The sequence below is a fragment of the Salvelinus alpinus genome, chromosome 8 (genome assembly GCF_045679555.1).
Source record: "Salvelinus alpinus chromosome 8, SLU_Salpinus.1, whole genome shotgun sequence".
In the NCBI taxonomy this organism is placed as follows: Eukaryota; Metazoa; Chordata; class Actinopteri; order Salmoniformes; family Salmonidae; genus Salvelinus; species Salvelinus alpinus.
Genome location: NC_092093.1, coordinates 52,803,111 through 52,875,199, shown reverse-complemented (window position 1 = coordinate 52,875,199; position 72,089 = coordinate 52,803,111). Strand labels below are relative to the sequence as shown.

Below are 72,089 nucleotides of genomic sequence, written 5' to 3'. Positions count from 1 at the left end.
TATGAGGGTTGCTGGGTGGGGATAAGACCCACCGTTTGGCTTTTACACATCAAATATGAGCAGCGTCTGATGGACAGGTAGCATAGCATCTGATGGACAGGTCCCATAGCATCTGATGGACAGGTCCCATAGCATCTGATGGACAGGTAGCATAGCGTCTGATGGACAGGTAGCATAGCATCTGACGGACAGGTAGCATAGCATCTGATGGACAGGTCCCATAGCATCTGATGGACAGGTAGCATAGCATCTGATGGACAGGTAGCATAGCGTCTGATGGACAGGTCCCATAGCGTCTGATGGACAGGTAGCATAGCATCTGATGGACAGGTAGCATAGCATCTGATGGACAGGTAGCATAGCGTCTAATGGACAGGTAGCATAGCGTCTGATGGACAGGTAGCATAGCGTCTGATGGACAGGTAGCATAGCATCTGATGGACAGGTAGCATAGCGTCTGATGGACAGGTCCCATAGCATCTGATGGACAGGTAGCATAGCGTCTGATGGACAGGTAGCATAGCGTCTGATGGACAGGTAGCATAGCGTCTGATGGACAGGTAGCATAGCGTCTGATGGACAGTTTACAATGAGAGTGTACGTCCAGACAATTGTATTATCAGCTGAAAGACTGAGATTTTGAAAACATAACTCCCACAGATATGAGTTTTAAGTCATCCACAGACCCTTGTCCCCGAATACTGTTCTTTCGGGTCTTCCATATCGCTAATTTTGCTGCCCCTAACACAAAATTAAGCAACACAACGACACCCTTTTGACTGAACCTGTACTTTGGCCCAAATATATACAGTTGGGAAGAGAAAACCTCTCCCAACGTTGAGAACCAGTCAGTGATCAGGTCAATCATCCCGACCAACCTGGGACACAGTAAAAACAGGTGTGCCAGAGTTTCAGACTCTGCACAGAATGGACACCCCTCCCCAACAGTAGGGTCCAGGTGTACCAGATGCATGTTGGTGGCTATAGCTCCATGTATGATCCTCCATTGGAGGTCAGCTGTCCTCTTATCAATCGGCAGTTTGTATAATGATCGCCAACAGCCTTTTGGGGAAGCACCTGGACCAAGCACACCCGCCCACCTCGTCGATTTTACCCCTTCCAGGGAAGAGGCATGGGACACCTTTACACATATTCTGTACATGGCCTTCTTTCCCACCTCCTTGAAATCCCCCAGCTCCGGGGTATCGAAGGAAAGCAGCATCCCCACGTCCTCCTCAAATGCCCCCACCGCAGCACTAACAATCAGTGCAGGGAACACATAATCCAGACCCTCCTTCCACCGATCAGAATTGGAAATGTCAGTCACATACTGACGATGAAGAACTGGCAAGGAGTCACAGACCTCAGCGACGACCTTCCTCAGTAGGCGAGATGATCGGATCCCCGCTCTTTCTCCCAGCTCCTCCAACGATCTGCTCCTGCTCTGCATCAGATGACCCAGCTTGGTGCACCCGACACCTAACAGGCATGAACGCAGGCTGGCTGAACCCAGAGCACTGGACTGGATGGCAGTGTTATAAAAAAGAGGCTCTTCAAAAAGCCACATCCCTGGTAGCGTGCCGGCCTTACGGGACTTGACCAGAATCCTCCAAGCCTGCATAACAGACTCATAGAATGGAGTCAGGCCATTCAACTCACCCCCCTCCAGCTTTAAGAGGAAAAGGTGCTTGTCTAAGCCCAAACAGCCTGCTCTCCTCATCAGTGCGTAGGCTGTGTCGACCCAGCTAGAACCGTCACTGTACAACAGTCTCTGGGCTGCTTGAAGCCGGAAAGCCATGATCCTAGAGGAAATGTCCACCAGGCCTTGCCCCCCCTCATGCAGCGGCAGGTACAAAGCTGCAGCTTTGATCCAGTGTTGTCCAGACCAGAAGAAATTGACAAGGGTCCTCTGAAGCTCTTGTATCAGACCCTTTGGTGGCTGCAAAATCATTAGTCTGTGCCACAGGGTAGAGGCAGCAAGATTATTAATTACCAGTACCCTTCCCCTATAAGACAACTGGGGTAGCACCCATTTCCATCTTGACAGTCTGGCACACACTTTCTCCACTACACCCTCCCAGTTCTTTTTCTGAAAGACATCAGAGCCTAGAAAAACACCCAATGTCTTCATCCCATCTCTGCCCCACTGAAGCCCCCCTGGTAACCGTGGAGCGGACCCTATCTGAAGCTGACCTGCCCACAGCGCTTCACTCTTTCCCCAATTGACTCTAGCTGAGGAGGCACCCTCATACACCATTAAAGCATCTGAGAGAACCTTAACATCCTCAGCCCCTGTAATAAAAACTGTCACATCATCTGCATACGCAGACAGTGCTATCGTGGGACCCTTCATTACACCTGGCACAGAGAAACCAGTAAGCTTCGCTCTTAAAAAACAAAGCATTGGTTCAATCGCCAGACTATATAACTGCCCTGAAATTGGGCATCCCTGCCTGATACCCCTTTGGACAGGGATGGGGCAACTCAAACCACCCCCCACCTTCACCATACACGAGGCCCCAGCATACAGTAAATTCATCCAAGACAAAAAAACATCCCCAAACCCAAAGGCTTTCATCGTTTTGAACAAATACTGGTGGTCCACTCGGTCAAAAGCCTTCTCCTGATCCAAAGAAAGTAAACCCACATTTACATCAGACAGTTTACAAATGTCTAGAACATCTCTTATCAGAAACAAGTTGTCAACAATTGAGCGATCAGGTACACAGTAGGACTGGTCCTTGTGGACCAACAATCCCAGATACTCTTTCAACCTGTTTGAGAGACATTTTGAAACTATTTTATATTCTGCACACAGCAAAGCAACAGGTCTCCAATTTTTTATGAGAGCCAAATCCCCCTTTTTTGGCAACAGTGAAAGCACCGCACGTTGACAGGATACAGGAAGAGAACCCTCATGAAAAGATTCACACACCACTTCATAAAAATCCTCCCCAATAGACCCCCAAAAGTGCTTATAGAACTCAGATGGTAAACCATCAATGCCAGGGGCTCGGCCTGTTGAGAGCTGCATAACTGCTGTGGACAGCTCTTGCAGTGTAATGTCAGAGTCCAATGCGACTCTCTGTTCAGGTCCCAATTTAGGAAGACCATGTAACAACTGTTCAGTACACAGAGAGTCACAATCCTCCGCCTTATAGAGGGCAGAGTAGAAATCCACGGCATGTTGACGCATTTCACTGTCATCCGTGGTCACCTTCCCATCAGGGAGACGAAGGCAGACCATCTGTTTACGTTGTAATTTCGACTGTCCAAGGTTAAAAAAAAAGGCACTAGGAGCATCCATATCCTTGAGGGAAGCGAAACGAGACCTAATCAAGGCACCTTTCACTCTTTCATGCAGAAACGACCTCAGTTCATGTCTCTTGTCCTGTAAGTTCATGACTAGTCCAGGGTCATTCTGAGTGAGCAGCTTCAATTCAATTGATTTGATGTCCTGTTCAAGGGCATTGATAGTCTCTTTAACTTCAATTTGAGACAAAGCAGTATACTGTTGACAAAATACTCGTATTTGGGCCTTCCCAACATCCCACCATTGTCTCAAGGACTCAAAATTCCCTTTTGTAACCCTCCATTTTTCCCAAAACAACAAAAACCTTTCACAAAACTTGACATCATGTAACAATTTAACATTAAAATACCAGTAAGGTGATGACCTTCGTGGACAGGACAAGTGAATATCAACAGTTATAATGTGATGATCAGAGAAACCCACAGGAGTAATGGCACACCTTCCAACCCTACTACAGTATTGATCAGATACGTACAACCTATCTAACCTTGCTGCACTGACACGACCTTCATTCACTTTCAACCATGTGTATTGCCTAACTTTTGCATTCCTTACTCTCCACACATCAGAAAGCTCTAACTCAGTTAATAGGCCAGACAGGAAAGTGGCTGACCGCAGGTGAGGTTCTTCAGCGTTGCGATCAACAGTAAAATCCACAGTACAGTTCCAGTCCCCCCCTACAACCATACACCCCTCTTGGTCACACTGTCTTAAGGTTTCTTTTATTTTATCAAACACAACAAGACGCTCGGTACCCTCATTAGGAGCATAAACATTCAAAAAAAAAAAAAAAAACCCCATAACATCCACCTTGACCAATAAAACCCGACCCTTGACAATCTCTGTTGTAGATATCACAGTCACCCCTAAACCTGAGGAAAACAAGATGGCCACCCCAGCACTGAAATTAGTACCATGACTGAGTATATGCTGCCCCTCCCACCACATACCCCAGTCAACCTCATTATCCTCATCACTATGTGTCTCCTGTAGGAAAACTACATTAAGCCTTTTCTGTTTTATTTCTTCTAAAACCCAAGCCCTCTTATTTCTGTCCCTTCCCCCATTAATATTGAGAGAGCCCACCCTTAGTACCTCCATGTAGAAAAGAGAAAGGAAAAGCAGAAGATACCACAGAGAAACCAAAGAGAAAAAAGACACCCTATGAAGCATGATCATCATCATTATTTAAATCTTTTCTTATTAACCTGACCACGTTTCCCACCACCTTTTGCTGCTGTAACAGCAGTAACAAATTTCCTCAAGCGAAACCGCTTCTTCTCACTCAACTGGTCTAACCCCACCGTCTTCTGTAACATCACAGCTGACCTCACAAACTTATCAACATCAAAATATTCTGCCAATTTTACAGATTTCCCAAAAGTCTGATCCAGAAACCCATTTACCTCCTCTAGATCATAAATTGAGTCCTCACCAGCTGCTGTCATATCAGAAGAGATATCCATATCCTTCTCCTGATCCTCCTCAGCTGAGGCCACAGACCACTGACTCCCCTCTACCACATCCCTTTCAACACTCCCCACTTGCACCCCATCACTCGTACCAGGCATCTCCTCCACTACCTGGGAGACTAGCCCCACCTGAACCCCATTACCCGTGGTGGGCATCTCCTCCACTACATGAGAGCCCAGCTCCACATGAACCCCCTCCTGTACCCCATTACTCGTAGTGGGCATTTCCTCTACTACCTGGGAGCCTAACTCCACATGAAACCCCTCCTGTACTCCATTACTCGTAGTGGGCATCTCCTCCACTCCCTTCTCCTTCTCCCTTTTCGGGCAAGCATGTCGCTTATGGCCAACATCCCCACACTCAAAACACCGTTGACTACCCGTACTAGCATACGCCATATACATTCTATTGTCATACTTGACTTTAAACGATATCTCTAAAGTCTGCTCCGGTGAGTCCAAAAACATAAACACCTGTCGCCGAAACGACATAACCTGTTTCAACGCCGGGTGTTTGCAACCCAACGGAACAACCTTAATTGAGCTTGCAAACTTCCCAAAGCGCAATAACTCGCGCTCCAATAGCTCATTTGGAATAAACGGTGGTACATTTGAAATCGTTACCCTTGTTGACGGAGAAAAAAGCGGGGTAACTTGAATAAACATTCCCTTAAGAAGTACGCCCTGCTCAACGATACGATCAACAAGGCGCTCTTCCTTAAGAAATACCACCACCGCTTTATTCATCCGTGACGCATACGCAACATTATCGTATCCTACCTTCTCTCCTACGGCGACCAGAAACTCCTCCACCGTGACAGTAGCTTCAGTGACACACCTAAAGCCGTGCCGAAGTGACAGGGACGGCCTTCCAATTCTGGAAGCCATCCCCGCCAAAATCAAGGTAATTTCGATACGAAAAAACCTAAATACTTAATTCTACCACACAACAACAAAAAAATATATAATAATCTTAATCATGCACAGAAGAAACCAAAGAATGCCACCAAGAAAGAAAAAACCGAAGGAAAGTTCTGAATATCTTACTCTACACAACACACGCACTCACTCAATCAATCATTCAATTCCCAGCATGCACCAAACACTCCCAGCATGCAGAGAGAGAGAGAGAGAGAGAGAGAGAGAGAGAGAGAGAGAGAGAGAGAGAGAGAGAGAGAGAGAGAGAGAGAGAGAGAGAGAGAGAGAGAGAGAGAGAGAGAGAGAGAGAGAGAGAGAGAGAGAGAGAGACCCCCCTACACCCCCAGGTAGGCCAGTTGAGAACAAGTTCTAATTTACAACTGCGACCTGGCCCAAGATAAAGCAAAGCAGTGTGACAAACCATCTCGGGTCACCAAGCCACATAATCATACATACCGGAAGCAACGACCTGCGTGCTCAGCAGGAGAGGGTGGCGACTTCACTACGGGGAGTGATTGAGAAGGCCTCCGCAATCTTCCCCAACTCAAGAATCATAGTGTCAACCCTTCTACAGAGGAGGGACTTCCACCCTGCCACAATCCAAAGAATAAACGCCAGCCTATCCCGGGACTGTGCCCTGCGACCCAATGTACACCTGGCCCACCATCCCACCCTCGATCTGGACTGTCTCTATGACCATGTTCACCTGTACAGGGAGACAGTCCCCATCCTTGCCAAGACTCTCAAGGACGTCGCTTTAAACCGCAGCCCGAACTCTCCACCCAGGAACAGCGGAGCAATCTCCACCCCGCCGAGATCACCGAGACAACATCCCGGACCAGCACCCTGGACCCCCCAGCCACGACCACAGCACCACCAACCTCAATGCCCACCACAGCCAGCGCAGCACAGACCACCCCAGCCCAGCTTCAGAGCCACCCAGATGAGGCCTACCACCCCCCTCCTCCCCACCGCAGACCCACACCTGGAGGAGCCACAGCCCAGCAGGCAGAGCTACGCACAGGCTGTGAGAGGAGCAACTGGCCCAGCCCCCACCAACCAAATGAGTGACATTAAACAAATGCTGAGTCTACTATGCTCACATGTGATGGGCCGAGGGTCATGGTAAGATGAGCACAAGAACTCCACCATTCTCACACTACATCCACCCAAGTGGCATGACACAAATTCTATCTAAATGATAAACAAATCACATTTGCAAAATAAGAGTTTACTTTAATTGAAAAATCCTATTTTAATGGTTCTTCTTGGATTGTGAGTGTTTGTCTCATTTTGAAAGGTAAAGAAAAGAGAAAAAAAAAAGTTATGAAGTCTTTTTACGTTGCATGTTGGAATATACAAGGATTGAAGTCCTCTGCTTTTGGGCTAAAGAGCAGAAACCCAGACTTCCTGAAAGAAATTGATGATGTTGATATTTTAGTACTACAGGAAACATGGTGCAGAGGTGATGTTTCCACTGGCTGTCCACTAGGTTATAGGGAGATAATCATACCATCCACTAAATTAAAAGGAATCAAACAGGGCAGAGACTCAGGGGGAATGCTAATATGGTATAAATCTGAACTAATTAATTCAATCGAATTGATCAAAACAGGAGAATTCTTTATCTGGTTAAAAATCAGCAAGGAAGCTATCTTGACAGATAAAAATGTCTTCCTCTGTGCCACATACATTCCCCCCTCAGAGTCACCCTACTTCAACGAAGAGAGCTTCTCCATTCTAGAGGGAGAGATTAGTCACTTTCAGGCCCAAGGCAACGTACTGGTCTGTGGAGACCTGAATGCTAGAATAGCAGAAGAACAAGACACTATTAACAGTCATGGGGATAAACACCTACCAGGAAGCAATAACCTTTCCCTCCCCACATACCCCCACAGAAACAACTATGACAAAGTGAAAAACAAAAATGGATTACAGCTCCTGAGGCTCTGTCGAACACTGGGTCTGTACATAGTCAATGGCAGGCTGAGAGGAGACTCTTTTGGTAGGTACACCTACAGCTCATCCCTTGGCAGCAGCACTGTAGACTACTTCCTCACCGACCTAAACCCAGAGTCTCTCAGAGCCTTCACAGTCAGCCCACTAACACCTCTCTCAGACCACAGTAAAATCACAGTGTATCTGAGAAGAGCAGAACCCAACCATGAAGCATCATGGCCCAATAAATTACATGGTACTAAACAAGCCTATAGATGGAGTGCAAACAGTACAGACATCTACCAAAAAGCAATTAGTAGCCAAAAAATACAATCTCTCCTGGACAACTTTTTAGCCTTAACATTCTCCTTCAGCAATGAAGGTGTAAATTTGGCCGTTAGGAACATAAACTTTATATTTGACAAATTAGCCTCCTTGGCTAATCTAAAGAAGCATAAGAGCAAACCAAAAATAACAGATAATGAAAAATGGTTTGATAATGATTGCAAAAATCTAAGAAAGTCATTGAGAAATATATCTAATCAAAAACACAGAGAACCAGACAACAAAAATATACGCCTTCAATATGGGGAAACACTGAAGCAATACAAACGCACTCTAAGAACAAAAAAGGAACAGCACATTAGAAATCAGCTGGATGGAATTGAGGAATCCATAGAATCAAACCACTTCTGGGAGAATTGGAATAAATTAAACAAACCTCATCATGAGGAGTTGGCTATCCAAAATGGGGATATGTGGAGAAATCACTTTGCAAACCTCTACAGCAATATAACAAAGAGCCCAGAACAAAAAGATATACAAGATAAATTACAAATCCTTGAATTAGCAGTCAAAGACTATCAGAATCCTGTGGATACCCCAATTACAGAAGAATGCAATCTCCAACCCAAAAAGGCCTGTGGTGCTGATGGGATTTTAAATGAAATGATCAAATATACAGACCACAAATTCAAATTGGCTATACTCAAACTCTTCAACATTATCCTCACTGCAGGTATTTTCCCCGATATTTGGAACCAGGGATTGATCACACCAATCTATAAAAATGGAGACAAATTTGACCCAAATAATTACAGAGGAATATGCGTTAACAGCAACTTGGGGAAAATTCTCTGCAGTATTATAAATAGCAGACTACATCATTTCCTTGACGAACACAACGTCCTGAGCAGAAGCCAGATTGGATTTCTAAAAAATTATCGTACAACAGACCACATTTACACCCTCCACACTCTAATTGATAAACAAGTTAACCAAAACAAAGGCAAAATCTACTCGTGTTTTGTAGATTTCAAGAAAGCATTTGATTCAATTTGGCACGAAGGTCTTTTTTATAAACTAATAGAAAGTGGTATTGGAGGGAAAACATATGATTTTATTAAATCAATGTACACTAAAAACAAATGTGCGGTTAAAATTGGCAACAAGCAAACAGACTTCTTCTCTCAGGGGCGGGGAGTGAAACAGGGCTGCCCAATAAGTCCAACATTATTTAACATCTACATTAATGAATTGGCAAAAACATTAGAAGAATCGGCAGCACCTGGTATCACCCTACACAACACTGAAATCAAGTGTCTGCTGTACGCAGATGACCTGGTGCTGCTGTCTCCCACTAAAGAGGGGTTACAGCAACACCTAGATCATCTTCACAGGTTCTGTCAGACTTGGGCTCTGACCGTTAACCTAAAAAAAACAAATATAATGATATTCCAAAAAAGGTCTGGAAATAAGGATGACAAATATAAATTCTATTTGGACACAGTTCTATTAGAACACACCAAAAACTACACATATCTAGGACTAAATATCAGCAACACAGGTAGCTTTCACATGGCTGTGAATGAGCTGAGAGACAAAGCAAGAAGAGCATTCTATGCCATTAAAAGGAACATCAAAATTGAAATTCCAATTAGAATCTGGCTCAAAATTTTTCAATCAGTTATAGAACCAATTGCTCTATATGGCAGTGAAGTATGGGGTCCACTCTCTAATAATGAATTTACTAAATGGGACAAACATCCAATTGAAGTATTGCATGCAGAGTTTTGCAAGACTGTATTGCAAGTACAAAGAAAAACTCCAAATAACGCATGTAGGGCAGAATTGGGCCAATATCCCCTCCTCATTCGAATAGAAAAAAGAGCCATCAAATTTTACAACCATCTAAAAACAAGTGACCCTAAAACATTCCATCACACAGCTCTACAATGTCAAGAGATGAAACCAGAGAAGAGTCCCCTCAGCCAGCTGGTTCTGAGGCTCAGTTCACCAACCCAAACCAACCCCATAGAGCCTCGGGACAGCCCTCAGAAAATCTGGCCCAACCAAATCATCACAAAACAAAAAGAAAAATATATAACCTATTGGAAAGACACCACAAAAAATCAAAGTAAACTTCAATGCTATTTGGCTCTAAACAGACAGTACATGGTGGCAGACTATCTGACCACTGTGACTGATAGAAAACTGAGGAAAACATTGACTAGGTACAGACTCAGTGAGCACAGTCTGGCTATAGAGACCGGTCGTCACAGACAAACCTGGCTGCCCAGGGAGGACAGGCTGTGCTCACTCTGCTCCAGGGGAGAGGTAGAGACAGAAGTGCATTTCCTACTACACTGTGACAAATACTCAGACCTAAGAGCATATTTCTTTCCCAAAATTATAATTCAATACAAAGAATTTGAAACTATAAAAGATGAAGAAAAATTCAAATATTTATTGGGTGAAAAGCCAAAATGTGCAGTTTTGGCAGCCAAATATGTGTCCTCCTGCCACAGCCTGAGGGACAGCCAGTGAAAAATGCAAAGTAATGTTGATAATATTTCCCATTTAGCTTAGTTTTGTTTTGTCTTTCGTACCAGGTCATGTGTCTTCTCAGTCATGTTGACACTGGTCTACTACTGTTGCTTTAATGTATTGTTGTTCTGATTAATATTGTTGTTGTAGCTGTTATTAATGGTAATCCCATGTCCACTACTACTATTATTATTGCTGTTAATCCCACCATTTATTTATATATAAATATATATATATTTTGTGTATATACAGTGGGGAGAACAAGTATTTGATACACTGACAATTTTGCAGGTTTTCCTACTTACAAAGCATGTAGAGGTCTGTAATTTTTATCATAGGTACACTTCAACTGTGAGAGAAGGAATCTAAAACAAAAATCCAGAAAATCACATTGTATGATTTTTAATTAATTAATTTGCATTTTATTGCATGACATAAGTATTTGATACATCAGAAAAGCAGAACTGAATATTTGGTACAGAAACCTTAGTTTGCAATTACAGAGATCATACGTTTCCTGTAGTTCTTGACCATGTTTGCACACACTGCAGCAGGGATTTTGGCCCACTCCTCCATACAGACCTTCTCCAGATCCTTCAGGTTTCGGGGCTGTCGCTGGGCAATACGGACTTTCGGCTCCCTCCAAAGATTTTCTATTGGGTTCAGGTCTGGAGACTGGCTAGGCCACTCCAGGACCTTGAGATGCTTCTTACGGAGCCACTCCTTAGTTGCCCTGGCTGTGTGTTTCGGGTCGTTGTCATGCTGGAAGACCCAGCCACGACCCATCTTCAATGCTCTTACTGAGGGAAGGAGGTTGTTGGTCAAGATCTCGCGATACATGGCCCCATCCATCCTCCCTTCAATACGGTGCAGTTGTCCTGTCCCCTTTGCAGAAAAGCATCCCCAAAGAATGATGTTTCCACCTCCATGCTTCACGGTTGGGATGGTGTTCTTGGGGTTGTACTCATCCTTCTATTCCTCCAAACACGGCGAGTGGAGTTTAGAGCAAAAAGATCTATTTTTGTCTCATCAGACCACATGACCTTCTCCCATTCCTCCTCTGGATCATCCAGATGGTCATTGGCAAACTTCAGACGGGCCTGGACATGCGCTGGCTTGAGCAGGGGGACCTTGCGTGCGCTGCAGGATTTTAATCCATGACGGCGTAGTGTGTTACTAATGGTTTTCTTTGAGACTGTGGTCCCAGCTCTCTTCAGGTCATTGACCAGGTCCTGCCGTGTAGTTCTGGGCTGATCCCTCACATTCCTCATGATCATTGATGCCCCACGAGGTGAGATCTTGCATGGAGCCCCAGACCGAGGGTGATTGACCGTCATCTTGAACTTCTTCCATTTTCTAATAATTGTGCCAACAGTTGTTGCCTTCTCACCAAGCTGCTTGGCTATTGTCCTGTAGCCCATCCCAGCCTTGTACAGGTCTACAATTTATCCCTGATGTCCTTACACAGCTCTCTGGTCTTGGCCATTGTGGAGAGGTTGGAGTCTGTTTGATTGAGTGTGTGGACAGGTGTCTTTTATACAGGTAACGAGTTCAAACAGGTGCAGTTAATACAGGTAATGAGTGGAGAACAGGAGGGCTTCTTAAAGAAAAACTAACAGGTCTGTGAGAGCCGGAATTCTTACTGGTTGGTAGGTGATCAAATACTTATGTCATGCAATAAAATGCGAATTAATTACTTAAAAATCATACAATGTGATTTTCTGGATTTTTGTTTTAGATTCCGTCTCTCACAGTTGAAGTGTACCTATGATAAAAATGACAGACCTCTACATGCTTTGTAAGTAGGAAAACCTGCAAAATCGGCAGTGTATCAAATACTTGTTCTCCCCACTGTATATACATATACAGTGGGGAGAACAAGTATTTGATACACTGCCGATTTTGCAGGTTTTCCTACTTACAAAGCATGTAGAGGTCTGTCATTTTTATCATAGGTACACTTCAACTGTGAGAGACGGAATCTAAAACAAAAATCCAGAAAATCACATTGTATGATTTTTAAGTAATTAATTTGCATTTTATTGCATGACATAAGTATTTGATACATCAGAAAAGCAGAACTTAATATTTGGTACAGAAACCTTAGTTTGTAATTACAGAGATCATACGTTTCCTGTAGTTCTTGACCAGGTTTGCACACACTGCAGCAGGGATTTTGGCCCACTCCTCCATACAGACCTTCTCCAGATCCTTCAGGTTTCGGGGCTGTCGCTGGGCAATACGGACTTTCGGCTCCCTCCAAAGATTTTCTATTGGGTTCAGGTCTGGAGACTGGCTAGGCCACTCCAGGACCTTGAGATGCTTCTTACGGAGCCACTCCTTAGTTGCCCTGGCTGTGTGTTTCGGGTCGTTGTCATGCTGGAAGACCCAGCCACGACCCATCTTCAATGCTCTTACTGAGGGAAGGAGGTTGTTGGTCAAGATCTCGCGATACATGGCCCCGTCCATCCTCCCCTCAATACGGTGCAGTCGTCCTGTCCCCTTTGCAGAAAAGCATCCCCAAAGAATGATGTTTCCACCTCCATGCTTCACGGTTGGGATGGTGTTCTTGGGGTTGTACTCATCCTTCTATTCCTCCAAACACGGCGAGTGGAGTTTAGAGCAAAAAGCTCTATTTTTGTCTCATCAGACCACATGACCTTCTCCCATTCCTCCTCTGGATCATCCAGATGGTCATTGGCAAACTTCAGACGGGCCTGGACATGCGCTGGCTTGAGCAGGGGGACCTTGCGTGCGCTGCAGGATTTTAATCCATGACGGCGTAGTGTGTTACTAATGGTTTTCTTTGAGACTGTGGTCCCAGCTCTCTTCAGGTCATTGACCAGGTCCTGCCGTGTAGTTCTGGGCTGATCCCTCACATTCCTCATGATCATTGATGCCCCACGAGGTGAGATCTTGCATGGAGCCCCAGACCGAGGGTGATTGACCGTCATCTTGAACTTCTTCCATTTTCTAATAATTGCGCCAACAGTTGTTGCCTTCTCTCCAAGCTGCTTGCCTATTGTCCTGTAGCCCATCCCAGCCTTGTACAGGTCTACAATTTATCCCTGATGTCCTTACACAGCTCTCTGGTCTTGGCCATTGTGGAGAGGTTGGAGTCTGTTTGATTGAGTGTGTGGACAGGTGTCTTTTATACAGGTAACGAGTTCAAACAGGTGCAGTTAATACAGGTAATGAGTGGAGAACAGGAGGGCTTCTTAAAGAAAAACTAACAGGTCTGTGAGAGCCGGAATTCTTACTGGTTGGTAGGTGATCAAATACTTATGTCATGCAATAAAATGCAAATTAATTACTTAAAAATCATACAATGTGATTTTCTGGATTTTTGTTTTAGATTCCTTCTCTCACAGTTGAAGTGTACCTATGATAAAAATTACAGACCTCTACATGCTTTGTAAGTAGGAAAACCTGCAAAATCGTCAGTGTATCAAATACTTGTTCACCCCACTGTATATTTTATTTAAATTTTTCGATATGTATACTTTGACAATGTAAGTAATAATAACTTGCCATGTCAATAAAGTCAATTGAATTGAATTGAATTGAATTGAGAGAGAGAGAGAGAGAGAGAGAGAGAGAGAGAGAGAGAGAGAGAGAGAGAGAGAGAGAGAGAGAGAGAGAGAGAGAGAGAGAGAGAGAGAGAGAGAGAGAGAGAGAGAGAGAGAGAGAACACACACACCATACCACCATGCAGCCCAGTGCCGGCCCTGATGCAGCTTCACTAGCAGCTGCCGCAAGCTGTGCCCAGCCTGTTCCTTCAGGAACCTGTCATATTAAGGTATTAGGCAACCACTGGAAGAACCTGGGAGGATTCTACCTCTGTCTCTCTCTCTCTGGTTCTCTCTCCCTCTCTCTGGTTCTCTCTCTCTCTCTGGTTCTCTCTCTCTCTCTCTCTCTCTCTCTCTCTCTCTCTCTCTCTCTCTCTCTCTCTCTCTCTCTCTCTCTGTCTCTCTCTCTCTCTTTCTGGTTATCTCTCTGTCTCTCTCTCTCTCTCTTTCTGGTTCTCTCTCTCTCTCTCTGGTTCGCTCTCTCTCTCTCTCTCTCTCTCTCTCTCTCTCTCTCTCTCTCTCTCTCTCTCTCTCTCTCTCTCTCTCTCTCTCTCTCTCTCTCTCTCTCTCTCTCTCTGGTTCTCTCTCTGTCTCTCTCTCTCTCTCTTTCTGGTTCTCTCTCTCTGTCTGGTTCTCTCTCTCTCTGTCTGGTTCTCTCTCTCTCTCTGGTTCTCTCTCTCTCTCTCTGGTTCTCTCTCTGGTTCTCTCTCTGGTTCTCTCTCTCTCTCTCCTTTCCTGTGCATAAACTGAAACAGAAAAACAACTGGAATCTCTGTCTGTTTGTTACTCTCTCTGTCTCCCTCTCTCTATATCTCGCATCTTTTGAATTCCGGTATCTGAGGAAAACATCTTATCAGCCTGCAGTGGTTGCTGTGTTTTCAGCTCGTTTCTCATTCTCCTGCTTGTTTTGTGCTATTCTTCTTGCTGCAGTGGAGCTGAAAGGTGCTGACAGGGCGATGGTACGATATTTCATATCCAGGGTTGAGCTGTACGATCCCAGGTTCCCATTGGGAGGCTTAGAAACAGCGGGTAGGGAACAGGGTGCCATTTGGTCAGCTACTGCGTACTGTCTGGGTGTAAGTCAAAAAGCTCCCACCGAAACCCCATCTAATACAACAAGAGAAGGAAGTGTAAACAGAAATGACCAAATTGAGCCTGAAATCCGCCAGTCAGTACAGGACTCAATGCACAAATATCCCCGAGAGAGAGGTTTCGTCTCAAATGACACCCTATTCACTATTTAGTGCACTACTTTTGACCAGAGACAATACTGGCTCTGTGCACTATATAGGGCGTTTGGGACACGTGATGAGGGCTCCTTTCTCCGCCAAGGACTCATTCATTAGCCCAAGGTCAACCTCTGCTCCATTTCTCTACTGCAAGGCCTTATTATTAAGGGTGAATTTAATATCCTGTGAAAATCTTTCATCTTCCCCGTGTCAATGATTTACTCACAGAACAGAATGCCACTCTTCTGGGTTCATACAGGGAGCTACATAAAAAAACAGACATCTCTGCTCATCTGTACCGGTACTCCCTCCCTCCCTCCCTCGTCAAATAGTGTTATTTACCTACGAGGCTTTTATAGGGATTAACCAAGTCATTGAGAATTGTAGCTGACGTACTGAAATACTGTAGCCGTCATTTAGACATAAGGGATATACACAAGCAAGTCATTTGGGGGGTCTGTACAGTAGCCTGTCCTCTCAAATCAATACGCTGTAAGTAAGTAAGCCTTGTCCGAGCCAGTAAAATGTCCCAGTAGTGCATTACCTAGGGAATAGGATGCTTTATGGGACGTAGACAGTGAAGTCTCTTTGGAGGAAAAGGCCTCTGTTAATGAGCTCTGACTGAAAGCTATAGGGCATCCTAGGCTCCCGTCCAAATTTTCCATTAAAGCCCTGTGTAAAAATTAATGAGGGGGAAAACTACTCCATTAGTTATTACAGAAGGGGCATTAAAACTGAGCCTTCTGCCCCGCTACAGACCCCCTGGGTCTCCTATGTGCTTCTGATGCACATAGACACAGTGGACATCACAAATGTTAACCCTATTCCATGTATGGCGCACTACTGTTGACCATAGCCCGAAATAGGCTACCATTTGTGACAGAGAAACATCCCTGGGGAATCACCATATCAGATGAAGTAGATTCATAGAACTGCTATACAGTTCACATACTGATGGTTTACTGATGGTTTACTGATGGTTTACTGATGGTTTACTGATTGTTTACTAATGGGTTACCAATGGTTTACTAATGGTTTACTAATGGTTTACTAATGGTTTACTAATGGTTTACTAATGGTTTACTGATGGTTTACTAATGGTTTACTGATGGTTTACTAATGGGTTACTGATGGTTTACTGATGGTTTACTAATGGTTTACTAATGGTTTACTGATGGTTTACTAATGGTTTACTAATGGTTTACTGATGGTTTACTGATGGGTTACTGATTGTTTACTAATGGTTTACTGATGGTTTACTAATGGTTTACTGATGGTTTACTAATGGTTTACTAATGGTTTACTAATGGTTTACTAATGGTTTACTGATGGTTTACTAATGGTTTACTAATGGTTTACTGATGGTTTACTGATGGTTTACTAATGGTTTACTGATGGTTTACTGATGGTTTACTAATGGTTTACTAATGGTTTACTAATGGTTTACCGATGGTTTACTAATGGTTTACTGATGGTTTACAAATGGTTTACTGATGGTTTACTAATGGTTTACTGATGGTTTACTAATGGTTTACTAATGGGTTACCAATGGTTTACTAATGGTTTACTGATGGTTTACTGATGGTTTACTAATGGTTTACTAATGGTTTACTGATGGTTTACTGATGGTTTACTGATGGTTTACTAATGGTTTACTGATGGTTTACTAATGGTTTACTGATGGTTTACTGATGGTTTACTGATGGTTTACTAATGGGCTACCAATGGTTTACTAATGGGTTACCAATGGTTTACTAATGGTTTACTGATGGTTTACTAATGGTTTACTAATGGTTTACTGATGGTTTACTGATGGTTTACTAATGGTTTACTGATGGTTTACTGATGGTTTACTAATGCTTTTCCTTTTGTTTCCCCTTGCTGGATAGTTTGGGGGGGGTTTTCATATAAGCCCTTTTGAGTTTCCAACCCCACCTGCACACCATTTTTACCTTGTTGTTATCTGTACTGTTTTGTCTGTCACTTGTCTTCTTTGGTGCCAACTATAAAAATCAAAAAAATCAAACGGCATGTCATTGTTAATCCAAATAAGTTCCCTCGTGGAGACCGTGGAAATGGAATGCAGTGGGAACTCTGTTTCGGAACCTTGTGAGTCTTGATGTCATTCTAGAATACACATGGTGGATTCTGGTGAGGGGGATAGGCTGGCTGGCCGTATTTGCTCCCTGCAGTTCCCAAACTGCAGGGAGGTGAGGTTGGGTTTTCCCTGGTCTCTCTGTGCGCGCGCACACACACACACACACACACACACACACACAGCGGTCATGTGGAGTTCAGTCACCATGTAAAGGTTAAGAATTAATCATAGGAGCGTGGGAAAACTGCGATGGCGCCATCGTCATCGCTGGGAAAGGAAACTGTGATGTCACGGCCCCTCATGTCTTACAAGTTCATATACATCAATGGCTTGGGTGGCTGGAATCCAACAATTTTTTTGAGCCTTCTTCTGAAACCGCCTGGTATAGATGTCATGGATGTCCTTTAGCTTGGCCCCAGTGATGTATTGGGCCGTACACACTACCCTCTGTAGCTCCTTGCAGTCGAATACCTAGCAGTTGCCATACCAAGTGGTGATGCAGCCAGTCAAGATGCTCTCGATGGTGCAGCTGTAGAACTTTCTGAGTGTCCCAGGGCCATTGCCAAATCTTTTCAGCGTCCTGAGGGGGACGAGTCGCTGTTGTGCCTTCTTCCCGACTGTGTTGTTGTGTGTGGAACATGTTAATTCCTTAGTGATGTGGACAACCAAGAACTTGAAGCTGTCAACCCGCTCCACTACAGCCCCATCGATGTGGATGGGGGCCGTGCTCTCCCCTCCGTTTCCTGTACTCCAAGATCATCTCCTTTGTCTCGCTGACGATAAGAGAGAGTTTGTTGTCCTGGCACCACACTGCCTCCTCCCTATAGGCTGACCTCCTCCCTATAGGCTGCCTCATTGTTGTCTGTGATCAGTCCTACCACCGTTGTGTCTTCAGCATACTTGATGATGGTGTGGGAGTTGTGTGCGGTCACGCAGTTGTGGATGAACAGGGAGTACAGTAGGGGACTTAACACACACCCCTGAGGGACCACTGTCTTGATGGTCAGCATGGCGAATGTGTTGTTGCCTGCTTTCACCGCCTGGGGGACAGCCCGTCAGGAAGTCCAGGATCCAGTTGCAGAGGTAGGAGTTCAGTCCCTTGGAGGGGGCTCTGGTGTTGAATGCTGAGCTGTCGTCAACGAACAGCATTCTTACATAGGTATTCCTTTTGTCCAGGTGGGTGAGGGCAGTGTGGAGTGCAGTAGAGAATGCGTCGTCTGTGAATCTGTTGGGGTGGTATGTGAATTGGAGAGGGTCTAGGGTGTCTGGGATGATGACCAGCCTTTCAAAACATTTCATGGCTATAGATGTGAGTGCTACTGGGCGATAGTCATTTAGATTTAGGAAGATTACCTTGGCGTTCTTGGGCACGGGGACTATGGTGGTCTGCTTGAAACAAGTTGGTATTACAGACTGAGTCAGGGATAGGTTGAAAATGTCAGTGAAGACACTTGCTAGCTGGTAAGCACATGCTCTGAGTATGCGTCTGGCCCTGCGAACTTGTAAATGTTAACATGTTTAATGGTTTTACATCGGCTATGAAGAGCGAGATCACACAGTTGTCCGGAACAGCTGGTGCTCTCATGCATGGTTCAGTGTTGCTTGCCTCGAAGCGAGCATAGAAGGCATTTAGCTCGTCTGGTACGCTCACGTTGCTGGGAAGCTCGCGGCTGGGTTTCCCTTTGTAATCCTTAATAGTTTGCAAGCCCTGCCACATCCGTCGAGCGTCAGATCCGGCGTGGTAGGATTTGATCTTAGTGCTGTATTGATGCTTCACCTGTTTGATGGCTCAGTGCGGATGTTGCCTGTAATCCATGGCTTTTGAATTTATAGAATGTATTTATCTCCCTCCATGACATCTGTATATATATAATCTATTTAACTCCCTCCATGGGATCAGTATTTATAGAATGTATTTATCTCCCTCCATGGGATCAGAATTTATAGAATGTTTTTATCTCCCTCCATGGGATCAGTATTTATAGAATGTATTTATCTGCCTCTGTGGAGGGCAGTGTTTATAGAATGTCTGTCTGTCTGTAGATAACCTGTGGGTAAAATGGCCTTGTCTTTCTGTAGATAACCTGTGGGTAATATGGCCTTGTCTTTCTGTGGATAACCTGTGGGTAATATGGCCTTGTCTCTGTGGATAACCTGTGGGTAACATGGCCTTGTCTCTGTAGATAACCTGTGGGTAATATGGCCTTGTCTCTGAGGATAACCTGTGGGTAATATGGCCTTGTCTCTGTGGATAACCTGTGGGTAACATGGCCTTGTCTTTCTGTGGATAACCTGTGGGTAATATGGCCTTGTCTCTGTAGATAACCTGTGGGTAATATGGCCTTGTCTCTGTGGATAACCTGTGGGTAATATGGCCTTGTCTTTCTGTGGATAACCTGTGGGTAACATGGCCTTGTCTTTCTGTGGATAACCTGTGGGTAATATGGCTTTGTCTGTCTGTAGATAACCTGTGGGTAATATGGCCTTGTCTGTCTGTAGATAACCTGTGGGTAATATGGCCTTGTCTGTCTGTAGATAACCTGTGGGTAATATGGCCTTGTCTTTCTGTGGATAACCTGTGGGTAATATGGCCTTGTCTTTCTGTAGATAACCTGTGGGTAATATGGCCTTGTCTTTCTGTGGATAACCCGTGGGTAATATGGCCTTGTCTTTCTGTGGATAACCTGTGGGTAATATGGCCTTGTCTCTGTAGATAACCTGTGGGTAATATGGCCTTGTCTTTATGTAGATAACCTGTGGGTAATATGGCCTTGTCTTTCTGTGGATAACCTGTGGGTAATATGGCCTTGTCTCTGTAGATAACCTGTGGGTAATATGGCCTTGTCTTTCTGTAGATAACCTGTGGGTAATATGGCCTTGTCTCTGTGGATAACCTGTGGGTAATATGGCCTTGTTTCTGTAGATAACCTGTGGGTAATATGGCCTTGTCTTTCTGTAGATAACCTGTGGGTAACATGGCCTTGTCTTTCTGTGGATAACCTGTGGGTAATATGGCCTTGTCTTTCTGTGGATAACCTGTGGGTAATATGGCCTTGTCTTTCTGTGGATAACCTGTGGGTAATATGGCCTTGTCTTTCTGTAGATAACCTGTGGGTAATATGGCCTTGTCTTTCTGTAGATAACCTGTGGGTAATATGGCCTTGTCTTTCTGTAGATAACCTGTGGGTAATATGGCCTTGTCTTTCTGTGGATAACCTGTGGGTAATATGGCCTTGTCTTTCTGTAGATAACCTGTGGGTAATATGGCCTTGTCTTTCTGTAGATAACCTGTGGGTAATATGGCCTTGTCTTTCTGTAGATAACCTGTGGGTAATATGGCCTTGTCTTTCTGTAGATAACCTGTGGGTAATATGGCCTTGTCTTTCTGTAGATAACCTGTGGGTAATATGGCCTTGTCTTTCTGTGGATAACCTGTAGGTAATATGGCCTTGTCTTTCTGTGGATAACCTGTGGGTAATATGGCCTTGTCTCTGTGGATAACCTGTGGGTAATATGGCCTTGTCTTTATGTAGATAACCTGTGGGTAATATGGCCTTGTCTTTCTGTGGATAACCTGTGGATAATAATGCCTTGTCTCTGTAGATAACCTGTGGGTAATATGGCCTTGTCTTTCTGTAGATAACCTGTGGGTAATATGGCCTTGTCTCTGTGGATAACCTGTGGGTAATATGGCCTTGTCTCTGTAGATAACCTGTGGGTAATTTGGCCTTGTCTTTCTGTAGATAACCTGTGGGTAACATGGCCTTGTCTTTCTGTGGATAACCTGTGGGTAATGTGGCCTTGTCTTTCTGTGGATAACCTGTGGGTAATATGGCCTTGTCTTTCTGTGGATAACCTGTGGGTAATATGGCCTTGTCTTTCTGTAGATAACCTGTGGGTAATATGGCCTTGTCTTTCTGTAGATAACCTGTGGGTAATATGGCCTTGTCTCTGTAGATAACCTGTGGGTAACATGGCCTTGTCTCTGTAGATAACCTGTGGGTAATATGGCCTTGTCTTTCTGTAGATATCCTGTGGGTAATATGGCCTTGTCTTTCTGTAGATAACCTGTGGGTAAAATGGCCTTGTCTTTCTGTGGATAACCTGTGGGTAATATGGCCTTGTCTTTCTGTGGATAACCTGTGGGTAATATGGCCTTGTCTCTGTGGATAACCTGTGGGTAATATGGCCTTGTCTTTATGTAGATAACCTGTGGGTAATATGGCCTTGTCTTTCTGTGGATAACCTTTGGGTAATATGGCCTTGTCTCTTTAGATAACCTGTGGGTAATATGGCCTTGTCTATCTGTAGATAACCTGTGGGTAATATGGCCTTGTCTCTGTGGATAACCTGTGGGTAATATGGCCTTGTCTTTCTGTAGATATCCTGTGGGTAATATGGCCTTGTCTCTGTGGATAACCTGTGGGTAATATGGCCTTGTCTCTGTAGATAACCTGTGGGTAATATGGCCTTGTCTTTCTGTAGATAACCTGTGGGTAACATGGCCTTGTCTTTCTGTGGATAACCTGTGGGTAATATGGCCTTGTCTTTCTGTGGATAACCTGTGGGTAATATGGCCTTGTCTTTCTGTGGGTAACCTGTGGGTAATATGGCCTTGTCTTTCTGTAGATAACCTGTGGGTAATATGGCCTTGTCTTTCTGTAGATAACCTGTGGGTAATATGGCCTTGTCTTTCTGTGGATAACCTGTGGGTAATATGGCCTTGTCTTTCTGTAGATAACCTGTGGGTAATATGGCCTTGTCTTTCTGTAGATAACCTGTGGGTAATATGGCCTTGTCTTTCTGTGGATAACCTGTGGGTAATATGGCCTTGTCTTTCTGTAGATAACCTGTGGGTAATATGGCCTTGTCTTTCTGTAGATAACCTGTGGGTAATATGGCCTTGTCTTTCTGTAGATAACCTGTGGGTAATATGGCCTTGTCTTTCTGTAGATAACCTGTGGGTAATATGGCCTTGTCTTTCTGTGGATAACCTGTGGGTAATATGGCCTTGTCTTTCTGTAGATAACCTGTGGGTAATATGGCCTTGTCTTTCTGTAGATAACCTGTGGGTAACATGGCCTTGTCTTTCTGTAGATAACCTGTGGGTAATATGGCCTTGTCTTTCTGTGGATAACCTGTGGGTAATATGGCCTTGTCTTTCTGTAGATAACCTGTGGGTAATATGGCCTTGTCTTTCTGTAGATAACCTGTGGGTAATATGGCCTTGTCTCTGTAGATAACCTGTGGGTAATATGGCCTTGTCTGTCTGTAGATAACCTGTGGGTAATATGGCCTTGTCTCTGTAGATAAACTGTGGGTAATATGGCATTGTCTCTGTAGATAACCTGTGGGTAATATGGCCTTGTCTCTGTGGATAACCTGTGGGTAATATGGCCTTGTCTCTGTAGATAACCTGTGGGTAATATGGCCTTGTCTCTGTGGATAACCTGTGGGTAATATGGCCTTGTCTCTGTAGATAACCTGTGGGTAATATGGCCTTGTCTGTCTGTAGATAACCTGTGGGTAATATGGCCTTGTCTGTCTGTAGATAACCTGTGGGTAATATGGCCTTGTCTGTCTGTAGATAACCTGTGGGTAATATGGCCTTGTCTCTGTAGATAACCTGTGAGTAATATGGCCTTGTCTTTCTGTGGATAACCTGTGGGTAATATGGCCTTGTCTTTCTGTAGATAACCTGTGGGTAATATGGCCTTGTCTTTCTGTAGATAACCTGTGGGTAATATGGCCTTGTCTCTGTAGATAACCTGTGAGTAATATGGCCTTGTCTCTGTAGATAACCTGTGGGTAACATGGCCTTGTCTCTGTGGATAATCTGTGGGTAATATGGCCTTGTCTCTGTAGATAACCTGTGGGTAATATGGCCTTGTCTTTCTGTAGATAACCTGTGGGTAATATGGCCTTGTCTCTGTAGATAACCTGTGGGTAATATAGCCTTGTCTTTCTGTAGATAACCTGTGGGTAATATGGCCTTGTCTCTGTAGATAACCTGTGGGTAACATGGCCTTGTCTTTCTGTGGATAACCTGTGGGTAATATGGCCTTGTCTTTCTGTAGATAACCTGTGGGTAATATGGCCTTGTCTCTGTAGATAACCTGTTGGAAATATGGCCTTGTCTTTCTGTGGATAACCTGTGGGTAATATGGCCTTGTCTGTATGTAGATAACCTGTGGGTAATATGGCCTTGTCTGTCTGTAGATAACCTGTGGGTAATATGGCCTTGTCTCTGTAGATAACCTGTGGGTAACATGGCCTTGTCTCTGTAGATAACCTGTGGGTAATATGGCCTTGTCTTTCTGTAGATAACCTGTGGGTAATGTGGCCTTGTCTCTGTAGATAACCTGTGGGTAATATGGCCTTGTCTTTCTGTGGATAACCTGTGGGTAATATGGCCTTGTCTTTCTGTAGATAACCTGTGGGTAACACGGCCTTGTCTTTCTGTGGATAACCTGTGGGTAATATGGCCTTGTCTGTCTGTGGATAACCTGTGGGTAATATGGCCTTGTCTTTCTGTAGATAACCTGTGGGTAATATGGCCTTGTCTTTCTGTAGATAACCTGTGGGTAATATGGCCTTGTCTCTGTAGATAACCTGTGGGTAATATGGCCTTGTCTTTCTGTGGATAACCTGTGGGTAATATGGCCTTGTCTGTCTGTAGATAACCTGTGGGTAATATGGCCTTGTCTGTCTGTAGATAACCTGTGGGTAATATGGCCTTGTCTCTGTAGATAACCTGTGGGTAACATGGCCTTGTCTCTGTAGATAACCTGTGGGTAATATGGCCTTGTCTTTCTGTGGATAACCTGTGGGTAACATGGCCTTGTCTTGCTGTAGATAACCTGTGGGTAATATGGCCTTGTCTTTCTGTAGATAACCTGTGGGTAATATGGCCTTGTCTCTGTAGATAACCTGTGGGTAACATGGCCTTGTCTCTGTGGATAACCTGTGGGTAATATGGCCTTGTCTTTCTGTAGATAACCTGTGGGTAATATGGCCTTGTCTTTCTGTAGATAACCTGTGGGTAATATGGCCTTGTCTCTGTGGATAACCTGTGGGTAATATGGCCTTGTCTCTGTGGATAACCTGTGGGTAATATGGCCTTGTCTTTCTGTAGATAACCTGTGGGTAATATGGCCTTGTCTTTCTGTGGATAACCTGTGGGTAATATGGCCTTGTCTTTCTGTGGATAACCTGTGGGTAATATGGCCTTGTCTTTCTGTAGATAACCTGTGGGTAATATGGCCTTGTCTTTCTGTAGATAACCTGTGGGTAATATGGCCTTGTCTCTGTGGATAACCTGTGGGTAATATGGCCTTGTCTCTGTAGATAACCTGTGGGTAACATGGCCTTGTCTTGGATAAATTCATCTGCAAGGATGAACCCTGGGGACTTGTTGGATATTTTGCCAGAGCAGATAGAGGTCAGCAACAGCGTTCAGATAGAGGATTATGTCCCAAATGGCATTCTATTCCCTATTGGGCGAAGGTCAATAGTAGTGCACTATATAGGGTATATGGGGGCCATTTGGGACGTGCCTTGAGGCAGAGAGTTGGCCATTCACACTGCAGGTGACTCCTCCAAAGCAGTAGCGAACAGCGTGACATCCCAAACAACACCCTATTCCCTACATGGTGATCTAATGTAGTGCACTATGTAGGGAATGAGGTGTCATTTGGGACTCAGACCCAGTTCTGTTTGATGATAAAAGTATATTGGGCAGATAGAGAGTAGATGGGTTTTGCCGCATAGGGTCTACAGAGTAGAGATTAATAGGAGGCCTGTATTAAGGCCTACAGAGTAGAGATTAATATGAGGCCTGTATTATTAAGGCCTACAGAGTAGAGATGATTAGGAGGCCTGTATTATTAAGGCCTACAGAGTAGAGATGAATAGGAGGCCTGTATTATTAAGGCCTACAGAGTAGAGATGAATAGGAGGCCTGTATTATTAAGGCCTACAGAGTAGAGATGAATATGAGGCCTGTATTATTAAGGCCTACAGAGTAGAGATGATTAGGAGGCCTGTAATAAGGCCTACAGAGTAGAGATGAATAGGAGGCCTGTAATAAGGCCTACAGAGTAGAGATTAATAGGATGCCTGTATTAAGGCCTACAGAGTAGAGATGAATAGGAGGCCTGTATTAAGGCCTACAGAGTAGAGATGAATAGGAGGCCTGTATCAAGGCCTACAGAGTAGAGATGAATAGGAGGCATGTATTAAGGCCTACAGAGTAGAGATGAATAGGAGGCCTGTATTAAGGCCTACAGAGTAGAGATGAATAGGAGGCCTGTAATAAGGCCTACAGAGTAGAGATGAATAGGAGGCCTGTAATAAGGCCTACAGAGTAGAGATGAATAGGAGGCTTCTATTAAGGCCTACAGAGTAGAGATGAATAGGAGGCCTGTATTAAGGCCTACAGAGTAGAGATGAATAGGAGGCTTCTATTAAGGCCTACAGAGTAGAGATGAATAGGAGGCCTGTATTAAGGCCTACAGAGTAGAGATGAATAGGAGGCCTGTATTAAGGCCTACAGAGTAGAGATGAATAGGAGGCCTGTATTAAGGCCTACAGAGTAGAGATGAATAAGAGGCCTGTATTAAGGCCTACAGAGTAGAGATGAATAGGAGGCCTGTATTAAGGCCTACATAGACTGTGTATGGGGGAACTTTTGGACTGTTATTGTCCAGTTGACTTTAATATGAACCCTTTTTAAATGATTGACGTTCATTATGGACCCCATGCCATTGTATGTGTGTATTGGTGTTTATCTCTGTGTGTTTGTGTTTGTGTGTGTGTGTGTGTGTGTGTTTGTAAACAGTTTATGGAGGGTGAAAAAAGGGGGGAATTGAAGGGGATAAAGTCGTGTTTAAAGCAGCACATAACTACTGTGTTATCTGGAGCATTTGGTGAATGTGATAAGCCAGTGTTGAACCAATTACACAGACCCGTTAACTGAGCCTGAACCCAGGGTGTGTGTGTGTGTGTGTGTGTGGAGTCATTTAACCGTGGGAGCCCCCAGGTTTAACCTCTATTTCCTCCCAAACCCGGATCCGGGAGCACCCCCCACAGTAAAAAAGCTGACTAGCATAGCCTAGCATAGCGTCACAAGTAAATACTAGCATCTAAATATATTAAATCACAAGTCCAAGACACCAGATGAAAGATACACATCTTGTGAATCCAGCCATCATTTCTGATTTTTAAAATGTTTTACAGGGAAGACACAATATGTAAATCTATTAGCTAACCACGTTAGCAAAAGACACCACTTTTTTTACTCCACCAGTTTTTTACTCCATCAGTAGCCATCACTAATTCGACCAAATAAAGATATAAATAGCCACTAACCAAGAAACAACTTCATAAGATGACAGTCTGATAACATATTTATTGTATAGCATATGTTTTTTTTGAAAAATGTGCATATTTCAGGTATAAATCACAGTTCTACATTGCAGCTGCAATCTGAAATAGTGCCGAAGCTGCCAGAATAATTACAGAGACCAACGTCAAATAACTAATTACTCATCTTAAAACATTTCTGAAAAATACACAGCGTACAGCAAATGAAAGCCCAACATCTTGTGAATCCAGCCAATATGTCAGATTTTTTAAGTGTTTTACAGCGAAAACACAATATAGCATTATATTAGCTTAGCACAATAGCCAGAAACACAAGCAATTTACCAGCAGCACAGGTTAGCGATCGTAACAATACAGCAAAAGATATATAATTTTGGACTAACCTTGATATACTTCATCAGAAGCGTCACTTCCTGTTGAATCTGCAGACGTGTTGCTGTGCGTTTTGTTGCTGTGCGTTTTGCTGCCAACTTTACTTTACTTTGCTAGCTGACAACTTTACGTTTTTTGTTTTGTTTTTGTTTTTAATTACCGTTTATATTTTTAGTTTTTCCATCGCAACTTTTTTCCCTCATTCAACTTTTTCACTCCGGACGCTTTATCTGGACATGGTTCGTCAACACCTTCAACAGCCGAAGCTAAGTAGTAACATTAACATGATGTCTTCTAATTGCAGTCGCTGTACTCATAATATACAGGAGAACGATCGCCTTACGGCGAGAATAGCTGTGCTACAAGCCCAGCTTCAGACGCAATCGTTAGGCAAGGGTAATTTCAGTGTAGGAAAGGAAGAAACAGCGTCTGTGCCACCAGTAAGTACAGATAGTAACGTTAGTATAAATCCCCCCGCACAGTCCCCGCAGCCGGACAACTTTCTCATGGCTTCTGGAGGGAAATGCTGTTGGAATGCTCAACCGGTGTCGCTCATTCAGCCGACAGAAACTTTCAACCGGTTCTCCCCATTATGTAGCGAGTCGGAGTCTGAGTCTGAGTCTTCTCTTGTCTCTACTCCTCCCGTTACGGGGTCTGAGACGCCGAAGGCTCCCACCATTAGCTCTGACAAATTGAAAACCCTAGTCATTGGCGACTCCATTACCCGCAGTATTAGACTTAAAGCGAATCACCCAGCGATCATACACTGTTTACCAGGGGGCAGGGCTACCGACGTTAAGGCTAATCTAAAGATGGTGCTGGCTAAAGCTAAATCTGGCGAGTGTAGAGAGTATAGAGATATTGTTATCCACGTCGGCACCAACGATGTTAGGATGAAACAGTCAGAGGTCACCAAGCGCAACATAGCTTCAGCGTGTAAATCAGCTAGAAAGATGTGTCGGCATCGAGTAATTGTCTCTGGCCCCCTCCCAGTTAGGGGGAGTGACGAGCTTTACAGCAGAGTCTCAGCACTCAATCGCTGGTTGAAAACTGTTTTCTGCCCCTCCCAAAAGATAGAATTTGTAGATAATTGGCCCTCTTTCTGGGACTCACCCACAAACAGGACCAAGCCTGACCTGCTGAGGAGTGACGGACTCCATCCTAGCTGGAGGGGTGCTCTCATCTTATCTACCAACATAGATAGGGCTCTAACTCCTCTAGCCCCACAATGAAATAGGGTGCAGGCCAGGCAGCAGGCTGTTAGCCAACCTGCCAGCTTAGTGGAGTCTGCCAATAGCACAGTCAGTGTAGTCAGCTCAGCCATACCCATTGAGACTGTGTCTGTGCCTCGACCTAGGTTGGGCAAAACTAAACATGGCGGTGTTCGCCTTAGCAATCTTATTAGGATAAAGACCTCCTCCATTCCTGCCATTATTGAAAGAGATCGTGATACCTCACATCTCAAAATAGGGTTACTTAATGTTAGATCCCTCACTTCAAAGGCAGTCATAGTCAATGAACTAATCACTGATCATAATCTTGATGTGATTGGCCTGACTGAAACATGGCTTAAGCCTGATGAATTTACTGTGTTAAATGAGGCCTCACCTCCTGGTTACACTAGTGACCATATCCCCCGTGCATCCCGCAAAGGCGGAGGTGTTGCTAACATTTACGATAGCAAATTTCAATTTACAAAAAAAAAAATGGCGTTTTCGTCTTTTGAGCTTCTAGTCATGAAATCTATGCAGCCTACTCATTCACTTTTTATAGCTACTGTTTACAGGCCTCCTGGGCCATATACAGCGTTCCTCTCTGAGTTTCCTGAATTCCTATCAGACCTTGTAGTCATAGCAGATCATATTCTAATTTTTGGTGATTTTAATATTCACATGGAGAAGTCCACAGACCCACTCCAAAAGTCTTTCGGAGCCATCATCGACTCAGTGGGTTTTGTCCAACATGTCTCTGGACCTACTCACTGCCACAGTCATACTCTGGACCTAGTTTTGTCCCATGGAATAAATGTTGTAGATCTTAATGTTTTTCCACATAATCCTGGACTATCGGACCACCATTTTATTACGTTTGCAATCGCAACAAATAATCTGCTCAGACCCCAACCAAGGAGCATCAAAAGTCGTGCTATAAATTCTCAGACAACACAAAAATTCCTTGATGCCCTTCCAGACTCCTTCTGCCTACCCAAGGACGTCAGAGGACAAAAATCAGTTAACCACCTAACTGAGGAACTCAATTTAACCTTGCGCAATACCCTAGATGCAGTTGCACCCCTAAAAACGAAAAACATTTGTCATAAGAAACTAGCTCCCTGGTATACAGAAAATACCCGAGCTTTGAAGCAAGCTTCCAGGAAATTGGAACGGAAATGGTGCCACACCAAACTGGAAGTCTTCCGACTAGCTTGGAAAGACAGTACAGTGCAGTACCGAATAGCCCTCACTGCTGCTCGATCATCCTACTTTTCTAACTTAATCGAGGAAAATAAGAACAATCCAAAATGTCTTTTTGATACTGTTGCGAAACTAACTAAAAAGCAGCATTCCCCAAGAGAGGATGGCTTTCACTTCAGCAGTAATAAATTCATGAACTTCTTTGAGGAAAAGATCATGACCATTAGAAAGCAAATTACGGACTCCTCTTTGAATCTGCGTATTCCTCCAGGGCTTAGCTGTCCTGGATCTGCACAGCTCTGCGAGGGCCTGGGATCGGGAGAGACACTTAAGTGTTTTAGTACTATATCTCTTGACACAATGATGAAAATAATCATGGCCTCTAAACCTTCAAGCTGCATACTGGATCCTATTCCTACTAAACTGCTGAAGGAGCTGCTTCCTGTGCTTGGCCCTCCTATGTTGAACATAATAAACAGCTCTCTATCCACCGGATGTGTACCAAACTCACTAAAAGTGGCAGTGATAAAGCCTCTCTTGAAAAAGCCAAACCTTGACCCGGAAAATATAAAAAACTATCGGCCTATATCGAATCTTCCATTCCTCTCAAAAATTTTAGAAAAAGCTGTTGCGCAGCAACTCACTGCCTTTCTGAAGACAAACAATGTATACGAAATGCTTCAGTCTGGTTTTAGACCCCATCATAGCACTGAGACTGCACTTGTGAAGGTGGTAAATTACCTTTTAATGGCGTCAGACCGAGGCTCTGCATCTGTCCTCGTGCTACTAGACCTTAGTGCTGCCTTTGACACCATTGATCACCACATTCTTTTGGAGAGACTGGAAACCCAAATTGGTCTACACGGACAAGTTCTGGCCTGGTTTAGATCTTACCTGTCGGAAAGATATCAGTTTGTCTCTGTGAATGGTCTGTCCTCTGACAAATCAACTGTACATTTCGGTGTTCCTCAAGGTTCCGTTTTAGGACCACTATTGTTTTCACTATATATTTTACCTCTTGGGGATGTTATTCGAAAACATAATGTTAACTTTCACTGCTATGCGGATGACACACAGCTGTACATTTCAATGAAACATGGTGAAGCCCCAAAATTGCCCTCGCTAGAAGCCTGTGTTTCAGACATAAGGAAGTGGATGGCTGAAAACTTTCTACTTTTAAACTCGGACAAAACAGAGATGCTTGTTCTAGGTCCCAAGAAACAAAGAGATCTTCTGTTAAATCTGACAATTCATCTTGATGTTTGTAAAGTCGTCTTAAATAAAACTGTGAAGGACCTCGGCGTTACTCTTGACCCTGATCTCTCTTTTGACGAACATATCAAGACTGTTTCAAGGACAGCTTTTTTCCATCTACGTAACATTGCAAAAATCAAGAAACTTTGTCCAAAAATGATGCAGAAAAAGTAATCCATGCTTTTGTTACTTCTAGGTTAGACTACTGCAATGCTCTACTTTCCGGCTACCCGGATAAAGCACTAAATAAACTTCAGTTAGTGCTAAATACGGCTGCTAGAATCCTGACTAGAACCAAGAAATTTGATCATATTACTCCAGTGCTAGCTTCCCTACACTGGCTTCCTGTTAAGGCAAGGGCTGATTTCAAGGTTTTACTGTTAACCTATAAAGCGTTACATGGGCTTGCTCCTACCTATCTTTCCGAGTTGGTCCTGCCGTACATACCAATACGTACGCTACGGTCACAAGACGCAGGCCTCCTAATTGTCCCTAGAATTTCTAAGCAAACAGCGGGAGGCAGGGCTTTCTCCTATAGATCTTCATTTTTATGGAACAGTCTGCCTACCAATGTGAGAGACGCAGACTCGGTCTCAACCTTTAAGTCTTTACTGAAGACTTATCTCTTCAGTAGGTCATATGATTGAGTGTAGTCTGGCCCAGGAGTGTGAAGGTGAACGGAAAGGCTCTGGAGCAACGAACCGCCCTTGCTGTCTCTGCCAGGCCGGTTCCCCTCTCTCCACTGGGATTCACTACCTCTAACCCTGTTACAGGGGCTGAGTCACTGGCTTGCTGGTGCTCTTTCATGCCGTCCCTAGGAGGGGTGCGTCACTTGAGTGGGTTGAGTTACTGACGTGATCTTCCTGTCTGGGTTGGCGCCCCCCCTTGGTTTGTGCTGTGGTGGAGACCTTTGTGGGCTATACTCGGCCTTGTCTCAGGATTGTAAGTTGGTGGTTGAGGATTTCCCTCTAGTGGTGCGGGGGCTGTGCTTTGGCAAAGTGGGTGGGGTTATATCCTTCCTGTTTGGCCCTGTCCGGGGGTTTCTTCGGATGGGGCCACAGTGTCTCCTGACCGCTCCTGTCTCAGCCTCCAGTATTTATGCTGCAGTAGTTTATGTGTCGGGGGGCTAGGGTCAGTTGGTTACCTGGAGTACTTCTCCTGTCTTATCCAGTGTCCTGTGTGAATTTAAGTATGCTCTCTCTCCTTCTCTCTTTCTTTCTCTCTCTCGGAGAACCTGAGCCCTAGGACCATACGTCAGGACTACCGGGTATGATGACACCTTGCTGTCCCCAGTCCGCCTGGCCTTGCTGCTATTCCAGTTTCAACTGTTCTGCCTGCGGTTACGGAACCCCTACCTGTCCCAGACCTGCTGTTTTCAACTCTTAATGATCGGCTATGAAAAGCCAACTGAGATTTATTCCTGATTATTATTTGACCATGCTTGTCATTTATGAACATTTTGAAAATTTTGGCTCTCTCTAATTTTCTCCTTCTCTCTTTCTTTCTCTCGGAGGACCTGAGCCCTAGGACCATACGTCGGGACTACCGGCCGTGGTGACTCCTTGCTGTCCCCAGTCCGCCTGGCCTTGCTGCTATTCCAGTTTCAACTGTTCTGCCTGCGGTTATGGAACCCCTACCTGTCCCAGACCTGCTGTTTTCAACTCTTAATGATCGGCTATGAAAAGCCAACTGAGATTTATTCCTGATTATTATTTGACCATGCTTGTCATTTATGAACATTTTGAAAATCTTGGCTCTCTCTAATTTTCTCCTTCTCTCTTTCTTTCTCTCGGAGGACCTGGGCCCTAGGACCATGCGTCGGGACTGCCGCCCGTGGTGACTCCTTGCTGTCCCCAGTCCGCCTGGCCTTGCTGCTATTCCAGTTTCAGCTGTTCTGCCTGCGGTTATGGAACCGCCACCTGTCCCAGACCTGTTGTTTTTCAACTCTTGATGATCGGCTATGAAAAGCCAACTGAAAATTATTCATGATTATTATTTGACCATGCTTGTCACTTATGAACATTTTTGAACATCTTGGCATAGTTCTGTTATAATCCCCACCCGGCACAGCCAGAAGAGGACTGGCCACCCCTCATAGCCTGGTTCCTCTCTAGGTTTCTTCCTAGGTTTTGGCCTTTCTAGGGAGTTTTTCCTAGCCACCGTGCTTCTACACCTGCATTACTAGCTGTTTGGGGTTTTAGGCTGGGTGTCTGTACAGCACTTCGAGATATTAGCTGATGTACGAAGGGCTATATAAAATAAAATTGATTGATTGATTGATCAGATGACAGTCCTGTAACATCATATTACACAATGCATATAGGTTTTGTTCGAAAATGTGCATATTTAGCAGCACAAATCGTGGTTATACAATGTGATCAGTGGCAACAGGTCATGCATTCTGGTCGGCGCCATCTTGGAAAGGCACCTAATCTAATCAATAAATAATCGTAAACTTGACTAAAAAATACAGGTTGGACAGCAAATGAAAGATGCATTAGTTATTAATGCAACCGCTGAGTTAGATTTTTAAAATTAACGTTACTAGACAGACAGTGTGCGTTACAGCCAGACTAGTGCCGCAATAATGGCGGACAAATGCGTTTACATTTTTCCACATAAATACGTAATAACATCATAAATAGCTCTTACTTTTGGACGAGCTTCCATCAGAATCTTGGGCAAGTGGTCCTTTGTCCAAAAGAATCGTTGCTTGGTTGTAAAACGTCGTCTTCAACTTCGGAATTAGCAGCTAACAATAGCTATGTGGCCACAACATGCCCAAATGTTCAAAACGCAATACTAAGGAAATTCCGAAAATAGCAATATACTCGCATAAACTGATATAACTCGGTTTAAAATAACTTCGTTATGATGTTTCTAACACCTATATCGAATTAAATTACAGACGGATATATCTAAGGTCGATAACTGAGCGTTTCAAAATGCCATCCTGAGGTCTTGCTTTGCGCAATGACAAACGTCGAAAAGAGAGCTCCCTTCGTTCCTTGGCCTTTTATAAGCTCTGAGAACTACGTAGAAACTCCATTCCACTTCTCATTGGTTACTGACATCCAGGGGAAGGCGGGTGCAGTTCATGTCGACCCATAGGATACATACAGAGCTTTAAACTGATCTGAGAACAGAGCCTCGTTTTCAGACCTTCGCAGTTCCTATCATGGATTTCGCTGCAGAAAGAGTTCTGGTTCACCCACAAACGGTTTTAGAAACTAGAGATTGTTTTCTATCCAATAGTAATAATAATATGCATATTGTACGAGCAAGAATTGAGTACGAGGCAGTTTAATTTGGGAACGATAAATGTCCAAGTTGAAACAGCACCCCCTGTAGTGTCAAGAGCACAATGTGATAGTGAGGTTAAAATATTTGAGAAATAGTTATGAACCCATTAGAGCTCCTCCATGCAATTCTCATGAAACAGGTTTCCACATCAAGGTCTGAAAGAAACAAACAAAAGATGTGTGCATGCCTAAGTGTGTGTGTGTCAGTGTGTGTGTGTCAGTGTGTGTTAGTGTGTGTGTGTCAGTGTGTGTGTGTGTCAGTGTGTGTGTGTCAGTGTGTGTGTGTGTGTGTGTGTGTGTCAGTGTGTCAGTGTGTGTGTGTGTGTGTGTGTGTGTCAGTGTGTGTGTGTCAGTGTGTGTTAGTGTGTGTGTGTGTCAGTGTGTGTGTGTCAGTGTGTGTGTGTGTCAGTGTGTGTGTGTGTGTGTGTGTGTGTGTGTGTGTGTGTGTGTGTGTGTGTGTGTGTGTGTCAGTGTGTCAGTGTGTGTGTCAGTGTGTCAGTGTGTGTGTCAGTGTGTGTGTCAGTGTGTGTGTGTCAGTGTGTGTGTGTGTCAGTGTGTCAGTGTGTGTGTCAGTGTGTGTGTGTCAGTGTGTGTGTGTCAGTGTGTCAGTGTGTGTGTGTCAGTGTGTGTGTTAGTGTGTGTGTCAGTGTGTGTGTCAGTGTGTGTGTGTCAGTGTGTGTGTCAGTGTGTGTGTGTCAGTGTGTGTGTGTCAGTGTGTGTGTGTGTCAGTGTGTCAGTGTGTGTGTCAGTGTGTGTGTGTCAGTGTGTGTGTGTGTGTCAGTGTGTGTGTCAGTGTGTGTGTGTGTCAGTGTGTGTGTCAGTGTGTGTGTGTCAGTGTGTGTGTCAGTGTGTGTCAGTGTGTCAGTGTGTCAGTGTGTGTGTCAGTGTGTCAGGGTGTGTGTCAGTGTGTGTGTGTCAGTGTGTCAGTGTGTGTGTGTCAGTGTGTGTGTGTCAGTGTGTGTTAGTGTGTGTGTGTCAGTGTGTGTCAGTGCGTGTCAGTGTGTGTGTCAGTGTGTGTGTCAGTGTGTGTGTGTCAGTGTGTGTGTTAGTGTGTGTGTCAGTGTGTGTGTGTCAGTGTGTGTGTCAGTGTGTGTGTCAGTGTGTGTCAGTGTGTGTGTCAATGTGTGTCAGTGTGTGTGTCAGTGTGTGTGTGTCAGTGTGTGTGTGTCAGAGCGTTTGTGTCAGTGTGTGTGTCAATGTGTGTCAGTGTGTGTGTCAGTGTGTGTGTGTCAGGGTGTGTGTGTCAGTGCGTTTGTGTCAGTGTGTGTGTCAATGTGTGTCAGTGTGTGTGTCAGTGTGTGTGTGTCAGTGCGTTTGTGTCAGTGTGTGTGTCAGTGTGTGTGTCAGTGTGTGTGTGTCAGTGTGTGTGTGTCAGTGTGTGTGTGTCAGTGTGTGTGTGTGTCAGTGTGTGTGTGTGTGTGTCAGTGTGTGTGTGTGTGTGTCAGTGTGTGTGTGTGTGTGTGTGTCAGTGTGTGTGTGTGTGTGTGTGTGTGTGTGTGTGTCAGTGTGTGTGTCAGTGTGTGTGTGTGTGTGTGTGTGTGTGTGTGTGTGTGTGTGTGTGTGTGTGTGTGTGTGTGTCAGTGTGTGTGTGTCAGTGTGTGTGTGTCTCAGTGTGTGTGTGTGTGTGTGTGTGTGTGTGTGTGTGTGTGTGTGTGTGTGTGTGTGTGTGTGTCAGTGTGTGTGTCAGTGTGTGTCAGTGTGTGTGTGTCAGTGTGTGTCAGTGTGTGTGTCAGTGTGTCAGTGTGTGTGTGTCAGTGTGTGTGTGTGTCAGTGTGTGTTAGTCTGTGTGTGTCAGTGTGTGTGTCAGTGCGTGTGTCAGTGTGTGTGTTAGTGTGTGTGTCAGTGTGTGTGTGTCAGTGTGTGTGTTAGTGTGTGTGTCAGTGTGTGTGTGTCAGTGTGTGTGTGTCAGTGTGTGTGTCAGTGTGTGTCAATGTGTGTCAGTGTGTGTGTCAGTGTGTGTGTGTCAGTGTGTGTGTGTGTCAGTGTGTGTGTGTCAGTGTGTGTGTGTGTCAGTGTGTGTGTGTCAGTGTGTGTGTGTCAGTGTGTATGTCAGTGTGTGTGTCAGTGTGTGTGTGTCAGTGTGTGTGTCAGTGTGTGTGTCAGTGTTTGTCAGTGTGTGTGTCAGTGTGTGTGTGTCAGTGTGTGTGTGTCAGTGTGTGTGTGTCAGTGTGTGTGTCAGTGTGTGTGTGTCAGTGTGTGTGTGTCAGTGTGTGTGTGTCAGTGTGTGTGTGTGTCAGTGTGTGTGTGTCAGTGTGTGTGTGTGTCAGTGTGTGTGTGTCAGTGTGTGTGTGTCAGTGTGTATGTCAGTGTGTGTGTCAGTGTGTGTGTGTCAGTGTGTGTGTCAGTGTGTGTGTCAGTGTTTGTCAGTGTGTGTGTCAGTGTGTGTGTGTCAGTGTGTGTGTGTCTGTGTGTGTGTGTCTGTGTGTGTGTCTGTGTGTGTGTCAGTGTGTGTGTCAGTGTGTGTGCTAGTGTGTGTATTATAGACTTCATCCCCCACCATGCCATTACTGATTTACACCACAATTCCATCCGGAGCAATAACTGTTTTAATACCGCTCTGATTAATGAATGTTATTAATAACAAAACAAGCAGAAATATCTCACTGGTAATAAATGTCTGGCCAGCTTGACTGAGTCCCAAATTGCCAACTATTTGTAGTACGTTTGACCAGAGCTGTATGGGTAGCCCTAAAGTAGTGCACCATATAGGGAATAGAGTATCATTTGGGACTGACGCAGTGTCTGTAATCACGTACTAGGCAGAATAAACTAAACATGGACGGATGAATCCCTGATCTGCTGTTTTATTGTCAACAGTATATACAGTATCCCTGGCACTACTCCTTCCTGTTTACCATCAATCATAAACACTAGGACCTGATATTACTCCTTCCTGTTTACCATCAATCATAAACACTAGGACCTGGCATTACTCCTTCCTGTTAACCATCAATCATAAACACTAGGACCTGGTATTACTCCTTCCTGTTAACCATCAATCATAAACACTAGGATCTGGCACTACTCCTTCCTGTTAACCATCAATCATAAACACTAGGATCTGGTATTACTCCTTCCTGTTAACCATCAATCATAAACACTAGGACCTGGTATTACTCCTTCCTGTTAACCATCAATCATAAACACTTGGACCTGTAATTACTCCTTCCTGTTTACCATCAATCATAAACACTAGGACCTGGTATTACTCCTTCCTGTTTACCATCAATCATAAACACTAGGACCTGGTATTACTCCTTCCTGTTTACCATCAATCATAAACACTAGGACCTGGTATTACTCCTTCCTGTTTACCATCAATCATAAACACTAGGACCTGGTATTACTACTTCCTGTTTACCATCAATCATAAACACTAGGACCTGGTATTACTCCTTCCTGTTTACCATCAATCATAAACACTAGGACCTGGTATTACTCCTTCCTGTTTACCATCAATCATAAACACTAGGACCTGGTATTACTCCTTCCTGTTTACCATCAATCATAAACACTAGGACCTGGGGCCTGTTGCACAAAACTAGGATAAGGGATTAAGCCAGGATATCTTGGTGATCCTGGCTCAATTGATCCGTAATCCGGTTGCACTAAAGATGGATAGGGGGCAGGAGGATATGTTATGGTATAAATTACCATGGAGATTTATTCTGTGGAGCTAGCCTGCTCCAGACCAGGCTAAATTCCAGGATCTATTTAATCTCATCCCTAATGTCAGTCAGCAGTCACCACAAATGGAAACCAATAGTTATTTCACTGCTCACTATACATTGTTATCACATATAACTAGACCCACTGTTATTATTTAAACGTTTGTGATCATTAATTTCAATGATTTTGGATAAAAAATGATTTTTAGATGATGTTGCTATCATTAGATAATTTACAGTTTCCCATAGACTATAAGGCTATATATAAAATGATAGAATATTAGGGCCACAGAGGGGAAAAAAACACAAGTCATAATATTGTAACCAGTTGTTTTAAAGGAGGACAGTTGTTAAAATGACAGATGTGGGGCATTTCGTGAAATTGTACTTCAGTATGGTTTCATAAACAAAGACATGCTGATGTGCCAGAATATTAAGTATCACATTGTCATAAGTATCAAAACTGTAAAAACAATATGTAGCTTTTCTGCAGAAAGAACCAGCCTCATAAATTTATGACTTTATCCTTTTTCTTCAGTGTGGCCCTAGTACTCTGTCATATAAACAAATACACATTCCATATGAATATAAAAACACAATGTGTAACATTATGTTCCTTTATTGAATAAGGACAAAACAAAGCAGGTAAACCATCAGCTCCTTTCGAAACTGAAGTCACAGTGACTCTACAAGATGGAAAGCACAGAATCCAAGCATATTATACAAAATGATACATACACATTCAAAGGTCTGTATATAACACACCCTGCATGTCTGCACACTAAAATAAATGCAGGACAAATCCATACACATCAACTGAACAGACAAATGAATGGATGCAGTAGCCTCCCTGCAGCCTTGTATTACACACAGTATACCGCACAAACATCATAAGAGGCCAAATTCGTCAAAAAACGAACCCAAAAAAACCCAAATTCCTCTGCCACCGCAGGACATATTTAACCAAAATTGAAAGCACACATACTAACTAAAATAATTCAACACATATTGGTCCCTCAGCAGCCGACCACTGTCGTCATCAGGGAAGATTGCCGGATTGTCCCAGTCCATGGCTGGTGGCACTCTGGGGGCCCTCTCCTTCCTCAGGCAGGCCACATTGTGGAGGACAGCACAAGCCACAGTAGTATCACATGCCCTAACAGGGCTGACCCTTAATTTGTGAAGGCAGTGAAAGCGTGCCTTCAGGAGGCCAAAGGTCATTTCAACTCTGGCCCTGGTCCTGGCATGGGCATGGTTGTAGGCCTGCTGTGCTTCCTGGGGGTCTGTGAAAGGTGTCAGGAGAAAAGGCTGGCAGCCATACCCCCTGTCTCCCAGCAACACACCAGAGAATTCACCTGTCAACACAAAATCTCATCATTACTACCTCATAAACACAGTGATATTCTTGACACAGCCATGATGGTTATAAATAGGGGTTGTGTGGCTTACCTTGTGATAGGCACTGATAGATTTCAGAGGCCCGAAAGATTCTGGAGTCATGGACTGAGCCAGGCCATTTTGCCACAACATTGCTGATCACACAGTCAGCATTGCAGACCATCTGAAATCATAAGATGAGGAATATTACACCAATCAATGCACATCACTGGCAATGCAGAGTGTTCGTCAATGGACAATATCAAAAAGTTATGTTCACCTGAACATTAATGCTGTGAAAGGATTTCCTATTCACAAAATCGGCCTCATGGGCACCTGAGGGGGCTTTTATCCTTATGTGTGTGCAGTCCACTGCACCAATGACATTGGGGAAACCTGTCACACAAAGTAATGAGTATCCTACTATGTGTTAACAGTTGTCCTGTAATTTGTAGATCCTCTTACCTGCAATCCTATAGAACTCCTCTTTGATGTCACAGAGTCTTCTGTGGCCAGGGAAGGAGATGAAGACATCTGCTAATGCTTTGATAGCCAGACACACACTCCTTATTGTGCGGCAAATTGTGGCCTTGTTCAGCTGTTCTGCATCCCCCACTGAGTACAGGAAGGCTCCACTAGCAAAAAAGCGCAAGGCCACACAAACCATTTGCTCCACACTCAGTGCATGGCTCCGTGCAGTGCGGTGCTTAATCCTGGGACCCAGTAGTCTGCATAGATACCTGATGCCATCTGCAGAAAACCTGTATCTTTCATATAGATGGTCATCAGGGAAGGCCAGTGGGTCCAACCGGTCCCTGAAGACCCTTTCTCGCCTGAAGGCTCTCCTCAGCACAACTGCTTCTTCATCCACCACATCTCGCACGAATGGGCATGCCATTGTCAGAGCAGAAAGGAACACACAATTTTGGGCCTTCATATAGGCTAGTGGCCACACCTGGTGCTGGGGGGGTGGGCAAAAGAGGGCGATGCCTTATAACGATGACTTGGTTGTACTGATTGCTGGGAAAATAAAAAAAACCTTAGAAAGATGCCACCGTCCTGTGTGCTCACAATAAGAGCTCATATGTCATGGCTCACTTGACTTTACGAGAATATACCTAATTTTTATTTTGAGCTGTGTCATCTTCTTGGAGCTGGGGGAGGAAAGAAAAATAATGAATAATACATTTGTGTTACAGTTAGCATACAGTGTACATTGAAGGCATATCTCACCTCCCTCTCAAGTTTTTTTATTTCAAGGTCCAGTTTCCTAATTGTCCTCTTTTTTATTTCGGACTCCAGTGCAAGATTTTCCATCTTTTTCTTCTTGTACTGAATGTCTATGTCTGCCAGTTCTATTTGGCGCCGGAGGTGGTTGCCATACAACTTTCTGATAGCTTGTGAGCTCTGTGAACACAATACAATTAGCGCAGCTGGAATTTGGCAGGATGTGGTGTCCTTTTATTAATACGCACTATGTTGCCAGGCTGGTTTTCCCACTGTATAGCATCTGGGTCCTGTAAAAGAAATTAGATTTTTTGATTTTGATGAGGACTCCTCACCATTGTAGAGTAAATAGTACTTTCACAGTCTTAACATGATACCTCATGCCTTCTGGAATCCAGAGAGATGGTCTCCTCCTCATCATCGTCTCCATCATGTGCTGTTGCTGCTGCACTGGGGCCTTCACCCTATCACATTTAATCGGATTCATATTGAAGCTAGTAGACAAGACATGCCAGGCCTACAGTATGCCTTTGATGGAGTACTCACTGGATCAGCATCGTCTGGTGCTTGTGCTGGTGGCTCTAACAGGAACACAGTGCTGCCAGACACTGCAAGGCAATAGGTAAACCAAAGTCAGACAGTCCAAATTGATTCAATATGAATGTGGTTGTATCCCATGTAGAGATGGAAGGACATACCTTGAATGAAGCGGGTGGCATCTTGGGAGGAACCTATGCTCGTCTCTTTCCCCCCAGGGATCCCCTCTAAGACGGGCCTGCCTTTATTTAGCTCCAAGGCCATGTCCTCTGCTGGGGTAAGGTCAGCCTTTGGTGACCCACCACCCGTGCCTTGTCTGTGGGTATTCTTTTTCACTGCTAAAACAGTACAGACAATGTGTGAGCAGGCACCTTCTGGGTACAATATATGCTTGTGCTTTGTTAAATATTAGTCAGGGACCATACCATTCTGCAGAATGTTCTTGTATTTGATTTTGACCTGCTGCCATGTCCGTTTTGGCCCGTTCATGTTTAATCTACACACACACACACACACACACACACACACACACATTTAATGGAGTCACACTGCAAAAAATTACTTGGTATTTTTGTCTTGTTTTCAGTAAAAATATCAAAAAATGTATCATAGCTTTATACAGTGTGATGGAGTTACTTTACACAATTTCACTCATATCTGCAGTGCATTTCAATTAAAAATTTAACCGTTTCATAATTACAGTACAACTGCATTTTTGGAGATGTGAATTAAATATTTGAATTGTAATTGTGATGTTTCAGCGGAGCGGTGAGTGTGTAATTGTGCACTACTTACGCATTCAGGCGGTCTGCAATACTTTGCCACGCTTTTTCTCTTTGCTTTATCACTGTGGCGGTGTTGCCTTTCTTCTTAATTATATCTTTTACCTCCTCGTATGCCTCCATGAGGATTTGTGCTTCCGACGGGGAAAAGTACGCGGCTCTAGTTGCCATGGTAAATCAGTTAATCTGTGATCTGTGGCGGGGTCTATTTGAGTGAGCCGTGAGCGCGCACCTATCCAGGATTGGTTTCACCTGGCTTAATGAATCCGTGTCTGCTCATCCTGGCTTGGTCTTTGTGCAACCAATTAAGCCTGGACGCACATGTTTTGGCTTCATTGAGCTCAGCTGAGTCATTTATCCCGGATGTCTTAATTCTACTTTTGTGCAACAGGCCCCCGGTATTAATCCTTCCTGTTTACCATCAATCATAAACACTAGGACCTGGTATTACTCCTTCCTGTTTACCATCAATCATAAACACTAGGACCTGGTATTACTCCTTCCTGTTTACCATCAATCATAAACACTAGGATCTGGCACTACTCCTTCCTGTTTACCATCAATCATAAACACTAGGACCTGGTATTACTCCTTCCTGTTTACCATCAATCATAAACACTAGGACCTGGTATTACTCCTTCCTGTTTACCATCAATCATAAACACTAGGACCTGGGGCCTGTTGCACAAAAGTAGAATTAAGACATCCGGGATAAATGACTCAGCTGAGCTCAATGAAGCCAAAACATGTGCGTCCAGGCTTAATTGGTTGCACAAAGACCAAGCCAGGATGAGCAGACACGGATTCATTAAGCCAGGTGAAACCAATCCTGGATAGGTGCGCGCTCACGGCTCACTCAAATAGACCCCGCCACAGATCACAGATTAACTGATTTACCATGGCAACTAGAGCCGCGTACTTTTCCCCGTCGGAAGCACAAATCCTCATGGAGGCATACGAGGAGGTAAAATATATAATTAAGAAGAAAGGCAACACCGCCACAGTGATAAAGCAAAGAGAAAAAGCGTGGCAAAGTATTGCAGACCGCCTGAATGCGTAAGTAGTGCACAATTACACACTCACCGCTCAGCTGAAACATCACAATTACAATTCAAATATTTAATTCACATCTCCAAAAATGCAGTTGTACTGTAATTATGAAACGGTTACATTTTTAATTGAAATGCACTGCAGATATGAGTGAAATTGTGTAAAGTAACTCCATCACACTGTATAAAGCTATGATAAATTTTTTGATATTTTTACTGAAAACAAGACAAAAATACCAAGTAATTTTTTGCAGTGTGACTCCATTAAATGTGTGTGTGTGTGTGTGTGTGTGTGTGTGTGTGTGTGTGTGTGTGTGTGTGTAGATTAAACATGAACGGGCCAAAACGGACATGGCAGCAGGTCAAAATCAAATACAAGAACATTCTGCAGAATGGTATGGTCCCTGACTAATATTTAACAAAGCACAAGCATATATTGTACCCAGAAGGTGCCTGCTCACACATTGTCTGTACTGTTTTAGCAGTGAAAAAGAATACCCACAGACAAGGCACGGGTGGTGGGTCACCAAAGGCTGACCTTACCCCAGCAGAGGACATGGCCTTGGAGCTAAATAAAGGCAGGCCCGTCTTAGAGGGGATCCCTGGGGGGAAAGAGACGAGCATAGGTTCCTCCCAAGATGCCACCCGCTTCATTCAAGGTATGTCCTTCCATCTCTACATGGGATACAACCACATTCATATTGAATCAATTTGGACTGTCTGACTTTGGTTTACCTATTGCCTTGCAGTGTCTGGCAGCACTGTGTTCCTGTTAGAGCCACCAGCACAAGCACCAGACGATGCTGATCCAGTGAGTACTCCATCAAAGGCATACTGTAGGCCTGGCATGTCTTGTCTACTAGCTTCAATATGAATCCGATTAAATGTGATAGGGTGAAGGCCCCAGTGCAGCAGCAACAGCACATGATGGAGACGATGATGAGGAGGAGACCATCTCTCTGGATTCCAGAAGGCATGAGGTATCATGTTAAGACTGTGAAAGTACTATTTACTCTACAATGGTGAGGAGTCCTCATCAAAATCAAAAAATCTAATTTCTTTTACAGGACCCAGATGCTATACAGTGGGAAAACCAGCCTGGCAACATAGTGCGTATTAATAAAAGGACACCACATCCTGCCAAATTCCAGCTGCGCTAATTGTATTGTGTTCACAGAGCTCACAAGCTATCAGAAAGTTGTATGGCAACCACCTCCGGCGCCAAATAGAACTGGCAGACATAGACATTCAGTACAAGAAGAAAAAGATGGAAAATCTTGCACTGGAGTCCGAAATAAAAAAGAGGACAATTAGGAAACTGGACCTTGAAATAAAAAAACTTGAGAGGGAGGTGAGATATGCCTTCAATGTACACTGTATGCTAACTGTAACACAAATGTATTAATCATTATTTTTCCTTCCTCCCCCAGCTCCAAGAAGATGACACAGCTCAAAATAAAAATTAGGTATATTCTCGTAAAGTCAAGTGAGCCATGACATATGAGCTCTTATTGTGAGCACACAGGACGGTGGCATCTTTCTAAGGTTTTTTTTATTTTCCCAGCAATCAGTACAACCAAGTCATCGTTATAAGGCATCGCCCTCTTTTGCCCACCCCCCCAGCACCAGGTGTGGCCACTAGCCTATATGAAGGCCCAAAATTGTGTGTTCCTTTCTGCTCTGACAATGGCATGCCCATTCGTGCGAGATGTGGTGGATGAAGAAGCACTTGTGCTGAGGAGAGCATTCAGGCGAGAAAGGGTCTTCAGGGACCGGTTGGACCCACTGGCCTTCCCTGATGACCATCTATATGAAAGATACAGGTTTTCTGCAGATGGCATCAGGTATCTATGCAGACTACTGGGTCCCAGGATTAAGCACCGCACTGCACGGAGCCATGCACTGAGTGTGGAGCAAATGGTTTGTGTGGCCTTGCGCTTTTTTGCTAGTGGAGCCTTCCTGTACTCAGTGGGGGATGCAGAACAGCTGAACAAGGCCACAATTTGCCGCACAATAAGGAGTGTGTGTCTGGCTATCAAAGCATTAGCAGATGTCTTCATCTCCTTCCCTGGCCACAGAAGACTCTGTGACATCAAAGAGGAGTTCTATAGGATTGCAGGTAAGAGGATCTACAAATTACAGGACAACTGTTAACACATAGTAGGATACTCATTACTTTGTGTGACAGGTTTCCCCAATGTCATTGGTGCAGTGGACTGCACACACATAAGGATAAAAGCCCCCTCAGGTGCCCATGAGGCCGATTTTGTGAATAGGAAATCCTTTCACAGCATTAATGTTCAGGTGAACATAACTTTTTGATATTGTCCATTGACGAACACTCTGCATTGCCAGTGATGTGCATTGATTGGTGTAATATTCCTCATCTTATGATTTCAGATGGTCTGCAATGCTGACTGTGTGATCAGCAATGTTGTGGCAAAATGGCCTGGCTCAGTCCATGACTCCAGAATCTTTCGGGCCTCTGAAATCTATCAGTGCCTATCACAAGGTAAGCCACACAACCCCTATTTATAACCATCATGGCTGTGTCAAGAATATCACTGTGTTTATGAGGTAGTAATGATGAGATTTTGTGTTGACAGGTGAATTCTCTGGTGTGTTGCTGGGAGACAGGGGGTATGGCTGCCAGCCTTTTCTCCTGACACCTTTCACAGACCCCCAGGAAGCACAGCAGGCCTACAACCATGCCCATGCCAGGACCAGGGCCAGAGTTGAAATGACCTTTGGCCTCCTGAAGGCACGCTTTCACTGCCTTCACAAATTAAGGGTCAGCCCTGTTAGGGCATGTGATATTACTGTGGCTTGTGCTGTCCTCCACAATGTGGCCTGCCTGAGGAAGGAGAGGGCCCCCAGAGTGCCACCAGCCATGGACTGGGACAATCCGGCAATCTTCCCTGATGACGACAGTGGTCGGCTGCTGAGGGACCAATATGTGTTGAATTATTTTAGTTAGTATGTGTGCTTTCAATTTTGGTTAAATATGTCCTGCGGTGGCAGAGGAATTTGGGTTTTTTTGGGTTCGTTTTTTGACGAATTTGGCCTCTTATGATGTTTGTGCGGTATACTGTGTGTAATACAAGGCTGCAGGGAGGCTACTGCATCCATTCATTTGTCTGTTCAGTTGATGTGTATGGATTTGTCCTGCATTTATTTTAGTGTGCAGACATGCAGGGTGTGTTATATACAGACCTTTGAATGTGTATGTATCATTTTGTATAATATGCTTGGATTCTGTGCTTTCCATCTTGTAGAGTCACTGTGACTTCAGTTTCGAAAGGAGCTGATGGTTTACCTGCTTTGTTTTGTCCTTATTCAATAAAGGAACATAATGTTACACATTGTGTTTTTATATTCATATGGAATGTGTATTTGTTTATATGACAGAGTACTAGGGCCACACTGAAGAAAAAGGATAAAGTCATAAATTTATGAGGCTGGTTCTTTCTGCAGAAAAGCTACATATTGTTTTTACAGTTTTGATACTTATGACAATGTGATACTTAATATTCTGGCACATCAGCATGTCTTTGTTTATGAAACCATACTGAAGTACAATTTCACGAAATGCCCCACATCTGTCATTTTAACAACTGTCCTCCTTTAAAACAACTGGTTACAATATTATGACTTGTGTTTTTTTCCCCTCTGTGGCCCTAATATTCTATCATTTTATATATAGCCTTATAGTCTATGGGAAACTGTAAATTATCTAATGATAGCAACATCATCTAAAAATCATTTTTTATCCAAAATCATTGAAATTAATGATCACAAACGTTTAAATAACAGTGGGTCTAGTTATATGTGATAACAATGTATAGTGAGCAGTGAAATAACTATTGGTTTCCATTTGTGGTGACTGCTGACTGACATTAGGGATGAGATTAAATAGATCCTGGAATTTAGCCTGGTCTGGAGCAGGCTAGCTCCACAGAATAAATCTCCATGGTAATTTATACCATAACATATCCTCCTGCCCCCTATCCATCTTTAGTGCAACCGGATTACGGATCAGTTGAGCCAGGATCACCAAGATATCCTGGCTTAATCCCTTATCCTAGTTTTGTGCAACAGGCCCCTGGTATTACTCCTTCCTGTTTACCATCAATCATAAACACTAGAACCTGGCATTACTCCTTCCTGTTTACCATCAATCATAAACACTAGGACCTGGTATTACTCCTTCCTGTTTACCATCAATCATAAACACTAGGACCTGGTATTACTCCTTCCTGTTTACCATCAATCATAAACACTAGGACCTGGTATTACTCCTTCCTGTTTACCATCAATCATAAACACTAGGACTTGGTATTACTCCTTCCTGTTTACCATCAATCATAAACACTAGGACCTGGTATTACTCCTTCCTGTTGACCATCAATCATAAACACTAGGACCTGGTATTACTCCTTCCTGTTTACCATCAATCATAAACACTAGGATCTGGCACTACTCCTTCCTGTTTAACATCAATCATAAACACTAGGACTTGGTATTACTCCTTCCTGTTTACCATCAATCATAAACACTAGGACCTGGTATTACTCCTTCCTGTTGACCATCAATCATAAACACTAGGACCTGGTATTACTCCTTCCTGTTTACCATCAATCATAAACACTAGGATCTGGCACTACTCCTTCCTGTTTAACATCAATCATAAACAATAGGACCTGGTATTAATCCTTCCTGTTTACCATCAATCATAAACACTAGGATCTGGTATTACTCCTTCCTGTTTACCATCAATCATAAACACTAGGACCTGGCATTACTCCTTCCTGTTTACCATCAATCATAAACACTAGGACCTGGTATTACTCCTTCCTGTTTACCATCAATCATAAACACTAGAACCTGGCATTACTCCTTCCTGTTTACCATCAATCATAAACACTAGGACCTGGTATTACTCCTTCCTGTTTACCATCAATCATAAACACTAGGACCTGGTATTACTCCTTCCTGTTTACCATCAATCATAAACACTAGGACCTGGTATTACTCCTTCCTGTTTACCATCAATCATAAACACTAGGACTTGGTATTACTCCTTCCTGTTTACCATCAATCATAAACACTAGGACCTGGTATTACTCCTTCCTGTTGACCATCAATCATAGACACTAGGACCTGGTATTACTCCTTCCTGTTTACCATCAATCATAAACACTAGGATCTGGCACTACTCCTTCCTGTTTAACATCAATCATAAACACTAGGACCTGGTATTAATCCTTCCTGTTTACCATCAATCATAAACACTAGGATCTGGTATTACTCCTTCCTGTTTACCATCAATCATAAACACTAGGACCTGGCATTACTCCTTCCTGTTTACCATCAATCATAAACACTAGGACCTGGATTACTCCTTCCTGTTTACCATCAATCATAAACACTAGGACCTGGATTACTCCTTCCTGTTTACCATCAATCATAAACACTAGGACCTGGCATTACTCCTTCCTGTTTACCATCAATCATAAACACTAGGATCTGGTATTACTCCAGACCGAGCCGGCCTGGAGGATAGGGGACATAGAGAGTCAAAGGATGCAGAAAGGGAGGAGAGGAGGGTTGAGGAGGCAGAATCAGGAGATAGGTTGGAGAAGGTTTGAGCAGAGGGAAGAGATGATAGGATGGAAGAGGAGAGAGTAGCGGGGGAGAGAGAGCGAAGGTTGGGACGGCGCGATACCATCCGAGTAGGGGCAGTGTGGGAAGTGTTGGATGAGAGCGAGAGGGAAAAGGATACAAGGTAGTGGTCGGAGACTTGGAGGGGAGTTGCAATGAGATTAGTGGAAGAACAGCATCTAGTAAAGATGAGGTCAAGCGTATTGCCAGCCTTGTGAGTAGGGGGGGAAGGTGAGAGGGTGAGGTCAAAAGAGGAGAGGAGTGGAAAGAAGGAGGCAGAGAGGAATGAGTCAAAGGTAGACGTGGGGAGGTTAAAGTCACCCAGAACTGTGAGAGGTGAGCCATCCTCAGGAAAGGAACTTATCAGGGCGTCAAGCTCATTGATGAACTCTCCAAGGGAACCTGGAGGGCGATAAATGATAAGGATGTTAAGCTTGAAAGGGCTGGTAACTGTGACAGCATGGAATTCAAAGGAGGCGATAGACAGATGGGTCAGGGGAGAAAGAGAGAATGTCCACTTGGGAGAGATGAGGATCCCAGTGCCACCACCCCGCTGACCAGAAGCTCTCGGGGTGTGCGAGAACACGTGGGCAGACGAGGAGAGAGCAGTAGGAGTAGCAGTGTTGTCAGTGGTAATCCATGTTTCCGTCAGTGCCAAGAAGTCGAGGGACTGGAGGGAAGCATAGGCTGAGATGAACTCTGCCTTGTTGGCCGCAGATCGGCAGTTCCAGAGGCTGCCGGAGACCTGGAACTCCACGTGGGTCGTGCGCGCTGGGACCACCAGGTTAGAGTGGCGGCGGCCACGCGGTGTGAAGCGTTTGTATGGTCTGTGCAGAGAGGAGAGAAGAGGGATAGACAGACACATAGTTGACAGGCTACAGAAGAGGCTACGCTAATGCAAAGGAGATTGGAATGACAAGTGGACTACACGTCTCGAATGTTCAGAAAGTTAAGCTTATGTTGCAAAAAATCTTATTGACTAAAATGATATAGTACTGCTGGCTGGTGAAGTAGGCTAGCTAGCAGTGGCTGCGTTGTTGACTTTGTTTGAAATCACTACAGGAAGTAGTATTGTCTAACCTTCCTGTGTTCCCATCACAGGGCTTTCTACCTGGACAAGTCAGACCATCACTACAGGAAGTAGTATTGTCTAACCTTCCTGTGTTCCCATCACAGGGCTTTCTACCGGGACAATTCAGACCATCACTACAGGAAGTAGTATCGTCCAGCCTTCCTGTGGTCCCATCACAGGGCTTTCTACCTGGACAATTCAGACCATCACTACAGGAAGTAGTATTGTCTAACCTTCCTGTGTTCCCATCACAGGGCTTTCTACCTGGACAAGTCAGACCATCAATACAGGAAGTAGTATTGTCTAACCTTCCTGTGTTCCCATCAGAGGGCTTTCTACCTGGACAAGTCAGACCATCACTACAGGAAGTAGTATTGTCTAACCTTCCTGTGTTCCCATCACAGGGCTGGGAAGTCCAACCTTTCCTCCAGCTCCACTCCTAAAGCTGACCTCATAGAGAGAGAGAGAGACCACGAGAGAGACCACGAGAGAGACCACGAGAGAGACCACGAGAGAGACCACGAGAGAGACCACGAGAGAGACCACGAGAGAGAGAGACCAGGAGAGAGAGAGACCACGAGAGAGAGAGAGAGACCACTGCCCACATAATGAGGTGGAAACTGAGCTGCACTTCCTAACCTCCTGCCAAATGTATGACCATATTAGAGACACATATTTCCCTCAGATTACACAACTATTTGCACATCGCTACAACACTGTATATATACATAATATGACATATGAAATGTCTTTATTTTTTTGGATTATCTATTTCATCGCTTTGGCGATGTTAACACGTTTCAGGTGGGTCCGAAATGGCACCTAGTGGACTACTTTAGACCAGAGCCACAAATGGGTACACTATATGGGTAAATGTTTGCCATTTGGGACACGGACTTGGAATAACTATGAATACACCTTTCTCTGCATTAGTTATGAAGCCAGCAGGTAGACTAGAGGTTAGATAAGGCTTGTCAATGTGCCCTGGAGCAAGGCACTTAACCAGAATTGTTCCTGTAAGTTGCTCTGGATAAGAGAGTCTGTTAAATGACTCACTACTGTAGTGGCTCTGGATAAGAGAGTCTGTTAAATGACTCCCTACTGTAGTGTCTCTGGATAAGACAGTCTGTTAAATGACTCACTACTGTAGTGGCTCTGGATAAGAGAGTCTGTTAAATGACTCACTACTGTAGTGGCTCTGGATAAGAGAGTCTGTTAAATGACTCACTACTGTAGTGGTTCTGGATAAGAGAGTCTGTTAAATGACTCACTACTGTAGTGGCTCTGGATAAGAGAGTCTGTTAAATGACTCACTACTGTAGTGGTTCTGGATAAGAGAGTCTGTTAAATGACTCACTACTGTAGTGGCTCTGGATAAGAGAGTCTGTTAAATGATTCACTACTGTAGTATCTCTGGATAAGAGAGTCTGCTAAATGACTCCCTACTGTAGTGGTTCTGGATAAGAGTCTGCTAAATGACTCACTACTGTAGTATCTCTGGATAGGAGAGTCTGTTAAATGACTCACTACTGTAGTGGCTCTGGATAAGAGAGTCTGTTAAATGACTCACTACTGTAGTGGCTCTGGATAAATGACTCACTACTGTAGTGGTTCTGGATAAGAGAGTCTGCTAAATGACTCACTACTGTAGTGGCTCTGGATCAGAGAGTCTGTTAAATGACTCACTACTGTAGTGGTTCTGGATAAGAGAGTCTGTTAAATGACTCACTACTGTAGTGGCTCTGGATCAGAGAGTCTGTTAAATGACTCACTACTGTAGTGTCTCTGGATCAGAGAGTCTGTTAAATGACTCACTACTGTAGTGTCTCTGGATAAGAGAGTCTGCTAAATGACTCACTACTGTAGTATCTCTGGATAGGAGAGTCTGTTAAATGACTCACTACTGTAGTGTCTCTGGATAAGAGAGTCTGCTAAATGACTCCCTACTGTAGTATCTCTGGATCAGAGAGTCTGCTAAATGACTCACTACTGTAGTATCTCTGGAACAGAGAGTCTGCTAAATGACTCACTACTGTAGTATCTCTGGATAAGAGAGTCTGCTAAATGACTCACTACTGTAGTATCTCCGGAACAGAGAGTCTGCTAAATGACTCACTACTGTAGTATCTCTGGATAAGAGAGTCTGTTAAATGACTCACTACTGTAGTGTCTCTGGATAAGAGAGTCTGTTAAATGACTCACTACTGTAGTATCTCTGGATAAGAGAGTCTGCTAAATGACTCACTAATGTAGTATCTCTGGATAGGAGAGTCTGTTAAATGACTCACTACTGTAGTGTCTCTGGATAGGAGAGTCTGCTAAATGACTCACTAACTGTAGTATCTCTGGATAAGAGAGTCTGCTAAATGACTCACTAACTGTAGTGTCTCTGGATAAGAGAGTCTGATAAATGACTCACTACTGTAGTATCTCTGGATAAGAGAGTCTGCTAAATGACTCACTACTGTAGTGGTTCTGGATAAGAGAGTCTGATAAATGACTCACTACTGTAGTATCTCTGGATAAGAGAGTCTGCTAAATGACTCACTACTGTAGTGGCTCTGGATCAGAGAGTCTGTTAAATGACTCACTACTGTAGTGTCTCTGGATCAGAGAGTCTGTTAAATGACTCACTACTGTAGTATCTCTGGATAAGAGAGTCTGCTAAATGACTCACTACTGTAGTATCTCTGGATAGGTGAGTCTGATAAATGATTCACTACTGTAGTATCTCTGGATAGGAGAGTCTGTTAAATGACTCACTACTGTAGTGGCTCTGGATAAGAGAGTCTGTTAAATGACTCACTACTGTAGTGGCTCTGGATAAATGACTCACTACTGTAGTGGTTCTGGATAAGAGAGTCTGCTAAATGACTCACTACTGTAGTGGCTCTGGATCAGAGAGTCTGTTAAATGACTCACTACTGTAGTGGTTCTGGATAAGAGAGTCTGTTAAATGACTCACTACTGTAGTGGCTCTGGATCAGAGAGTCTGTTAAATGACTCACTACTGTAGTGTCTCTGGATCAGAGAGTCTGTTAAATGACTCACTACTGTAGTGTCTCTGGATAAGAGAGTCTGCTAAATGACTCACTACTGTAGTATCTCTGGATAGGAGAGTCTGTTAAATGACTCACTACTGTAGTGTCTCTGGATAAGAGAGTCTGCTAAATGACTCCCTACTGTAGTATCTCTGGATCAGAGAGTCTGCTAAATGACTCACTACTGTAGTATCTCTGGAACAGAGAGTCTGCTAAATGACTCACTACTGTAGTATCTCTGGATAAGAGAGTCTGCTAAATGACTCACTACTGTAGTATCTCCGGAACAGAGAGTCTGCTAAATGACTCACTACTGTAGTATCTCTGGATAAGAGAGTCTGTTAAATGACTCACTACTGTAGTGTCTCTGGATAAGAGAGTCTGTTAAATGACTCACTACTGTAGTATCTCTGGATAAGAGAGTCTGCTAAATGACTCACTAATGTAGTATCTCTGGATAGGAGAGTCTGTTAAATGACTCACTACTGTAGTGTCTCTGGATAGGAGAGTCTGCTAAATGACTCACTAACTGTAGTATCTCTGGATAAGAGAGTCCGATAAATGACTCACTAACTGTAGTGTCTCTGGATAAGAGAGTCTGATAAATGACTCACTACTGTAGTATCTCTGGATAAGAGAGTCTGCTAAATGACTCACTACTGTAGTGTCTCTGGATAAGAGAGTCTGTTAAATGACTCACTACTGTAGTGGTTCTGGATAAGAGAGTCTGTTAAATGACTCACTACTGTAGTATCTCTGGATAAGAGAGTCTGCTAAATGACTCACTAACTGTAGTGTCTCTGGATAAGAGAGTCTGATAAATGACTCACTACTGTAGTATCTCTGGATAAGAGAGTCTGCTAAATGACTCACTACTGTAGTGGTTCTGGATAAGAGAGTCTGCTAAATGACTCACTACTGTAGTATCTCTGGATAAGAGAGTCTGCTAAATGACTCACTACTGTAGTGGCTCTGGATCAGAGAGTCTGTTAAATGACTCACTACTGTAGTGTCTCTGGATCAGAGAGTCTGTTAAATGACTCACTACTGTAGTATCTCTGGATAAGAGAGTCTGCTAAATGACTCACTACTGTAGTATCTCTGGATAGGTGAGTCTGATAAATGATTCACTACTGTAGTATCTCTGGATAGGAGAGTCTGTTAAATGACTCACTACTGTAGTGGCTCTGGATAAATGACTCACTACTGTAGTATCTCTGGATAAGAGAGTCTGCTAAATGACTCACTAACTGTAGTGTCTCTGGATAAGAGAGTCTGATAAATGACTCACTACTGTAGTATCTCTGGATAAGAGAGTCTGCTAAATGACTCACTACTGTAGTGGTTCTGGATAAGAGAGTCTGCTAAATGACTCACTACTGTAGTATCTCTGGATAAGAGAGTCTGCTAAATGACTCACTACTGTAGTGGCTCTGGATCAGAGAGTCTGTTAAATGACTCACTACTGTAGTGCCTCTGGATAAGAGAGTCTGTTAAATGACTCACTACTGTAGTATCTCTGGATCAGAGAGTCTGCTAAATGACTCACTACTGTAGTGGCTCTGGATAAGAGAGTCTGTTAAATGACTCACTACTGTAGTATCTCTGGATCAGAGAGTCTGTTAAATGACTCACTACTGTAGTGGTTCTGGATAAATGACTCCCTACTGTAGTATCTCTGGATAAGAGAGTCTGCTAAATGACTCACTACTGTAGTATCTCTGGATAAGAGAGTCTGCTAAATGACTCACTACTGTAGTATCTCTGGATAAGAGAGTCTGCTAAATGACTCACTACTGTAGTATCTCTGGATCAGAGAGTCTGCTAAATGACTCACTACTGTAGTGTCTGTGGATCAGAGAGTCTGATAAATGACTAAAAAGTACTAGACATGTGTTTGTGATCCAGTAAGTGATGGCTATAGGTTAGTGCCGTTTAAATGAATATATCACTGTGCAGAGAGGAGGTCACTTACTTCCATTCTCATTACATTATATGGCTGTGTTCCAAATGACACCCTATTACATAATAGTGTGCACTGCTTATGACCTGAGCCCTGGTAAAAAGAAGTAGTGCCCTAAATTGGGAATAGGGTGTCATTTTGGATACGGACAGTCAGTCATATTTAAGGGTCTATCTTTCACCTGCCAGATCTGGGCTCGATGCATCATCCTGTACGGACAGAAATATCCTGATCGTTTATCATCCCTGCACTGATCCCGGCATCCTGCTTCTTTCCCTCTTTTATAATTTTATGTTTATATCATTCTCTATCTCTCTCTCTCTCTCTCTCTCTCAATTCAATTCAATTCAAGGGGCTTTATTGGCTCTCTCTCTCTCTCTCTCTCTCTCTCTCTCTCTCTCTCTCTCTCTCTCTCTCTCTCTCTCTCTCTCTCTCTCTCTCTCTCTCTCTCTCTCTCTCTCTCTCTCAATTTCAATTCAAGGGGCTTTATTGGCATGGGAAACATGTGTTAACATTGCCAAAGCAAGTGAGGTAGATATTATACAAAAGTGAAATAAACAATACAAATTAACAGTAAACATTACACATACAGAAGTTTCAAAACAATAAAGACATTACAAATGTTATATTATATATATACAGTGTTGTAACAATGTACAAATGGTTAAAGCACACAAGTTAAAATAAATAAGCATAAATATGGGTTGTATTTACAATGGTGTTTGTTCTTCACTGGTTGCCCTTTTCTTGTGGCAACAGGTCACAAATCTTGCTGCTGTGATGGCACACTGTGGAATTTCTCCCAGTAGATATGGGAGTTTATCAAAATTGGATTTGTTTTCAAATTCTTTGTGGATCTGTGTAATCTGAGGGAAATATGTCTCTCCAATATGGTCATACATTGGGCAGGAGGTTAGGAAGTGCAGCTCAGTTTCCACCTCATTTTGTGGGCAGTGTGCACATAGCCTGTCTTCTCTTGAGAGCCATGTCTGCCTACGGCGGCCTTTCTCAATTGCAAGGCTATGCTCACTGAGTCTGTACATAGTCAAAGCTTTCCTTAAGTTTGGGTCAGTCACAGTGGTCAGGTATTCTGCCACTGTGTACTCTCTGTTTAGGGCCAAATAGCATTCTAGTTTGCTCTGTTTTTTTGTTAATTCTTTCCAATGTGTCAAGTAATTATCTTTTTGTTTTCTCATGATTTGGTTGGGTCTAATTGTGCTGTTGTCCTGGGGCTCTGTGGGGTGTGTTTGTGTTTGTGAACAGAGCCCTAGGACCAGCTTGCTTAGGGGACTCTTCTCCAGGTTCATCTCTCTGTAGGTGATGGCTTTGTTATAGAAGGTTTGGGAATCGTTTCCTTTTAGGTGGTTGTAGAATTTAACGGCTCTTTTCTGGATTTTGATAATTAGTGGGTATCGGCCTAATTCTGCTCTGCATGCATTATTTGGTGTTCTACGTTGTACACGGAGGATATTTTTGCAGAATTCTGCATGCAGAGTCTCAATTTGGTGTTTGTCCCATTTTGTGAAATCTTGGTTGGTGAGCGGACCCCAGACCTCACAACCATAAAGGGCAATGGGCTCTATGACTGATTCAAGTATTTTTAGCCAGATCCTAATTGGTATGTTGAAATTTATGTTCCTTTTGATGGCATAGAAGGCCCTTCTTGCCTTGTCTCTCAGATCGTTCACAGCTTTGTGGAAGTTACCTGTGGTGCTGATGTTTAGGCCGAGGTATGTATAGTTTTTTGTGTGCTCTAGGGCAACGGTGTCTAGATGGAATTTGTGGTCCTGGTGACTGGACCTTTTTTGGAACACCATTATTTTGGTCTTACTGAGATTTACTGTCAGGGCCCAGGTCTGACAGAATCTGTGCAGAAGATCTAGGTGCTGCTGTAGGCCCTCCTTGGTTGGTGACAGAAGCACCAGATCATCAGCAAACAGTAGACATTTGACTTCGGATTCTAGTAGGGTGAGACCGGGTGCTGCAGACTGTTCTAGTGCCCGCGCCAATTCGTTGATATATATGTTGAAGAGGGTGGTGCTTAAGCTGCATCCCTGTCTCACCCCACGACCCTGTGTGAAGAAATGTGTGTGTTTTTTGCCAATTTTAACCGCACACTTGTTGTTTGTGTACATGGATTTTATAATGTCGTATGTTTTACCCCCAACACCACTTTCCATCAATTTGTATAGCAGACCCTCATGCCAAATTGAGTCGAAGGCTTTTTTGAAATCAACAAAGCATGAGAAGACTTTGCCTTTGTTTTGGTTTGTTTGGTTGTCAATTAGGGTGTGTAGGGTGAATACATGGTCTGTTGTACGGTAATTTGGTAAAAAGCCAATTTGACATTTGCTCAGTACATTGTTTTCATTGAGGAAATGTAAGAGTCTGCTGTTAATGATAATGCAGAGGATTTTCCCAAGGTTACTGTTGACGCATATTCCACGGTAGTTATTGGGGTCAAATTTGTCTCCACTTTTGTGGATTGGGGTGATCAGTCCTTGGTTCCAAATATTGGGGAAGATGCCAGAGCTAAGGACGATGTTAAAGAGTTTTAGTATAGCCAATTGGAATTTGTTGTCTGTATATTTGATCATTTCATTAAGGATACCATCAACACCACAGGCCTTTTTGGGTTGGAGGGTTTTTATTTTGTCCTGTAACTCATTCAAGGTAATTGGAGAATCCAGTGGGTTCTGGTAGTCTTTAATAGTTGATTCTAAGATTTGTATTTGATCATGTATATGTTTTTGCTCTTTATTCTTTGTTATAGAGCCAAAAAGATTGGAGAAGTGGTTTACCCATACCTCTCCATTTTGGATAGATAATTCTTCGTGTTGTTGTTTGTTTAGTGTTTTCCAATTTTCCCAGAATTGGTTAGAGTCTATGGAGTCTTCAATTACATTGAGCTGATTTCTGACGTGCTGTTCCTTCTTTTTCCGTAGTGTATTTCTGTATTGTTTTAGTGATTCACCATAGTGAAGGCGTAGACTCAGGTTTTCCGGGTCTCTATGTTTTTGGTTGGACAGGTTTCTCAATTTATTTCTTAGATTTTTGCATTCTTTATCAAACCATTTGTCATTGTTGTTCATTTTCTTCGGTGTTCTATTTGAGATTTTTAGATTTGATAGGGAAGCTGAGAGGTCAAATATACTGTTAAGATTTTCTACTGCCAAGTTTACACCTTCACTATTGCAGTGGAACATTTTACCCAGGAAGTTGTCTAAAAGTTGTCTCTCTCTCTCTCTCAATTCAATTCAATTCAATTCAATTGACTTTATTGACATGGCAAGTTCATTATTACTTACATTGTCAAAGTATACATATCGAAAAATAAAAATCAAATATATATGTATATATATACAAAATATATATATATTTATATATAAATAAATAATAATAGTAGTAGTGGACATGGGATTACCATTAACAACAACTACAACAACAATATTAATCAGAACAACAATACATTAAAGCAACAGTAGTAGACCAGTGTCAATATGACTTGAGAAGACATATGACCTGGTATGAAAGACAAAACAAAACTAAGCTAAATGGGAAATATTATCAACATTACTTTGCATTTTTCACTGGCTGTCCCTCAGGTTGTGGCAGGAGGACACATATTTGGCTGCCAAAACTGCACATTTTGGCTTTTCACCCAATAAATATTTGATTTTTTCCTCATCTTTTATAGTTTCAAATTCTTTGTATTGAGTTATAATTTTGGGAAAGAAATATGCTCTTAGGTCTGAATATTTTTCACAGTGTAGTAGGAAATGCACCTCTGTCTCTACCTCTCCCCTGGAGCAGAGTGAGCACAGCCTGTCCTCTCTGGGCAGCCAGGTTTGTCTATGACGACCGGTCTCTATAGCCAGACTGTGCTCACTGAGTCTGTACCTAGTCAATGTTTTCCTCAGTTTTCTATCAGTCACAGTGGTCAGATAGTCTGCCACCATGTACTGTCTGTTTAGAGCCAAATAGCATTGAAGTTTACTTAGATTTTTTGTGGTGTCTTTCCAATAGGTGATATATTTATCTTTTTGTTTTTTGATGATTTGGTTGGGCCAGAGGGCTGTCCTGAGGCTCTATGGGGTTGGTTTGGGTTGGTGAACTGAGCCTCAGAACCAGCTGGCTGATTTTCTGAGGTCTCTCTCTCTCTCTCTCTCTCTCTCTCTCTCTCTCTCTCTCTCTCTCTCTCTCTCTCTCTCTCTCTCTCTCTCTCTCTCTCTCTCTCTCTCTCTCTCTCTCTCTCTCTCTCTCTCTCTCTCTCTCTCTCTCTCTCTCTCCCTCTATCTCTCTCTCTCTCTCTCTCTCTCTCTCTCTCTCTCTCTCTCTCTCTCTCTCTCTCTCTCCCTCTATCTCTCTCTCTCTCTCTCTCTCTCTCTCTCTCTCTCTCTCCCTCTCTCTCTCTCTCTCTCTCTCTCTCTCTCTCTCTCTCTCTCTCTCTCTCAATTCAATTCAATTCAAGGGGCTTTATTGGCATGGGAAACATGTGTTAACATTGCCAAAGCAAGTGAGGTAGATAGTAGACAAAAGTGAAATAAACAATAAAAATTAACAGTAAACATTACACATACAGAAGTTTCAAAACAATATAGACATTCCAAATGTCATATTATATATAGACAGTGTTGTAACAATGTACAAATGGTTAAAGTACACAAGGGAAAATAAATAAGCATAATAAGCATCTCTCTCTCTCTCTCTCTCTCTCTCTCTCTCTCTCTCTCTCTCTCTCTCTCTCTCTCTCTCTCTCTCTCTCTCTCTCTCTTTCTCTCTCTCGCCACCCCCCTAACAGCATAAATCAGCTTGTCCAATGACACCAGCCCAAATGAATAGACCCGCTGGCAGCCTGCCTCGTGAGCCTCGTACACCCGCAGTGAGCTGTGAATAACATCCATCACCCCTTCTGTTGTAGGAGAACATGTTTTAAAGACTTACTTTTAAAGAGATTTTCTTTTTATTCTTTATTCACACGAGAGGGAAGGTCGAACGTCTTTTGGGTTTCGGCGGTAAGGTAATACGACAAGCCGTAGGCTTTTGGTGGCGGGTTGAGTCATGGCAGGATCGTTCCCTCAGAGGGCTTTGCTCTCACGTCGTTCTATAGTTAACTGTTGTATACGCAGATCAACAATGACTGATGGTGTAGTTGTTGTTGTTGCTGACTCACAGGCCCGTAGTTGATATCACTGAACAGACACATGGTTGGGTCCTATCCTCAGATATCTGACAGAATATATATTCTAACGTTGACAACAATGGGTGAAATAGAGGCATTTATCAAATTGCACAGAGCTAGCAATTTTTCACCAGCACCAATTTACGGGTACAGAAACGCAAGTTGGCCTTAATAGAGAGTTTAGACAGTAACAATTTGCTGTAAAAGGGTTGTGGATCGATGGGGGGGCTGTGTATCTTGTTATCGTAGATAGGTCACAGAGTACCTTTGACACTTTCCACTGGATTTATAATGTACACTATTCTCTTGTTATCATAGAGAGGTCATCTAGTACCACTGGATTTATAATGTACACTATTCTCTCAACAAAAGAGAGAAAGTTTATTTCCTTCCTTTTCTTTAAATGTTTCTATCCCCACCTCTCTCTCTCTCTCTCTCTCTCTCTCTCTCTCTCTCTCTCTCTCTCTCTCTCTCTCTCTCTCTCTCTCTCTCTCTCTCTCTCTCTCTCTCTCTCTCTCTCTCAATTCAATTCAATTCAATTCAAGGGGCTTTATTGGCATGGGAAACATGTGTTAACATTGCCAAAGCAAGTGAGGTAGATATTATACAAAAGTGAAATAAACAATACAAATTAACAGTAAACATTACACATACAGAAGTTTCAAAACAATAAAGACATTACAAATGTTATATTATATATATACAGTGTTGTAACAATGTACAAATGGTTAAAGCACACAAGTTAAAATAAATAAGCATAAATATGGGTTGTATTTACAATGGTGTTTGTTCTTCACTGGTTGCCCTTTTCTTGTGGCAACAGGTCACAAATATTGCTGCTGTGATGGCACACTGTGGAATTTCTCCCAGTAGATATGGGAGTTTATCAAAATTGGATTTGTTTTCAAATTCTTTGTGGATCTGTGTAATCTGAGGGAAATATGTCTCTCTAATATGGTCATACATTGGGCAGGAGGTTAGGAAGTGCAGCTCAGTTTCCACCTCATTTTGTGGGCAGTGTGCACATAGCCTGTCTTCTCTTGAGAGTCTCTCTCTCTCTCTCTCTCTCTCTCTCTCTCTCTCTCTCTCTCTCTCTCTCTCTCTCTCTCTCTCTCTCTCTCTCTCTCTCTCTCTCTCTCTCTCTCTCTCTCTCTCTCTGTCTCTCTCTGTCTCTGTCTCTGTCCCTGTCTCTCTCTCTCTCTCTCTCTCTCTCTCTCTCTCTCTCCCTCTCTATCTCTCTCTCTCTCTCTCTCTCTATCTCTCCATCCATCCATCAGTTATTCTTAGTCAAAGTACATGATTCATTCCCTGCAAACAATAATCATCCGGACGTTGTGTTATGGGCCCCTGGAGGTTTTTGTCTAGTTTCCGGTTTGTTCCGGGGATGTCGCCTGATGGTTTCAAATAAACGTTCTCCCAAAACAAAAAAAACTTTCTACCTAGGGAACACGGAACCTGGTTTCATTACACATCGCCCCTTGTTACGGTTGCCAAGCCAATCAACGCCCTGATTGGTGAGCATCTGATCCATTCACAGCTCTTTGTCTGTTGCTAGGGACACAAAGAATCACACACACACACACAGGGCTTTTAACATAAAATCTTTTCAACTTACACATTTGACCCAATTTGACATACATTACACATGTTTATTCATACAGTAAATATTATTTAATGTCGTCAACCTGGGATTTTGAATTCACAACATCTTGGTTCAAGGCATTCTGATCTTCTAGCATGTTTGTATCAATGTCTGGTTTCACCTGTAGGCCTTTTCCTACACTGCACTTCAAAGTAAACCTCAGCTCTGTTAAAAATACACTCAAGAAAAACGGTTATATTGATCATAGTGATTCAGGAGTAACATTAAAACAGAATAATATGTCCTTCCAACATTAGACAAATGCTAGCGTGCTAGCAGATACCCATAGACTTTCCGTCATTGCACTAGCGGCTAGTTAGCATTGACTTGCCAAACTTCCTTCATACTCACTGCCAAAATCCTGAAGTATCCTTTTAAAACCCTGATACCATTTCATTACTGTATTTATAATGGTTTGGGACACCTGGGACAACCAAGGGAGCTTCATGAGAGCTTCAGGGGCGCTTCGTGAGAGCTTCAGGGGAGCTTCAGGAGAGCTTCAGGGGAGCTTCAGGGGAGCTTCAGGGGCGCTTCGTGAGAGCTTCAGGGGAGCTTCAGGGGAGCTTCAGGAGAGCTTCAGGGGAGCTTCAGGGGAGCTTCAGGAGAGCTTCAGGGGAGCTTCAGGAGAGCTTCAGGGGAGCTTCAGGGGAGCTTCAGGAGAGCTTCAGGAGAGCTTCAGGAGAGCTTCAGGGGAGCTTCAGGGGAGCTTCAGGAGAGCTTCAGGGGCGCTTCAGGAGAGCTTCAGGGGGGCTTCAGGGGAGCTTCAGGGGAGCTTCAGGGGAGCTTCAGGGGAGCTTCAGGAGAGCTTCAGGGGAGCTTCAGGGGAGCTTCAGGAGAGCTTCAGGGGCGCTTCAGGAGAGCTTCAGGGGAGCTTCAGGGGAGCTTCTGGAGAGCTTCAGGGGAGCTTCAGGAGAGCTTCAGGAGAGCTTCATGAGAGCTTCAGGGGAGTTTCAGGGGAGCTTCAGGGGAGCTTCAGGAGAGCTTCAGGGGCGCGACGTCCTAAGGACTAGTAAGGACTAGTAATGAATTAACGTCCAAAAAAGGTCTTGACCTGGTGCTCCGTGATGTCCTGCTAACTTACAGGGACCTATACAAAGAGCGCCGAAAGAATGTTCCCTTGAGTCCATCACATTATGTTCTTTGAACATTCTCAGATGGTCAGAGGGATACCTCGTGCCAAAACCCTTAATGAAGCTAAAGGGAATGTCGCAGAATGTCCTTAGGACGTCCACTGTTTGCTGGGTTAGTATCTTATTTGCTAGTTGTTAGTTAGTATGAGTTACATTATAATGGTACACTCTTAGAATAAAGAGTTACAAAAAAAAGGTTATTCGGCTGTCCCCATAGGAGAACCCATTTTGTATCCAGGTAAAACCATTTTAGGTTCCATGTAGAACCCTCTGTGGAAGGGGTTCAAGATGGAACCCAAAAGGGTTCTATCTGGAACCCAAAAGGGTTCTATCTGGAACCATAAAGGGTTCTCCTATGGGGACAGCCGAAGAATCCTTTTAAGTTCTAGATAAGACCTTTAATTCTAAGAGTGTAGACTATTAGGCTATATCACTATACAGTGGTTCTTCCTGTAAAAGTTGCGTCATATTGAGGCAGAATTCTATGGCACGTTATTTAATTGTCAGCCATTGTTGCAATTAATGCGAGATAGTGCTAGTTTGACCACCAGAGGGCATCTTTGAGAAGCATTTGACTTTTTGTAATATTGGCTGTACTAGAGAATTTAAAACCTTTTTTTTGTAAGAACATAGTATATGGGATTTAAATTTAGCTTAATTATTTTGATTAATAATATGGTGTTTCTATTCCAAGAAAAATGAATAATCGAAACCCTCAGGGTTTGGCGCTGTACAATGTGACCGTTTCCACACCTTAATTGTAGTCTAACCAATACCCAAATGGCGATTCAGTGAAAATAAAATCGCATTGACTTATCAAGACCAGTACCCATGCCAGTACCCATGCTTGTCTCAGAGCAGTGTGAAACGGTGCTGAAATAGTTGACCACACCCAGGTAGGCTATTGATTCAAATCCTATTATAACAATTGAATGATGGTGGGCCAGAACGTAATAAGTATATAATATTACCACAATTAATAGGCCTACACTACAAATGTAACATATTTAACACATATGATTAGTACATAATATATTCAGTGACAATAAGATAATACTGATTACACTCATAAAATCAAAAAGTCTTTATTCAATTGTTATTTTTGTCTATTTCTCTGTGTGTTGATTGGTTGGGAAAAACAGGTCTATGTAGCCTACTGTAGGCTACACTAACGTCAAAATTTGTTCCAAAGAATTTGCTTGATATCAAGATAAAATGTCACTCTCAAAAAAGTATCAATAAGAAAGGTGGATAATGAAAATCGAAGTTTCAGAGAAGAATGTACAGAGATATATAGGTGTTAATTTCTCCATCTTTTCCCAATGCCAAGCCAGTGTGCCTTATTTGCAATGAAAATATCACTGTTTGCAAATTATTCAATCTCAGACTAATTAAGGCATCAAAGTATAGAACTTTCAACAGCCTTCCCGCCCCATATAGAGGCCCGACGCAGGAACATTGAATCATCATTAACTGCAAGCTGCACACACAGCTGTTTTTGCTATACATATTCAGGTTAACGCTGCACTTACAAAGAAGAGGGAAACAGTCGTGGACATGGTGGAGAAATTTGAGACCTTCACAAGGAAGCTTGAGTTGTTGGATTTGGACTTGTCCTCTGGAAGGCTACAGCACACTGAAGAAATGACAGGCAGAGGGACCAGGCCGCAGCATTGTCACAGAGATGATGGAACATTTCATCAAGCAGCTGAGGGACAACTTATCCACCACATCTGAAGACTACAGTATGCCCAAGGATATCATTGCGTTTGTACGTGATCCTCTCACAGTCTGCCCAGGTGGAGAATTCTCCTCTCCTGCTAAGACAACAATACCCTCGCTGGATGAGGTTTTTTAAATGTAAATTTAACTTTTGTTTAACGAGACAAGTCAGTTAAGAACAAATTCTTATTTACAATGATGGCCTACCTCGGCCAAACCCGGATGACACTGGGCCAATTGTGCGCCACCCTATGGTACTCCCAATCACGGTCGGATGTGATACAACCTGGATTCGAACCAGGTTGTATCGGTCGGACGGTCGGATGTGATACAACCTGGATTCGAACCAACATACAGTATGATACCCCTTGCGCTGATATTCAGTGAAAATTTACTTATCAAGACCAGTCCCCATGCATGTCTAAGAGCAGTGCCTTAGGCCACCGCGCCACTCAGGAGCCATGACCAATGTGACCAATATATATTGTCCTGCCAGTAGCCCATCCTAGAAACATGGTTTACAAAATTCACAGCCTACTACGATTGTGAAAAACAAAATGCCTCCAGCTGTCCATCACTACTGTAAATAAAAACACAGAATATCTAAGGGGCTTTTATATAATTATAATGCAAGTTTAATCATAATGATACTTTTCCCCTTTCTACTTGTTAAAGGTTCCAATTGATATCGTTTTTTTTAATCAATTAGTATATTTGAGTTTAACCACAATATTTGTTGTATTATTTGTCTTTTCTGGTGGATTAAACTGAAATTGCAACCAACTTTCTATGGCTTGTTTAAAAACGAACAATATTTTGGAGATTATTTCGTTTTCAAATAACCAAAAGTGAGCGTGGAAAAGGCCGTTCTTGAACATGAGGTGAGACATTCTTACTAATTTGTAAATATTTGTATTTTTTTATTTATTTCACCTTTATTTAACCAGGTAGGCTAGTTGAGAACAAGTTCTCATTTACAACTGCGACCTGGCCAAGATAAAGCAAAGCAGTGCGACACAAACAACAAGACAGAGTTACACATGGAGTAAACAAACATACAGTCAATAATACAATAGAAAAAGTCTATATACAGTGTGTGCAAATGAGGTAGGATAAGGGAGGTAAGGCAATAAATAGGCCATAATAAATAGGCCATAGTGGCGAAATAATTACAATATAGCAATTAAACACTGGAGTGATAGATGTGCAGAATATGAGTGTGCAAGTAGAGATACTGGGGTGCAAAGGAGCAAAATAAATAACAGTATGGGGATGAGGTAGTTGGATGGGCTATTTACAGATGGGCTATGTACAGGTGCAGTGATCTGTGAGCTGCTCCGACAGCTGGTGCTTAAAGTTAGAGAGGGAGATATGAGTCTCCAGCTTCAGTGATATTGTCAGTTCGTTCCAGTAATTGGCAGCAGATAACTGGAAGGAAAGGCGGCCGAATGAGGAATTGGCTTTGGGGTTGACCAGTGAAATATACCTGCTGGAGCGCGTGCTATGGGTTGGTGCTATGGTGACCAGTGAGCTGAGATAAGGCGGGGCTTTACCTAGCAAAGACTTATAGATGACCTGGAGCCAGTGGGTTTGGCGACGAATATGAAGCAAGGGCCAGCCAACGAGAGCATACAGGTCGCAGTGGTGGGTAGTATATGGGGCTTTGGTGACAAAACGGATAGCACTGTGAAGACTGCATCCAATTTCCTGAGTAGAGTGTTGGAGGCTATTTTGTAAATGACATCGCCGAAGTCAAGGATCGGTAGGATAGTCAGTTTTACGAGGGTATGTTTGGCAGCATGAGTGAAGGATGCTTTGTTGCGAAATAGGAAGCCGATTCTAGATTTAATTTTGGATTGGAGATGTTTAATGTGAGTCTGGAAGGAGAGTTTACAGTCTAACCAGACACCTAGGTATTTGTAGTTGTCCACATATTCTAAGTCAGAGCCGTCCAGAGTAGTGATGCTGGACGGGCGGGCAGGTGTGGGCAGCGATCGGTCGAATAGCATGCATTTAGTTTTACTTGCATGTAAGAGCAGTTGGAGGCCACGGCATTGAAGCTCGTCTGGAGGTTAGTTAACACAGTGTCCAAAGAAGGGCCAGAAGTCTACAGAATGGTGTCGTCTGCGTAGAGATGGATCAGTGAATCACCAGCAGCAAGAGCGACATCATGGATGTATACAGAGAAAAGAGTCGGCCCGAGAATTTAACCCTGTGGCACCCCCATAGAGACTGCCAGAGGTCCGGACAACAGGCCCTCCGATTTGACACACTGAACTCCGTCTGAGAAGTAGGTGGTGAACCAGGCGAGGCAGTCATTTGAGAAACCAAGGCTGTCGAGTCTGCCGATAAGAATGTGGTGATTGACAGAGTCGAAAGCCTTGGCCAGGTCGATGAATACAGCTATACAGTATTGTCTCTTATCGATGGCGGTTATGATATCCTTTAGGACCTTGAGCGTGGCTGAGGTGCACCCATGACCAGCTCGGAAACCAGACTGCAAAGCGGAGAAGGTATGGTGGGATTCGAAATGGTCGGTGATCTGTTTGTTAACTTGGCTTTCGAAGACCTTAGAAAGGCAGGGTAGGATAGATATAGGTCTGTAGCAGTTTGGGTCTGGAGTGTCTCCCCCTTTGAAGAGGGGGATGACTGCGGCAGCTTTTCAATCTTTGGGGATCTCAGATTATATGAAAGAGAGGTTGAAAAGGCTAGTAATAAGGGTTGCAACAAGGGTTGCAACAATTTCGGTGGTGACAGTCTTTCCTAGCCTCAGTGCAGTGGTCAGCTGGGAGGAGGTGCTCTTATTCTACATGGACTTAACATTGTCCCAGAACTTTTTGGAGTTTGTGCTACAGGATGCAAATTTCTGTTTGAAAAAGCTTTCCTAACTGCCTGTGTATATTGGTTCCTATCTTCCCTGAAAAGTTCCATATCGCGGGGGCTATTCGATGCTAATGCAGTACGCCACAGGATGTTTTTGTGCTGGTCAAGGGCAGTCAGGTCTGGAGTGAACCAAGGGCTATATCTGTTCCTGGTTCAACATTTTTATAATGGCGCAAGCTTATTTAAGATGGTGAGGAAAGCACTTTTAAAGAATAACCAGGCATTCTCTACTGACGGAAGGAGGTCAATATCCTTCCAGGAAACTCGGCCCAGGTTGTTTAAAAAGGCCTGCTCGCTGAAGTGTTTTAGGGAGCGTTTGATGGTGATGAGGGGTGGTTTGACCGCAGACCCATTACGCAGTGATGGCAGTGATCGCTGAGATCCTGGTTGAAGACAGCAGAGATGTAAATAAAGCCAGTTTGTTATTTAGATTGATTTATTTCAGTTTTTTTTCTGCTGGACCCAGAGAGGTGTTTTTGGGACCACACCGTGTCTATTTTCCTGCTAATTGCCCTTGTGAAAAACAAGTGTTTGAAAACCTTAACAATATTTTGGAGATTATTTTGTTTTCAAATAACCGAAAGTTTTTGGCTGTACTAGAGAATTTAAAACCTTTTTTTGTAAGAACATTTTATATGGGATTGATTTCAAGAATTGTAGCTTAATTAATTAGATTAATATCATGGTGTTTCTATTCCAAGAAAAATGAAAGTCAAAACCCTCAGGGCTTCCTTTAGGAAAATATGGCGCTGTACAACGTGACCTTTATTTAAAACTTCTCACGAGTCACCAACCCTGATCCGGTAGCACCCCCCACCCCCCCCCCCACTGAGTAGCATAGCTAGCATAGCGTCACAAGTAACTTGTAGCATCTAAATATCATTAAATCACAAGTCCAAGACACCAGATGAAAGATACAGGTCTTGTGAATAAAGCCACCATTTCAGATTTTTAAAATGTTTTACAGGGAAGACACAATATGTAAATCTATTAGCTAACCACGTTAGCAAAGGACACGATTTTTTTACTCCCAATAGTTTTTTCCTGCGTCAGTAGCTATCACTAATTCGACTAAATAAAAATATATATAGCCACTAACCAAGAAACAACTTCATAAGATGACAGTCTGATAACATATTTATGGTATAGCATAGTTTTTTTTTGGAAAAATGTGCATTTTTCAGGTATAAATCACAGTTCTACATTGCAGCTGCAATCTGAAATAGTGCTGACCCAGCCAGAACAATTACAGAGACCAACGTCATATAACGAATTACTCATCTTAAAACATTTCAGAAAAATACACAGCGTACAGATATTGAAAGCCCAACATCTGGTGAATCCAAACAATATTTCAGATTTATTAAATGTTTTATAACGAAAACAAAATGTAGCGCTAAATTAGCATAGCTATACCAGGCAGATTCGGCTAGGCGCCCACGGCCAGTTCACATGCACAACAGATATGATATAACATCGTAAATTGGGTCTTACTATGGCTGATCTTTCATCAGAATGTTGATCAAAGTGTCCTTTGTCAAGATGAGTCGTTGGTTCCGTTCAGAATTGTTCCTTTCCCACTCCATTTAGCACAGGTACTGGTCGAGTGGCACGGATCTCTCAAACGTAAATAAAATCAGACAACGGAACACCACAAAACTCCCGAAAAAATTAAAATAATCTGATTAAACTATATTGAAAAAACATACATTACGATGATCTGGTCACATGTATCAAACAAACTTCGAGACGGAGATAGTTTTCATCCATAATGGCCGCACAACAGAAGACAATCGCAGCTACAAGTCGCACGATTTAGAGAACCGGAAGTTGTCGGTCACGCCAAAGAATTAGCTCTCATTTCACGTCAGTCCCAGATAAACAAGATATTTTTCCTCTGACGTCCTCTTGACACCCAGAGGAAGGCCAATGAGGTGTGTTTCGGGTCATAGGGGGCACGACCATATATAGGCAGAGCGTTGAAGCTGGCATACACATCTTGCTTTTTTCTTCTTGGTCATGGAAAGTGCTGTCAAATGACTTCTGTATCACTCAGAGACAAAATTGAAACGGTTTTAGAAACTAGAGATTGTTTTCTTTCCAATGGTATTATTTATATGCATATAGTAAGAGCAATAATTGAATAAGAGGCAGTTTAATCTGTAGAGCAAATTATGCTAATGGGAAAATAGCACCCCCTGTATTCTCAAGAAGTTAACTAGGCAAGTCAGTTAAGAACAAATTCTTATTTACAATGACAGCCTACACCGGCCAAACCTGGATGACGCTGGGCCAATTGTGTGCCGCCCTATGGGACCCCCAATTACGGCCAGTTGTGATACAGCCAACCTAACTAAGAAATATATTTCACGACACAATTCTCCCCCATTCTCTTTCTTGTCCTGCTAATAGCCCATATTGGCTCTATACAACGTGACCGGTTGGGAGTAGGCTACAGTACTACAGTAAGAGCAAAATAATCCTAACATTTCCACACCCTAGTTCTAGTCTAACCAATACCCAAACGGAGATTCAGTGAAAATAAAAATCTCATTGATGTATCAAGACCAGTCCACATGCTTGTCTCAGAGCAGCGCTGTCTTGACCTCTGACCTCTGTCTTTTCCCCCTTCCACTTGCCTCTTCCATTAATTTTGAAAGAGTGTTTTCCAGTAAGCAACAATTTGTTTCCAGTCATTAGCCAGCCTACTTCATTCCAATATTTCTGTCATTCAGTGATATTTATTCCCATAGTAATTCATTATGGTACCATAACAAAATTATCATCTGCATTTTGAAATAGTATTTTTATCATTATTTTATTAACGAAAGCATAAAGATGCCGATGAAGAAATACTGTACTGTACTGCTTTATCCGACATTTTGCGGTGGTTGGAGGTCGCCCGCCCACACTTTAAACATTTGGATAATAAAGCATTTAATACATATTGAAGATATAAACCACCTGTGTTTGTTTATTAGGCTACTGTGCAGTCTGACAAGTAAACATAGCCTACAGTACATAGTGTAGTAAACATGGTAAAGTGCCTAATTCCTTACATAAGGGAGAGCAGGCCATATACAGACTTTCTCTAGGTGACTTCAAGAACTCATTAACTCTGTCTTTAAAGCTTTTTTGGGTTGCATCAGTCATGGACAGAAACTTCTGAGACACAGTATTAATGATGAACACCCGGAGGTTCACTGGTAAGCCACATTTCCCTCGGGATCCATCCCAATGTTATTCGCAAACGCTATCATCAGATGCCTGTGTTACGGCGAACGCGAAAGCCCGGGAAAATGAACAGGTACAGTAGGCTACAATACTGTAAAATAGGCCTAATAATGCTAAAAATAAGTATTTTTTCTGTGTTTGAAAAGCTGTTTTCAAAATGTCTCCAGCTGTCCATCACTACTGTATATAAAAACACACCATCTTGTTTACATTCTTTACTGTAACCACAATGGCACAAATCATTTGTATCTACCTTCCAAATGACTTTTAGAGTTCGCGATTTACGAATGTGCGATTTGAGAATATCTACTACTACTACTAATACTAATAATGGCTTGGTAAATAAAATGCATTATGAAAGGAAAATGACATGAGCAAGACACGGTGGTAATATTTTTCCTTTTAGAGACTGTAATACTGTACATCCAGGTTTCTTTAGAGACTATAATACTGTACATCCAGGTCCTTTAGAGACTGTAATACTGTACATCCAGGTCCTTTAGAGACTATAATACTGTACATCCAGGTCCTTTAGAGACTGTAATACTGTACCTCCAGGTCCTTTTAGAGACTGTAATACTGTACATCCAGGTCCTTTTAGAGACTATAATACTGTACATCCAGGTCCTTTAGAGACTGTAATACTGTACATCCAGGTCCTTTAGAGACTATAATACTGTACATCCAGGTCCTTTAGAGACTGTAATACTGTACCTCCAGGTCCTTTTAGAGACTGTAATACTGTACATCCAGGTCCTTTAGAGACTGTAATACTGTACATCCAGGTACTTTAGAGACTGTAATACTGTACCTCCAGGTCCTTTTAGAGACTGTAATACTGTACACCCAGGTCCTTTAGAGACTGTAATACTGTACCTCCAGGTCCTTTAGAGACTATAATACTGTACATCCTGGTCCTTTAGAGACTATAATACTGTACACGACATCCAGATCCTTGTTGAGACTATAATACTGTACCTCCAGGTCCTTTTAGAGACTATAATACTGTACATCCAGGTTTCTTTAGAGACTGTAATACTGTACATCCAGGTTTCTTTAGAGACTATAATACTGTACATTCAGGTCCTTTTAGAGACTGTAATACTGTACATCCAGGTCCTTGTAGAGACTGTAATACTGTACATCCTGGTCCTTTAGAGACTATAATACTGTACACGACATCCAGATCCTTGTTGAGACTATAATACTGTACATCCAGGTCCTTTTAGAGACTGTAATACTGTACATCCTTGTCCTTTAGAGACTATAATACTGTACATCCTGGTCCTTTTAGAGACTATAATACTGTACATCCTGGTCCTTTTAGAGACTATAATACTGTACATCCTGGTCCTTTTAGAGACTATAATACTGTACATCCAGGTCCTTTTAGAGACTATAATACTGTACATCCAGGTCCTTTTAGAGACTATAATACTGTACATCCAGGTCCTTTTAGAGACTGTAATACTGTACATCCAGGTCCTTTTAGAGACTATAATACTGTACCTCCTGGTCCTTTTAGAGACTATAATACTGTACATCCTGGTCCTTTTAGAGACTGTAATACTGTACATCCAGGTCCTTTTAGAGACTGTAATACTGTACATGGCATCCAGGTCATTTTGGTTTCTCTTAGCATAAAAACCTTACTGTAACAACAGTTTTAGTAAATCATTCTGATGAGTAGAAACAAAAAAAATAGGTGTCTTTTTATATCGCCCCATTCATTGTCAGTTAGAGACACATTAACGCCTTGGGACCCAAAAGCATAATCAGTGCTCTATCTCCCCCTTGTGGTGGTCTGGAGCAATGAAGCAGTGACGCAGG

The 72,089-nt window shown here is 43.1% G+C and overlaps 2 protein-coding genes across 3 annotated transcripts; one reads left to right on the top strand and one right to left on the bottom strand.

Annotated features, from left to right (window-relative positions):
• Nucleotides 1–38,339: 38,339 nt before the first annotated feature.
• LOC139583266 (uncharacterized) lies at nucleotides 38,340–42,073 on the bottom strand. Of its 2 annotated transcripts, XM_071414147.1 has the most exons (10): nucleotides 41,324–42,073; nucleotides 41,060–41,236; nucleotides 40,908–40,969; nucleotides 40,739–40,825; nucleotides 40,610–40,651; nucleotides 40,368–40,541; nucleotides 40,253–40,288; nucleotides 39,600–40,154; nucleotides 39,207–39,318; nucleotides 38,340–39,112 (listed from the first exon to the last, which is right to left on the bottom strand). In XM_071414147.1, exons 1-7 carry the CDS (start codon nucleotides 41,430–41,432, stop codon nucleotides 40,253–40,255), a joined length of 687 nt encoding a protein of 228 aa, XP_071270248.1. In that variant the 5' UTR covers nucleotides 41,433–42,073; the 3' UTR covers nucleotides 38,340–39,112; nucleotides 39,207–39,318; nucleotides 39,600–40,154. The 2 variants fall into 2 exon arrangements, with proteins under 2 accessions (XP_071270248.1, XP_071270249.1); XM_071414148.1 differs by having other exon boundaries at nucleotides 41,060–42,073.
• Nucleotides 42,074–42,352: 279 nt separating this feature from the next.
• Nucleotides 42,353–46,200, top strand: LOC139583265 (putative nuclease HARBI1). The gene is made up of 9 exons (XM_071414146.1): nucleotides 42,353–43,124; nucleotides 43,212–43,388; nucleotides 43,479–43,540; nucleotides 43,623–43,709; nucleotides 43,797–44,080; nucleotides 44,160–44,195; nucleotides 44,294–44,848; nucleotides 45,130–45,241; nucleotides 45,336–46,200. Exons 7-9 carry the CDS (start codon nucleotides 44,780–44,782, stop codon nucleotides 45,704–45,706), a joined length of 552 nt encoding a protein of 183 aa, XP_071270247.1. The 5' UTR covers nucleotides 42,353–43,124; nucleotides 43,212–43,388; nucleotides 43,479–43,540; nucleotides 43,623–43,709; nucleotides 43,797–44,080; nucleotides 44,160–44,195; nucleotides 44,294–44,779; the 3' UTR covers nucleotides 45,707–46,200.
• Nucleotides 46,201–72,089: the final 25,889 nt, after the last annotated feature.

Coding starts and splice junctions, on each gene's coding strand:
- LOC139583265 (XM_071414146.1), top strand. CDS start 44,780: ATGTCTTCATCTCCTTCCCTGGCCACAGAAGACTCTGTGACATCAAAG. Junction 44,849..45,129: donor GGAGTTCTATAGGATTGCAG/GTAAGAGGATCT, acceptor TTATGATTTCAG/ATGGTCTGCAATGCTGACTG. Junction 45,242..45,335: donor CTATCAGTGCCTATCACAAG/GTAAGCCACACA, acceptor TTGTGTTGACAG/GTGAATTCTCTGGTGTGTTG.
- LOC139583266 (XM_071414147.1), bottom strand. CDS start 41,432: ATGTGTGTGTGTGTGTGTGTGTGTGTGTGTGTGTGTAGATTAAACATG. Junction 41,237..41,323: donor CAAGAACATTCTGCAGAATG/GTATGGTCCCTG, acceptor GTACTGTTTTAG/CAGTGAAAAAGAATACCCAC. Junction 40,289..40,367: donor TAAAAAAACTTGAGAGGGAG/GTGAGATATGCC, acceptor TTCCTCCCCCAG/CTCCAAGAAGATGACACAGC.